At 42.0% G+C, this 60,948-nt stretch overlaps 1 protein-coding gene across 1 annotated transcript; it reads left to right on the top strand.

Annotated features, from left to right (window-relative positions):
- Positions 1 to 4,220: 4,220 nt before the first annotated feature.
- Positions 4,221 to 29,976, top strand: rrp1 (ribosomal RNA processing 1). The gene is made up of 16 exons (XM_084022248.1): positions 4,221 to 4,410; positions 6,469 to 6,551; positions 7,999 to 8,056; positions 8,152 to 8,237; positions 9,847 to 9,908; positions 9,988 to 10,117; positions 10,222 to 10,286; positions 11,120 to 11,292; positions 12,124 to 12,245; positions 16,384 to 16,481; positions 17,027 to 17,046; positions 17,133 to 17,276; positions 18,908 to 20,196; positions 20,278 to 20,433; positions 28,418 to 28,484; positions 29,610 to 29,976. The coding sequence occupies exons 1-16, from the start codon at positions 4,284 to 4,286 to the stop codon at positions 29,810 to 29,812; spliced, it is 2,883 nt and encodes a 960-aa protein (XP_083878374.1). The 5' UTR covers positions 4,221 to 4,283; the 3' UTR covers positions 29,813 to 29,976.
- The last annotated feature ends 30,972 nt before the right edge of the window (positions 29,977 to 60,948 follow it).

The raw sequence follows: 60,948 nt of genomic DNA, 5'->3' as shown, positions 1-60,948 counted from the left end.
ATCTCTAAATCCAAGACGATATGACATAGACAATGGCTCATTATTACAATGATGGGGGACAAGGAAAGAAATTAGGAATGTAAAACGTACTTTTTGTAATTGAAAGGTTTTTTTCTTTTCAGTTTCTCCCCCTTAATATTTACCCTTTTCTATCATTTAAAAACTGGAAAAATGAAGCCTCTTACTACTGATATTATCTACCTCATGTGGAGATTGTTTAACACTGGGTTATACAGTATTGCTGTTCTATTTTATTAAGGGATAGAGACTGTTCCCTATATTTTCCCAGTACTTAAGACCTTTACCTTTTATAGTACTTGTTCCTAGTACTTTTTGTTACATTGTCTTTTTCTGTTTTTTCTCTTAACGCCAGGGGGCTAAGACAGAATATCAAACGAAAAGCTTTATTTCTATTTGCAAAACAGCAAAAAAATGATTTTTCTTTTTTTCAAGAGACGCATTCGGTTAAGAATGATGCACAATTATGGAAAGCACAGTGGGGTAATGATATTTGGTTATCACATGGTTCAGAAAGAGCAGCAGGCGCTGCTATTTTGAAGAACTCCTTTAACGGGGACATTTTACATTCTGAAGGTGATCCTAAAGGACATTTCTTTATTTTGATTATTAATATCAATGATACTGTCATTTTGCTAGTTAACTTGTATGGGTACAATTCGAAGGGTGAAAACGATATATTACTTGATGTGTTAGAATCTCGCCTCTTACATTGGCTTTCTAAATATCCAAACGGAATGATAGTGATGGGGGGGACTTTAATATTGCTCTGGATGGTCTTCAAGATAGGTGGCCTCCGCGATCCAATTATTATATGGCCTCCAATTTAATACAATTTATGCATAAATTCAATTTAATTGATATATGGAGAGAAAAAAATCCTGTTGTGAGTTCATATACTTGGAGCAATAAAACATGTTCTAGCTTATCCCGCATAGACTTTTGTTTGATTTCGAACTGTTTTGATAGTAATATTATCAATGTCAATATCCTCACTACTCCTTTAACAGACCACAAAGCAATTTCGATACAAATCTCTCTTAATCCTAATATCCACCATAGAAGTTCATATTGGAAACTGAACAGCTTTATTCTAAAACATGACACTGTGTCTAAAACTGTCCAATCATTAATTGAACGCTTTTGGCAAAAATCTTTATTAGAAAATAATTTTTGTAGTAATTGGGAACTCTTAAAATTTGAAATATCAAAATTCTTGAGAGCATATGGAAGTTCGATTGCTAAGGCCAAAAAAGCTGAAGAAGAAACTCTAATCTCAGAAATTACATTAATAACACAAAAAATTATTGTAAATTTAACTGAAAGTGATTCTCAACGTTTAATTAGTTTACAAAACAAATTAGATGACGTTTATAAAGTGAAAGCTGAAGGGGCCTTTGTGAGAAGTAGAAGAAGATGGCTAGAGGAAGGGGAGCAGAATACTGCTTACTTTTTCAGACTTGAAAAATGTTATGCTAAAAATAACACTATACAAAAATTAAATATTGATGGAGACATTATAGATGACCCCCGTAAAATAGCTAAATATTGCTCAGAATTCAAAATACTGTGAAGAATCTACCTGTCAATTTTTAGGGTCTCTTACAGAAACAAAATCTATTGATATTGACTTAAAGGAATCTTGCGACAAACCACTAACACTACAGGAAGTTTTATTCGCCATTGAACACCTCAAACTTAATAAATCTCCAGGCACAGATGGTATTACTTCTGAATTTTATAAAGCATTTTCTAAACAACTTGCACCTTTCCTCTTAGGTCTATTCTCAGAATGTATAAGAAATGAATCGCTTCCTCCTACCTTAACCCAAGGCCTTATATCTCTAATACCAAAACCAAAGAAAGACAAACTTTTTATTGACAATTGGCACCCAATTTGTTTACTAAACAATTACTAAATTGTTTGCATTGATTTTTGCTAAAAGAATTAAATTTGTTTTAGACTATATAATTGATGAAACCCAATCCGGCTCATGAGAAATAGACATATTTCTAACAATGTCAGATTAGTGCTTGATTTAATTGATTATTCAGACTTATGCCTTGATGAAAGTTTCATTCTTTTTTTAGATTTCTACAAGGCTTTCGATACAATCGAACATAAATTTATATTTCATGCCCTAAAAAAATTTGGTTTTGGTTCGTACTTTAGCAGTGCCATTAAAACAATGTATACCAATGGAAACTGCTCAATCAAATTGCATGCTGGTACTTCTCCCCGTTTCTTCCTGAAACGCGGGGTCAGGCAGGGATGTCCTATTTCTCCTTACCTTTTTCTCTTATGTACGCAGTTACTCACCGACTCTATAAAGCTTAGTCCATTAAAAGGTATCTCTATGGCGGGGAACGAAGTTATCATCAGCCAACTGGCTGATGATACAACCTTATTCTTAAAAGATAGCTCTCAGATACCTTTAGCCATTGATTTGATAAGTACTTTCTCTATTGCTTCCGGACTTTGCTTGAATGTAAAGAAATGTGAATTGCTTGCTCTTAAATCCTGTAATATCCCTTCCATAAGTAATATACCTGTAAAAGACTCTATTACTTACTTAGGTATTGTCATTACTAAGGATAAGGAAGCCAGATGCGATCTAAATTTTAATTTAATTATTGATAAAACCCAGAAAAAATTTAATCAATGGCTGCAGAGAGATTTGTCATTGAGAGGCAGAATTTTGCTGACCAAAGCTGAGGGATTATCCCGTCTTACATATGTTGCTTTATCTCTTGATGTTAATAAAAAGATCTCAAAAAACATTGACAAGATGCTATTTAACTTTGTATGGCGAAACAAAAACCATTACATAAAAAAATCAGTAATAATGAATTCTTATGATAAGGGCGGTCTTAACTTCTTAGATTTTCACACTTTGAATAATACATTTAAAATTAATTGGCTAAAACAATTCCTCAAGAACCCCTCTTCAATTTGGAATTTCATACCAAACTTTATTTTCTCTAAATTAGGAGGCTTAAATTTCCTTTTATTTTGTAATTACAATATTGTAAAAATCCCCTTAAAACTATCCAACTTCCACAAACAGATGCTTCTCTCCTGGTCATTAATCTATAAACATAATTTTTCCCCACATAGATACTACATATGGAATAATAGAGACATTATATATAGAAACAAATCTTTATTTTAACCCCATTGGTTTATGCACAACATACTTTTGGTTCATCAGTTGTTTAACTCAAACGGATCATTATTTTCATATCAAGAATTTATCCTAAAATACAGAATCCCTGTTCCTATTAGTGAATTTAATATTGTCATAAATGCGATCCCTTCTGGAGCAATTATGTTATTTAGAAGTACATTAGTACAAAACCCAACACTTTTGCCCTTTGATCCAACCGAACTAGATATAGGCCAAATTTGTTTCTCCTCGACACGCAATAGTAACCGTAATATACGCTCTTTATTTCAGAAAGAAGTTGTATCAACTCCATATGTAATAGCTTATTGGAATAACATTGTTAATAACCTTAATTGGAAAAAAATCTGGAATTTACCAGAGATATATACGGTAGTTAATAATAAGGTAAAAGAAGTATCTTTTAAAATAATTCACAGAATTTACCCATCAAAAGTTTTTTTACAACGATTTAAAAAAGATATAGATTTAAACTGCTCTTTCTGTGTAGGACACCCTGAAGATATTTTTCATTTATTTTGGTCTTGCCCTCTCTCAACTAAATTATGGGAAGATATTTGTAACCTGATTTGTTTTTCGATTGAACCTCTTTTTTCCCTGTGCTTTGAACATGTATTATTTGGCTTCACTGACAATCCATCTTCTAAAGAAAAACAATACTATATCATCAATCTTGTTATACAATTAGCCAAATGGCACATTCATAAATGTCGTTAAACTAATCAAAAACCACTTTTTCTTATTTTTGAAAATGAAGCCAAACAATACATCAAGTCTATTAAAAAATCCATCAACATGAAAGCTATAAAGACTTTGAATTTATGTACACTTTATAATGTTTTTGTATGAAAGCTTGTCTCTGCATTGTCTGTATTGAAACCCCCTGGCGATGTTCTGTTGGTGTATTGAATTGTATTGCACCAAGATGACTTAATAAAGTTTCTAAAAAAAAAAAAAAAAAAAAAAAAAAAAAACACGTACCAACGTCCTGGTGACGTCATCAGTACGCGTCGCACATTGACAACGTGCGAAGAAGAAAGACCAAAGTGGAGCCGAGTAGCCACGCGAATCGGTGTGAACATGGCGTCGATACAAGAGCCAGCGGTCCAGCTCGCTCAGCGGTTAGCCTCAAACGAGAAGCCCGTCCGGACCAAGGCTGTAAAGAAACTGAGGATATACATAAATGTCAGGTCTCACGTCGCGGAAGGTAAGCTAGCCTGTCTAGCTAGCTAGCTAGCTCTGACAGAGTTTACTAAAAACAGCTCAAAAGTTCTTATTTACTTTGCTTTAAAAGGAGAAACATAGTAAGGAGGCACGTTTTAATTATAAATGTCTCGTCCACACCAGAAACGATTTGAAGGTAATCGGTCTCAGTCTGACTCGTGTTTGGTGTTGGTAGCTAGCACACACGTGTAGCTGTTGGGTGAAAGCTAACTCATCTGCTCTATGTGGCCAAGCATGCGTGCATGCAAGGAATCCGACTGCTTTCACATACCGTTGTTTTCTCTGAACCCTATAAAGACTGACCCAAGAAATAACGGACAGATATATTTAGATTGTTTGAATCTGAAGTCTCTATCTGGCCCTTTACCAAAATGTGAACAAAATAATGTGAATGTTTTTTTGTTTATGATATTTCATACATCTGAATCTTTTTTCATTTTGCAACGTGCTAAACAGGCAGTACACGACATTCTTTCAATGACAACAATTACAAAACACCCTTTCTCTTGGCCATCTGTGACATCTGCTGCTCGCTCCATGAACTCCTATGTCGCCCCAAATGCTATCAAGGGAGTGAAGGATATCTTTGCAATAGTACTTCCTTTTAGCCATCAGCTTTCAATCAATATAATTTGTGCAATATATTCATCAAAACATGCACTTTGTTAGACATATTGCACCAAGAAGAAATATATATTGCAAAATGTACCGCTAAACTCCTTTCTACACGCAGTTGTATCAATCTTTCTGCACACATTTTCTGCACATTTTTACTATGAACTAAAATGCAAAAAATTAAGTAATTATGTTGTTTCAACAGTGTAAGTTTTCTTTTTGGAAAAAAAAAAAAAAAACAAGAGAGAAAAAAATCTCACCATAAAGTCTTCAAAATAGCAACATGCTTCTCCTCCACACAACCAGCAGGGGGCTAATGGGATTCAGCCATTTTGGATTGTACCATGTGATGTGTCAGAATTATTGTAGTGCGAAAGGTATCCACCAGGGGGCCGAAGACAAGTATCGGATCGTATACAATGGCTTTGAGCAACGTTTTTACCATATGGTGATGCAATAGGCCTTAGAAATGTATGTATCAAATATGAAACCCATGACTATATAGGGCTAACTGGAATAGAAGTAAAAGCGAGGCTCATATAAATAAGTACTAGTGAAGTGAGCTTTAAGTCCCAAACTTAACAAAGTGCAAAGAATGAATACTGAATGGATTATGAAGAATGGATTATGTGGACCAACAAACCAACTTTAATGAAGCAACAATACCGGACACTCAGTCCTTGTGTGCTTTACTTGTTAAAGGAACTTAGGGCAGGATCAAGAAATAAGACTCAACAGTGACACGACGGCCGTTAGGGTAACTGCAGCCATCAGCCAAGCCGGCGCGGTAGCGCGCATGAACTCTTCAGTGCAGCTGATGCTGTGACACGGTTATTTATTTACTCGCTGTTCACGTGACTGTTTACTACAAGACCTCCGCACATGCCTCCACGGAACTACGTTGGTAGCATACATCTGCGAACAGCATCATGTCAAGCGGCGAAGTAAGTAAACAAGTGTTTATTTTAGTGTAACTTTAGGATGACGACTTGCCGCTGATAAAACCTTCATTTTCTTCTTGGTATTACTTTTTAGTGGACTTTGTGTGGTGGTGGGTCGTTTTCCGGCCGAAGCAGAGTCCATTACTACACATACAGTACTTGAGTCCACCGCGCTTGTCTTCTTCCGGTCTCCAAGCCGTCGAGTACGCGCATTCAGCGTCATTTGACGTCACGTCCGCCGGACTGCGCGGGAAATTCGGACCACGAATTGCAGTACATCATGCAGCACACAGCCTGTTCAAGGCAATGGGGAGATATGTGTGTGGTCTCATTCTTTTTGGTTTTGAACGCTTCATCACCCATTAGCATTAAAACACTTAAAGTGAATGTTTATTTTTTCACAAATCCTGCCCTAAGTTCCTTTAACTTAGTTGGACCTTGGACTCGGGCCTCGTGTAACATCTAGTGTTGTGTCCTCTGTACAGGTGGATTTGCAGGTGATGAGCTGCTCAAGCTGTGGAAGGGTCTGTTCTACTGCCTGTGGATGCAGGACAAACCACTGCTCCAGGTGGGTTTTGCTAGTCTTTCTGTGATTGGCTTACAGTCACATGTCATTGGAACTGGTGCATGTATACAGAGAGAATTCAAGACCCCTTCATGTAGCACTCACACAAGGCAATCCGTACCGTGCCCAAGCACGTCTGACCCCCAAGGTTCAGTTTGTTTGACTAACGACAAATGTCACCTTTCCACTTTTTATTTTATATTGTTTTGTGTCCATTTGTTTCCAGTGATCGAAGTGTTATTTTGACTGTACTTTTTGGTACCTTTTTGAATCTAATGTATTGTATGGTTGTATTTTTACATGTCTACTGGACTTTAACATGAGCGAAGCAAGAGCTTTTAAAGCTCCCAAATAAAGCAGAAAAATTCCAACGATATGATAGAAAACATTACATTTACACTCACATTCACCTGTGTGAGAGTATCGAACTTAGCTTAAGTACTAGGGATGCAACGGTTCTCAATATAATAATAATAATAATAATAATAATAATATTGTAATATTGAACCGTACAGTACGGTGTGCATGGTTCAATACGAACTTGTGACTTTAGGTATTTTCGGTTTTGCAATAAAATGTTACATAATTTCACGTTTCCATCCTTGTATTTCTCTGAATTGGCTATGTCGGAGCTTTAGAGGATCACTTGAACGCAGCATGTGTTCACGCTCCCTGCCGAGTAAATCTCCAACGTCCTGAAAGCAGGACGGTTGAGCAGGTAACACCGTCAGTTAAAAACAGTTTCTCTCGTTGATGCTTCCAACAAGCTGATTCTACCAGTGCAGAAAACACAAGAACACAACAAGTGCAGACAGTGGGACGTTTATTGATAAAGATTTGCAGCCCTTTTCCGTAGTTGCGAGCTTCCGTCACCCAATCAAAACGCTCGATCCACACTGCACCTTTCAGCACTAACGTAATTCCAGACTTGTATAAAACAACAGAAAGGCATCGACGTGGAACTGGCTAAAGCACAGAGCCCAGCACTGACTAGTTGGCGCTCAAACAGAGTTATCTCACTTACATCCGCTATATGTCGGAGATGAAGAGCAGTACTCCAAACCGGCCCCTGTATGAACGTCATATATAGGCTACTGAAGTACAGGTATATTTATTTAAAACGGTCACTTTGTTTTAAATATGTACATATTTCAAATATGTATAATTTACTTATTAAAAAAATGTTTTACCTCCTTTTATCCTATACCAGTCATCAAGGCTAAGAAGCACTTTTGCATTTGAAAGTGTTACATTTTTTTTACATATTTATTTAGTTTATTATACAATACACTTTAATGTGTCTGAATGTAAAACAATTCTTAGCTTATAAGCAAAATAAATAAATCATTTTTAAATATGTAAATAGCAATTTATTTTCTCCTCGCACACAAAATGTGGACCGAAACAGAACCCCGTTGAAGCTGAAGCTTGTTTCACTTTGTTCATGCAGGAGGAGCTGTCGAAACAAATCTCAACCCTGATCCACAGCTTTCAAGATATTGATGGACGTAAGTCGCCTATGCCTGATTTAATAATCTGGTATGACTTAATGAGGCACATGAGAAAAGCCCTGCAATTGATGATGATTTCCTGTTTCCTGCAGAGCTGTTATACCTGGAAAGCTTCCTGCAGACCTTCAAAAGAGAGTGGACTGGTATCGACAGGCTGCGGATGGACAAGTTCTTCCAGGTTGGTGTGACCAGGATGCTGAATCAGTTGTGACTTTTGAGTAGCTCATTGCAGTAAGATGCTTCACTCGGAACCCCCCAGAACATCACTGGTACCATCTACTATCAGTGATATTGGTGACATGAGGTGCTACGCACAGCCCAAAGATACTAAATGACCAAACCCACCCAGACACAGCCTGTTCACCCGGCTGCATTGTGGGGGGAGAAACACAAGCATAGGTGTAATTTGTAAAGACACAATTTTAAGTTGTTGGTTGGGCAAAAGAATAAAAATATCTTCCCAACAGTGTGCGGTCACTTGATCAGCCAAAGATCGTCTATATACATTCCATGACCCTGTATGATTACTGCTATCAGCAGTATCAGCTATCCTAATAAATAATGTATAAACAGCTCATTATACATTTAACACAAGTTGAGAGCAGTAAATGTGCTTGAGATGAAGGAGAACCCGTGTTTAGTAGGGGTGTGCATTAGCACTGCCCTCAAGATTCCATTACGATTCACAAGGTTTCCATTCAATTAGATTTTACGATGCATTGCAAGGTATCAAAATTCTACTGCACACAACAAGGCAAATTTTTCATCAGTCATGAGTAGGGTTGCAAAATTCCGGGAATTTTCAAAAGTGGAAACTTTCCATTGGAATTTATGGGAATAAACAGGAATAAACTGGGAATTTAAAAAAATTATGGTTGGCTCTTCAAAGGGGACTTTAATATAGCTGAGGAAAGTTATTTTGTAGCATAATATTGACTAAAACAAACAGATGCCATTCAAATACACTTGAATATCCATGCCATTCCTCAACCACATGCACAGAGCACACTGCTTAGTGCATGGCTATTGAGACCACACCCCCATGCACTGTGCATGCCTCCATCACTAAATTCCCATTAATTCCCATTATTCCCATGGAAAGTTTCCAAATATGGAATATTTCCGAAATTCCCAAGCTTAAGTTCCCGTGGAAATTTACTGGAAACTTTCAGGATATTTACCAGGAATTTTCCACCCCTTTGCAAACCTAGTCATGAGGCAATACAAGCAGTTAGATATTGAACAGCTTTTATTGGCTGCTATGTGTGTATTATCACTCTCCTGTATCTTTGACATAAATGGCATTAAATAAAATTGAATGGTACAGAGTATTGGATATGACATTTTCAAACCTGAAAAGAAAACATAAGTCACTGCGTCTCAGAGGAACGTTGTCACCTTTCTGTCTCCATACCTTTTCCAATAACGACCATGCAGAGAAAGGACTGATGCTCTCACAACTAAAAGGCAGTGTAGAAAGGGCTAGTGAGTGTTTTTTTCTTTTTCTTTTCTGCATTTTTCTGCATGTGCACTTGGTGAATGAGGCCTGTTACTGTGTTACAGTGGAGTTGTTAGTCACATGACCTGCAGTCTGACCTGTTTGACTTCCCAAGCCGGAACTAATGACCTGTCGTACCACTGCACAATTCTACAAAACCAAGTGGATGTGATTGCATTTAAACACAGATTCCACGAAGATGTGTTGCTGTGAATCTTTGTAGATCTAGTTTTACGAAGTTAGATGTTTTCAAATCTCAATGATTATTCCCCCCTCCCTCTTTTAACAGCTGGTTCGCTTCATGTTCAGAGAAACCTTTAAGATACTGAAGAGGAACAACTGGGAGAGCTGGTAATCTTTTAAAGCTTTTGTGGCCACGTTCCGTCTTGTCACGTTGAAGTGAATCTAACTGTTAAGCGTGTGTCCTCAGCGTGGTTGCCAGGTTTCTGGAGCTGCTGACGGCTCAGCTCCTGCAGAGCAGCAGCGGGGCGCCCAGCGGCCTGCAGTACCACGTCCTGGACCTGTACATGACCGAGCTGGCAGCTGTGGGCTCAGCAGAGGTACAGCACTGGCTTTGTTCTCTTGTTCTTGCCAACACTGTTCCATTAATGGCAATGGGTGAAAATGTTTAATGTCTCATTCTGTGGCCCTTTCCTTTTTTCAGCTCACTGCTGATCAGAACTTAATATTCATCGAACCGTTCTGCAAAACAGCAGCCAAAACCAAGGAGTAAGTCCACATCAGCTCACCTCTTCTGCTTTCACGCGATGCCTCCCCTCCAGCTATGTAATTCTAGAAGTTACAAAGCAAATAAGAAATGAAAGTATCACACAGAGTAGGTTATTAGGGAGCTGTATCCCAAGTTAATGTCTTGAGTTCTGTGTAGATTATTAATTTTCTTGATGCTGGTGCAGTTTTTATGGATAATTGCATTTTTTCCAACTTTTTCAAATATCACAGTGGCAGTTTCTAATTGGACACAGTGGAACAAACGGACACTATTGTTCAAACGTTTGGAATCAGCTGTAATACTGATGTTATACTGAGTATTTTTTATAGCGACATTAATTGCCATAACAATATATCATTCAGCCCTAATATGCTAACATGAAATGACAGTTCTCAAATGTAACACTTTAAAGTTTCTTCAAATCTGTTGATTTCCCAAATATTTCTGACCTTTTCTGAATCCACATGAACCACTCTTCACAGCAAAACAAACGCTGTCCATACTTTGGATCACATGTTGAAATGTTTCTGATGTTGCTTGCAGTCGAATGTCTTTGAATGTTTCAATTCTGATACTTCCGTCGGTGCCAGTGATGCCCATCTCTGGTAGAATAGAGATACGGGTGTCGGAACCATCTGCTGGTAAACGGGGCTCAGCAGCTGTCAACATTAACACACATTCATACACTAGCTGCAAATGCTGCCATCCAGAGTTGGGCATCGAACCGTTTTCGGGACATACATCTTTCTGTCAGTGCGCGTAGACTGAAGCAGCTTGTTTTTGTGTCTCACCACGTCTCCGCCTCCTCTTCTTCTCACGTCCATGTCCCCAGTCGCGCTCTGTTCAGTGCCATCTGCAACAGCATGCTCAGCACAATCATTGACCAGGCCCCCTTCGCTATTGAAGATTTGATGAAGGAGTTGAAAGCAGCGGACACCTCAGACTCGGGACAGGCTTCTGAAGAGGACGACGGAGAACTGCAAGGGACAGAGAAGCAGCTAAACGGTATGTCTCCAGAGAAAACGGCATAACAATCGACCAAATCTGACAAAAAACGACAAAATCTGGATTTTGTTGAATAGAACAATAATTTGCTCTCTAAGATATCAGAAATAACACATTCAGATTCACTGATGACCAAACTGTTTGCGTTCAAATGTATAAAAGATCATGAAGTTATTAATTTGTTTGGTGGAAGCAGTGATTTGGGCGTTATGGTGAAGAGGGAGCTGAGTCTGAGGCTAAGCTCTCTATTTACCAGTCCATCTACATGCAAACCCTCAGCCGTGGTGTTATGCTTTGGGTTGTGGCAGAAAGAGCTCACTGATACAAGTGGCTGAAATGAAGTGGGCTAGGCCTTAGAGAGAGGGGGAGGAGCTCAGAGAAGAGCCGCTGCTCCTTCCATCAAAAGGAGCCAGTTGAGGTGGTTCGGACTCTGATTAGGACGCCTGAATGACAGAATGGTATCAATTTAGTAGTAGAAGTAGGGTCCACCTCAAAGTGAAACCTGCAGATTTTTATTGCATCACAGATGAGACGCAAGATAAAACATCCTTTTAGCGAAAAACAATCGCATCCAAAATAAGATAGGATGAATACATTTTAATGATGTATTATGTCCTGTATTTTTTAACACAATGTTTCACTTGTCTACCATAATAGCAAAGTATACAACTTTTTATAATCATGATTATTTCAAACCAGTGTTTTTTTTTTAATCCCATCCCGAGACTAACATAAGAAACTGAAGAATCATATTATCTTTATTTATTCATGCACAGTAAACTATTTGTTTACATTTGAATGGAAGGTAAATGGTGCTGGTTTTTCTTTCAGGCAGTGTTTCAAATAACGAAGAGGAGGAGGAGGATGTTGAGGAGGAGGATGCAGGTGATGATGATGATGAGGAGGAGGATCTTCCTGAGTCATGTGATGAAGACATTGGACCAGTCCTACAGGTGAATGCTTTTTCTCTGCATTTGTATTCAACTGTTTTATTTTTGACATGCTGCAGGAATGAGTCTTAAAATCTGCAAAAGACTCAGTATATTTGGACAATATTTTTGGGGTCCGTTTCAGAAAGCAGGTTAAGTGAAAACCTTGAGTTAGTTAAAGAGATGGATTCGGAGTAAAATGCACCCTAGGTAATTTCCACCATGACATCCAGCCAAATACCCCCTCGGAAGCATTTTTAGCGATGGTCAGCATTGGTCAAGATAGGGCGATCAGCCGAATGGCTTAGTAATAGCACGATGGTGCATAGTGTATATCTCGTAAATTTCAATAATGCATAATGTTACCAAACTTCTGCAGTAGTACACATAGGGTCCGTACTCACAAAACGAGGCATTTTAAAGTGTGTAAGTACACCAGGAGTTTATTTAAAAGAACACTTGCCTGATAGTTTCTACTGCTAAAGCTACCGCTGTTGCGTAGACGGCACTTCCGGTGTTTACCCAGCTTCTTCTTCTTCTTCGTTGGTGTTTAATGACAGTCGGCGTTTACCCAGCTGTTTCCGTGACGCGAGTTTCACGCCAGAGGATGAAAACGTTTCGCTGATTTTTTGTAAATGCTTGTATTATCATGCATTTATAAAAAAAAATGCGCTATTACTAGGGCTGCAACGATTCATCCAGTTACTCGATTATGAAAAAGCCTCGTTAAATTCCTATGACGCGCCTATGTGCAGGGATCCGATTGTTCCACACGGACCGTTGTTCAGGAAGCACCAGCGCGTCATACACTGTCATTCATTCTGAATTTAGTTGGCGCGATGGCGGAAAGTTAGACTCAGAATGTCCGTAAACGACAGAGTATCGGGGCTAAACAACGGTATCCTGCTTGCCCATGTGAGCGATTTATTTCTGACAACAAAACGAATGCGTAAAGTAGTAAAATGTGTGACTAGATGTCTCCTCGTCTCCGTGGCGCATTTCTCCGTTTTGTTTATGTATATCGATCACTTCTCATCCGCCATCTTGCGAGTGACGTATAGAGTTACGTTTATGCATCGGACGCTCGTATTGGCTCCCGTAGCAGCTTTTACAGCCAATCGGAAAGCCTGATTTACGCTTGGCTGTGAGTTGTTGTGTTTGCCCAAACGGACGGAGGAGTTCAAAGCAGAGAAAAGAATGGTCAAACAGTTACTGTAGTGATAGAGAAAGCTAAATACATAAATGGCACAGAAGAAGTACACTATATACACACATATTTAGGGCAGGGAGAGGAAAGGGCCATTGCTGGCAAAACAAAACGTAAATTAAATGTTATCCATGTTTTATCCAAGTTGATTTAACTGTATTGTTGTTAAATTCTCACTGGCACTTAATAAATGGGCTTAGTTTTGGAGCCAAATTTTGGAGTTGGAATGAATACCTCTGTTTATTTTTTTTAGAAATGCTTGATCATTTTACAGCCACATCATTTTCGTTATGCATTATTTGTTTTGGTTGTTTAAAAACGCACGTTTTTTTTTTATCCGATTCCTCGATTAATCGATCGATAAAGTGCTAAATTAATCGATTACAAAAAGAATCGATAGCTGCAGCCCTAGCTATTACTAAGCCATTCGGCTGATCGCCCTATCTTGACCAATGCTGACCATCGCTAAAAATGCTTCTGAGGGGGTGTTTGGCTGGATGTCATGGTGGAAATTACCTAGGGTGCATTTTACTCCGAACCATCACTTAAACCCTGAGATGAGGGAAACTGTTTTTTCGGTTTCACAAAGTCAGTTCAGCATAAATCTGAGCCAGTTACCATAGTAACATACTCCGTGAACCTGACCTGCTCGCTGGCAGGTTTTCTTCAACAAACCCTGAGTTTCTCCTACATGTCTCCGCCTTTTTCCGGAATCTGAACCAACTCTGAAAAAATGTATCGTCCTTTCCTCGTCAACCTAATCGATATGGATATAAAAGTGATTCTAGCAGCTTTACGTCGGGAGAGGATTTTGATTACCTTTTCTACTGATCACCAGTGTTTGGAATAATGCCGTTTAAAAGAACAGCGTTAGGTAACGCCGTTATTTTTTCAGTAACGGGGTAATCTAACTAATTAACGGGGTAATCTAACTAATTACTGTTTCCGTCGTTACAACGCCGTTATCGTTACTGAACGTTAAATGCGGTGCGTTACTATGAATTGAATTTGTCGGTTGTCGGTTAAAAAAAAAAAGTCAGGATCGTGTTCTACTTGCGCGCCGCTCATGCCTGGTCTCGGCAGCCTGTTGTCCGTGGAGAAACGTGCAAACTTGCCGCGAGCCGGAGTTGGGGCTGCTGCTGGTCTGAGCGGCGTGCGAGGGCCACGCGGGCCCCGGTGTCCCGCCGTTCTGGTGTTGGACGGGAATCCGGTGCAGCTGTGGAGCGCAGATGGTGAAGACGGTGGTGATGATGATGATGATGATGATGATCAACGGCGTGGCGACTCGTGGAGACGCCGGGTTCTCGCCATCATTATGTCTACTGCTGTGCGCTCTGACCCTGTTTTATATGACAGACACAGCGTCTCCCACCGTATAATTTCTCAAGTTTTAATTATTCCCGCATGCGAGGTGCGGAGAATGCAATCTCAATTATTATACACAAGACTACAGGCTACGCGACTATAGGAGTAGACTACAAGACTACAGTTTGCCATCTCATTACAAGACAAATCCAAATTCTTTGACATAAAGCAACTTTTTTTTTTACAGTAACGCAAATAGTTACTTTCCCTGGTAACTAGTTACTTTTATTATAAAGTTATTCAGTTACTAACTCAGTTATTTTTTGGAACAAGTAGTGAGTAACTATAACTAATTACTTTTTTAAAGTAACGTTCCCAACACTGCTGATCACATATCTAAACCATAACCTCCGACATTTTCAACATTTCATATCGCGGACATAATCCAGATTCTTTGCGAACGGGAGATTTATGAAATGTTTAATGACATTTCTGTGTTGAAATAAACGCTTATATTTACTGTTTAATATGTGAAACATGATTTAAATCATACGGTAAATGGTAAATGGCCTCATTTATATAGCGCTTTTCTCCAAAGCGCTTTACAGGAATGACTGACATTCACCCATTCACACACCGACGCCGGAGTCAACCATGCAGGGCGACAGCCAGCTCGTCAGGAGCAATTGGGGCGAGGTGTCTTGCTCAGGGACACCAGGCACTCAGCTAGGAGGAGCCGGGGATCAAGCCAAACGCTCTGCCTCCTGAGCTAATGCTGAATTTTCACCTGAAGCCACTTTCTTTTTGTGCCTGGGGGATTACACCTACATGGAAATGATTATTTGTTCATTGCGCTACTTTGTGAACTACGGGAGTTGAACCCCTGTCACCTGCGCCGTAGGCAGCGTTGCTAACCGTCACACCACAGTGTCTCACCATGAAGCTGAACAAAAAGCGTTATCACCCTTGGATCAATCGACTGTTTCATTCAGTAATACACATTAAGTCAGACAGTAAATGTCCGCCACACCAACTGTCTCTACTTTGATGCAGTTGCGTTGCGCTGCTTTCTCAGTATGAGCTCGTTTTTCGCCATAAACACTCAGTAATATCTAATAACTCTCCCAGTTGCCATGGTGAATCGTAGTATCGGAGCTCCATTGATGATGGCTTCGTAGAGTTTGCAGGCACGCGCGTAACTCGAGTTTACACACACTCCCTGTTTCCACACTGTCTGAATAAAATAATAAAATGGCTTGAACGGCGCTCTAGCCGAAAAAAATAATCTTAAAAAAAAAAACTAAAAAACTCTTGAGTCTAAACCCTATGTGGAGGATCAATGTGCTGCAGCAGCAGAATCAATGTGAAGATGGTTTCTGAAAATGGTTTGCAGCAATACAAAGTGCTCTTTTTCTTTCTTTTTTCCCCCCAATTTCCAGGAAATTGCCTGAAAGTGTATCAGCTGACTGCTGCATCATTCACTCAGGCTCTGAGTTTCTGTCTTTTATGGATCACTTTATCAGTACAATCTTTCTGTTCTTAGAAATAATTTGAAATCATATGTTTAACTGTTACTCCTGACTTTGATTGGGATGGTGGATATTTGTGGCGAGTTAGTTTGTGTTCTAATGAGGTGTTTGTGTGTTGCAGTTTGACTACACAGCACTGGCAGACAAGCTGTTTGCGTTGGCCAGTCGGCGCGGCACACCGAGCCGAAACAGACAGAGACTCTACAAGATCATCAAAGTGTGAGAACACGCAAATTAATGTTTAATTTCTCAGCTTTACTGACTCAATGAGTTTTCCTGCTATATAAACTCAGCTTGAACGTTTTTTGTATTATATTTCCTGTTGCCTTTGCTGAAGTTTATTTCCGCATTGGTCAGGTTACAAGTGCAGCTTACAAATACCAACTCATTCACAATCCGCTGATATTCCTTCTAAACAATGGATTCCTGGAGTCCCATTTGGATTCAATTTGCAATTTGATATTAATTAATTTAGAGATTTCAGTGTCATTACTTATTTTTCTTGGTTATGAATGGGATTTTCACACTAGTGCTGTAAAATGTACAAAGATGGAACTCTAACCGGTGCATTATTCAAATGAATAATCAGCAAAGCAGATTAATGTAAGATTATCATTTAACATGAGCCACACACTACAGAAGTCAACCATGCACGATGGTCAGACATCACTCATGTTCTCCTGTTTGTCCTCATGAATCACATGAGTTGGATCCAGACTAACGCCTGTCTTCTCCTCCTCACCGTCTTCTGTGCTGGACGACAGACTGCGTGACCTGAATGAAGGTAGGTGTTGATGGTCACACCTTTTTTCTTCACACTTAATGAAAGCCGAATCATATTTGTTGATCTCATCCTGGACCTCCTTTCAGGCATCTTTCCTCAGGATGAGTATCCAGAGGAAGTCTCCACAGATGAGGATGACGACATGTTCGGCAGCAGGAAGAGGATCAAGAGAGGACGAGGTCGCATGGGGGAGACCGACGAGAGGGAGCCAGCAGCCAAGAACAGTAAAGGTATCTCTAAAGTTTTCATGTTGAACAGAGTTTTAAAGTGTGCTGCATACCATCTATTCCTTATCTCCAAGTCAACATCAGTGATGACATTGAGAGGAGTTTGGAGTTTGCGAGCTTCCCTGAAAACACAGGTAGAGACTTTAAGCCTGACTGTGTTTTAATGAGAAGAGATGTGTGAGCAGCTCCGCTGAGGACTGAATGGATCCACAACATGGCAGTTTGAACTCTGAACTCTGTCAGAACATAAAGTCCAGGTCCAGGCTTCAGCTAGCAGAGCGAACTAGAAGGATGGAGTCCATGCATGAAGTTAAAAGAATATTAAAGCAGGTCAATGTACCGCCCTGAGCTGGTGTCTGTATCAGCAGAACTAACCAAATGTTCTGATCCAATCTGCTTGGGTCCATTTTTCTGCCGAGCTTCTGACATTGAATTTCATAGCCATTACTCCAGTGAGTGTTGTTATTGGAATTGTAGAGATGTGTCAGAATAGAGGTCTCTAGATTCACCATTTCAAATCAAAGATGTAAAAAATAATAATCGGGCAATTTGCTTTTGTTGCAGCATTGAGGCATTCTGTGTTCACACCAAACACAAAGGGACGTTTTTGCACGTTGCTTACAAAGTCAATGGTGCTTGCTAAATTGGAATATTTCAACTTGAGCAAGATATACTCGTGGTGCTTTTTCACTAACACCTGATAGTGTTGAGATTGTCGTCTTGACGTTGCTGAATCCTAACTGGAGGAAACAAATGTCTCCTGTGTCTGTGGTCCTCCAGAGGTCTAGATAGTAGCTCATACTAGTCCAGAGACCAGACCAGACTTTGTGGAGGAACCAGAGACTGCCAGCGGTCCAAACAACAAGGTCTCTGCCGTATTTCTTATTTGGAGTGTTTCTGGAGCAGCTGCAATGTTAGCATAGCCTAGCATTCATCAACCAGACTCCATTCAGAAAACAAGCATTTTAAAAGTAGTTAGCTTGTGGTCTGATCACCATCATTATGGAGTTATTTCAGCATCCTTTTCATCTGGTTATTGATATTAAATCACAGAAATAGTTTATTCTGGGTTTCTCCAGCTGTGGTAAACCAGCCCACGTGGGTCTTGTTAGATTCAGTGAATCCAGCTTGGTGAAATCTACATGCACCTCTGTATGATGTCATGGACTCAGACAGGATGGTGTTAGGTTTCCTGGTGGATCAGGGACTTCAACATCAGCAGCAATAGTGGTGATTTCAGCCATGATGGAGGAAACCTACATGGAGGGAAGCCCCGCCTCCTTTCTGGAGCATCTAGCGTGAGTGACATGAATCAACAGAAATCATCCCGTGGCCAAACTCGTACGAGTAACTTGAGGTGAAAATTCACTTTGCATTTGTTGTGAACACGGCATTAACATGGCTGCCTGATAAGAATTGGTGACAATTGCTGATAAGTTTAGTGACCAAATACAATGATCACAAATGGAAATGACAATCCTACCTCCTCCTCAGATTGAACTGAACTTGGTGAAATCTTAATTATCAGAGTCGGTTTTGACCAGAAATGGAGAATTGAACTACATTTTGTCTCCTTGCAAAGCTCTCCATTTAATGACAAATATTTGAACTGATCTGTGTCTGTGCTCCTTTAGGGAAGAAAACGAAAACATGCACACTCAACAAGCAAAACGAGGAGTCAGGGAAAGATAACAATGAACCAGCTGATCTAACTAAACATGATGAAAATAAGAGGAAGAAAAAGAAAACCGGGCAGGGTGGGCATGCAGATGGTGAGGGAAATGCAGACAGGTCTGAACAGGAACAGACTTTGGCTCAGGCTGAAAATGTGATTCAAGAGAACAAAGGAAGCCTGGAGGGTCCAAAAGCAGAAGATTTAGAAAAGGAAGTTGTGACACAAAGCACCCTCTCAACTGTAAAAGTGACAGAAGCAGCTCCTCCAGAAGGTCGGTCAGAAACTCTGCTCCTCTCTGAAGTAAAGAAAATCCCTACTGTTATAGTCGCAGAAGAAACCAGCCAACCAGCTCCATGCACCGGCGACGACGAGCACGGATCTGAACAGCTTTCCAAGAAAGGAAATCTCAAATCTGAGGTGACAGAGGAGCAGCAGCCTCCTGTAAAAGAGCCAGGGGTCGGTGCTACAGCCTCAGGGAAGAAGAAGAGGAGGACAAAGCAAACTCATGAGGTTGTGGCCGAGTCGCAGGTCAACACCACAGCCAAGAACGTACCAGCTACGACTCTTACCAAGAAGAAAAAGAAGGGCCGGAAGTTTGAGAACAATCTCAATGAGGTTGAGGTTAATGGTGTGAGCAAAGAAGCGGGCGTCCCATCAACTTGTGAGGATTCAGAGGAAGGTGGCCCAACAGATGGAGTTGAGAAGCCAACAATCCTATCCAATAAGAAGACTAAGAAAAATAACCTTGAGGCTGATGAAGGAGCAACAGTTGAGGCTAAGGATCAGTCGGAGGTAGAGGAAAAACCTGCCGACACTGATGTCACATCAGGTGGTAAGGAAGCATCCCTAGATGCCGCTGCAGTGCCACTTAAAAAGAGAAAAGGTAAGCAGAGGGATGCAACCCTTGAAGAAAGCCCCGTCGTCCCACTGAATAAGAAAAGAAAAAAGACTCTGAAAGAATCCAAGACTTCAGTGGAAGAGGAAGGCGTGGCGGTCAAAAGCCCTCGGGGAGTGGATGCTGAGACTGAGATCACCATGGCTACACCAACAAAAAAGAAGAAAAAGAAGATTGCAGCAGTGAAAGAGCAAACTCAGGAAACGCAGGAGGTCTCTTCCTGTAGGAAAGCAACCAAGAAGAAGAGGAAGATCCCTGTGGTGTTTGAGTATGAGGACGATGAGCTGGAGGCGGTGGCATGGAAGACTACATTGACCAACGGGCTCACACAAGTCCACACTAAACCAGACAGTGTGAGTTTTTAATTAATTTAAACGGTTCATATGAAACGTGTCTATCTGATAACACTGAGCCATATTTGACTTCCGTTTCAGTATTCTGGGGAGCCATCCACGCCTCTGCACACTAAAAAGTGCAAAAAAGCATTGAAGACTTCCTCTGGTGCAGGATCTGACGACTTCAGCTTTCAGAGCAATGCAACTGTCCCAACACCACTCTATTGCAAAACCCCAGGGAGCTGCAGCAAGAAGGTAAAAGTGATGAAGAATCCGAACTAAGCATCAAAGAGTCGGTTCACACAGATAACAAACCAGATGTAACCTGGACAGATCAGACCAAAACTATCGGCATGCTTAGATATTACTAGAGTCAAGTGAGACCATGTGTATTCAATACTTAAAACTCTGGTCTACGATTTGAAAGATTTGTCAATTGAGCCCAAATTGATCCAATAGTAGCTATCCGGTCCGCATGCCTACTATTGGCTAAATGTTCCGATCCGATCTCGTCCCAACTCACTTGCGCATTTGAAACTACGAGCGGACAAGACACTTGTTGCCCTGAGCAGTTCAGGAGGGAAAGCAGAGCGGCAATAGCAAGCGGCCTCTGCTTGCCCCACCGGCAAAGGCTGAAAGAAAGAGAAAGTCCGTCACTGAAAAGACAGACACCGCTGATTCAGCGGAGTTTCTGTTGAACTGCAGGGCTCTCAAGTCTCACACATTTCAACCTGTTCCCACTCCACATCTAGTATTTCTCACGCAGACAAATTACCGGGATCATTAAAAAAACATTCTCTTATTTTACGGAAATAGTTCACTGAAATGTGTTTCTGAAAACATTTTAGGTGAGAAATAAGCAATGCAGTTGCTGAATCTGCCTTTATTTTAGATCGACAGCGGTCAGTTTTTTTCAAACCGTTCAAATCGTAGACCAGGGCTTTAAGTGAACTGACTCTCATTGTCATGTTGTACAATTGTTTTGGTGATGCTATGTGAAATAACCTGCCTTCACCCAACCCAGCAGTTGATAATGTTTAATATCTTTAATAAGCTAAGACCATAATAAATATATATTAGTGCTGTCAATCGAAGGCCATCAAAATTAACTGTCAGCTTGAAAAAGGCATATTTCTTATATGCACTAACAGAACATAAGGTCCACAATAGAACATGCAAATATGGAAAAAAGAACAAGGAAATATTCTGCTGTGAAGTCAGAATGATAAATCCTTTTCACTCCATAGAACAACAATTCAGCTTAGTCCTCCTTTACATTCAGCCCGTTACTGAGACAGACCAGTCTGTTTACATTGTCAGAGGACAAAGCAGGACACGCCACATCTAGTGTTTCTCACGCAGACAAATTACCGGGATAATTTTAAAAAACTGCTCGGCGATCGCTCGCCAGACTCACCCCCCCCCCCCCCCCCCCCCGCTGACGCCGCAGCCTCAGCCACAATCTTACGCTGAACTCCGTTAAAAACGAATGGCTAACGGCTTTGCGGCACACGTCGTCATAGGTCTTACGTCAGCCGCCACAGGATGTAAACAAAACACAGCTGCGTTCATTTTGTTAAATATTGATATCTTTCTACGGTATTGTATTGAAGTTGGTAATTCCAATTTTACAAATTCCAACTTTATCCATTTACACTTAAATATGAATCTTTTTACCTAATGATGATTATTAAAAAAAAACCTCCTTTCCCCGGAGAAATGGAGTTTCTAGGTGAAAGTATGCCCGAGCAGAAGACGTTTGACTAAAAAAACTACATTTCCCATTACTAAATGTAGTTTTTAGTACATTCCTGTCCACCAATCAGAGCCCACCACTCGTGTCTCCATTTTAAAGTTTAAATGGAGTTTCTAGGTGAAAGTATGGCTGAGCTGAAGACGTTTGACTAAAAAAAACTAAATTTCCCACTACTAAATGTAGTTTTTAGTACATTCCTGTCCACCAATCAGAGCACACCTGCTGTCAGTTATGAAGATCAGAGCTCCAGAGTGCTGTCACCATAGCAACGGCCCTTGGTGCGTGTGTGTAACTGTCTTTAAGCCTCTCTCTGCCTCTGTCTATCGCTCCATTCCGGCTTTGAGGGCGCTCCGAACAAAAGCTTGCCACGCTCACATCGAAACTCCTATCGCCAAGATTTTCGCACCGTTAGCGCCACGAGACTCTGATGAAGACACTGATGACTTTTATTTTTTTCTAGTCTCAGAAATGTGGACGCTAGGGCGAGTTAGAAATGGAGCTGCTTTCAGGTTTCTTTTGAAAATCTGCTTCTCGATTTACATTGGAGCGGATGAGGAGAAAAACAGACTTGGCCGCGCTTAGAGGTTGCTAGTTCAAATTCTGTAAATCTCACAGAGTTTTTGAGCACATTGTGAGAGACAGGACAAGTTTGTCTACAAAATTGGAAAATATCACATCTGTAGAGTGAAGATTGTGGCCAGGAGGAGTTTGGAAAGGAAAAAAATCTGAGAAGCCCTCACACTCTAAGCGATGATGTCATCCACTCTAGCCCAGAAGGTTCCGCGCAATACACACCCATTATAAACTCATGATTTCTCCCAAAACGATCATGGTCGTTGAACAGTGATTGATCAGAAACGATATGACCTATTGAAACGCGGATTAACACACCAGGACACAAGACTTGTGTCTACATTTTAGAGTTTAAATGGAGTTTCTAGGTGAAAGTATGCCTGAGCAGCAGGCGTTTGAAAAGCTACAATTTCTGCTCTCTTTTTCGTCCGTCCCATTCATTTCCAATGAGGAAATTTCGGTGGTTTTTCAACGCACAGCCACCTACTGTTTGTACCTACAAACAGTAGGTGGCTGTGCTTCGCACTGCCTCCCTAATAATAAACTTTATTTGTATAGCACTTTTTGAAACAGGATTACAAAGTGCTTCACAGAACAGAATAAAAATACATAAAAAAATGACACACAAAAAACATTGTAGATGGTACAATAAGTAATAACAAAAACACCATAAAATAGAGCAAACAGAAGAGAGCAATGTGTTAAAAATAATAAAACTACCACCCCGACCCGAGGATCTCAGGCTACGCTCTACGCTATATAACTGGAGGAAGACCATGCAGAGCTTTAAAAGTTATCAGTAAAATCTTAAAGTCAACTCTAAAAACTACAGGCAACCAGTGAAGAGATGCAAGGAAGGGAGTAATATGGTCTCGTCTCCTAGAATTAGTTAAAAGCCTAGCAGCAGCATTTTTTACTAGCTGGAGGCGGGATGTGGCTTACTGACTCAGCCCAGAGTATAGGGAGTTACAATAATTTAAATGTGAGTAAACAAAAGCATGGATAACCTTTTCAAGGTCTGTACATGATACGAAGGACCTGATTTTAGCGATGTTCCTCAACTGGAAAAAACATGATTGAACAACACTCGTTATTTGGTCATTAAAAGAGAGATTAGAGTCAAAAATCCCCCCCAGATTTAGGGCAGCAGATTTAACATTAGTGGACAGGCCAACAAGATTAGACTGCATCGAGCTGATAGCATTAGGGGGGGCAAATAGCAGAATCTCGGATTTGGCTTCACTAAGCTGAAGAAAGTTCCGAGACATCCAGCACTTTGTCAGCGAGGCACGACATGACACGGGACCTAAGATTGACCCCCGAGGAACACCGCAAGAAAAGGGGGGCCCGAGAGTAAGAGGCTTTACCTATAGCAACAGAAAAACTTCTATCTGTAAGATAGGAATGAAACCAGTCAAGAACCGAGCCCCTGATGCCAACCCATTTTTCAAGACGGTTTAGTAAAGTGTTATGATCAACCGTGTCCAATGCAGAACTTGGAGGAACAGTTACCAGAATCATCAGCGAGCAGTAGATCATTTACAACCTTGACGAGAGCTGTTTCGGTACTGTTTAGAGCACGAAAACCTGATTGGAATTCCTCAAAAATGTTGTTATTCATAAGATATTAGTTGTAAGGAAACTGTTTTTTCTAATATTTTTGATAAAAATAGTAATTTAGAAATTGGTCTAAAATGATTAAAAACAAGAGGATCTAGATTAGCTTAATGTAATACCTGGTTGTAAATATGAAGATAACTATCAAAGAAACTCAACTATAGGGGACATCAGATTACTGCATACATTTTTAATTAATACATAGCATATTCATTTTATTAGAAAACAACCATGTTCCTGACATTTATATTTTTGCCATGTTATCGTTCCAGTATCAGCATCTAGAAAGTTTGGGTGATGTTTCATTGTGAAACTGTTCAGATATTTGCTGAAATACAGGTAGGTGCATCAGATGGAAGGACACAATGCGACACATCCCCACTTCCATTGTAGACGGGAAGTCAAAGGGCACAATAATGGCACCTGAGCACGTCCTAGCTAACAGAATGAATACTGGCAAAGATTTCCAAAAAGAAGACGGAATCTGAAATCTTGCAAACCGGCTTTTATCATGTTGTAAATCGAGCCAGAACAAGTGTTAGGTGTCCAGACATGACCTCTTTTTTCCAGCAGGCTGTCTTGTGTAATGGACGTGCGTCCAGCAGCTTCAGCTGGCTGCTGTTATATTTCTGTCCAGGACTAAAGGAGCATTTCCACAAAAAGTCTTTTTGAAGATAATTAGAAAATAAAAAAACTCAGCTCACTCACATTATCTCTCTTTTTTTAGACAGCAGAGCCTAACTTCAGTTAGTTTTCATAATGTGAAGCTTTATTTGGTTTCATTATTGTAATCACAACCACAAAAGGAAAAAAAAAAAAAATAAATAAAGAATAAAACAAGTGGGTACCAAAATTGACATTTATTACAGGGAAGATAATTACCATGGTTAGAATAAATTGGTAGACATTGATACACGTCCTGTAGTTCACGTCCAGGTCCTGAAGTACGCGTCCAGGTCCTGTAGTATAGGACTGACAGTCTGTCCACGTCAGTCTACGAGCAGCCAGTTTGCTGCTTTCTAAAGAGATAATGCAGCCAGTTTGCTGCTTTCTAAAGAGATAATGCAGCCAGTTTGCTGCTTTCTACAGAGATAATCTGTCTGACTGCTTGTCACAGTTCAGGTCCTGTAGTTCAGGGCCTGTAGTACGCGTCCAGGTCCTGTAGTATGCGTCTAGGTTCTGTAATACGCGTCCAGGTCCTGTAGTATGCGTCTAGGTTCTGTAATACGCGTCCAGGTCCTGTAGTATGCGTCTAGGTACTGTAATACGCGTCCAGGTCCTATAGAACGCGTCCAGGTCCTGTAGTATGCGTCTAGGTCCTGTAGAACGCGTCCAGGTCCTGTAGTATGCGTCTAGGTTCTGTAATACGCGTCCAGGTCCTGTAGTATGCGTCTAGGTCCTGTAGAACGCGTCCAGGTCCTGTAGTATGCGTCTAGGTTCTGTAATACGCGTCCAGGTCCTGTAGTATGCGTCTAGGTCCTGTAGAACACGTCCAGGTCCTGTAGTACGTCCTGTAGTACGCGTTCAGGTCCTTTCACATGAGACTATTTCCATCTTTTGGTCCTCTTTCTCAGAATAATCTGAGCTGCTGTTGTTAGTCCTCTGAATGCAGATTGACCTGATGGTTGTACGACAGTTACAGTGAAGAAAATAAGTATTTGAACACCCTGCTATTTTGCAAGTTCTCCCACTTAGAAATCATGGAGGGGTCTGAAATTTTCATGGTAGGTGCATGTCCACTGTGTGAGAGATAATCTAAAAAGAAAAATCCAGAAATCACAATCTATGATTTTTTAACAATTTATTCGTGTGATACAGCTGAAAATAAGTATTTGAACACCAACGTTAATATTTGGTAGAGTAGCCTTTGTTTGCAATGACAGAGGTCAAACGTTTCCTGTAGTTCTTCACCAGGTTTGCACAGACTGCAGGAGGGATTTTGGCCCACTCCTCCACACAGATCTTCTCTAGATCAGTCAGGTTTCTGGGCTGTCGCTGAGAAACACGGAGTTTCAGCTCCCTCCAAAGATTTTCAATTGGATTTAGGTCTGGAGACTGGCTAGGCCACTCCAGAACCTTGATATGCTTCTTACGAAGCCACTCCTTGGTTTTCCTGGCTGTGTGCTTTGGGTCATTGTCATGTTGGAAGATCCAGCCACGACTCATCTTCAATGAGCTGACTGAGGGAAAGAGGTTGTTCCCCAAAATCTCACAATACATGGCTGCAGTCATCCTCTCCTTAATACAGTACAGTCGTCCTGTCCCATGAGCAGAAAAACACCCCCAAAGCATGATGCTACCACCCCCATGCTTCACAGTAGGGATGGTGTTCTTGGGATGGTACGCATCATTCTTCTTCCTCCAAACACGCTTAGTGGAATTATGACCAAAAAGTTCCATTTTGGTCTCATCTGACCACAAAACTTTCTCCCATGACTCCTCTGGATCATCCAAATGGTCATTGGCAAACTTAAGACGGGCCTTAACATGTGCTGGTTTAAGCAGGGGAACCTTCCGTGCCATGCATGATTTCAAACCATGACGTCTTAGTGTATTACCAACAGTGACCATGGAAACGGTGGTCCCAGCTCTTTTCAGGTCATTGACCAAGTCCTGCCGTGTAGTTCGGGGCTGATTCCTCACCTTTCTTAGCATCATTGAGACCCCACGAGGTGATATTTTGCATGGGGCTCCACTCCGATTGAGATTGACCGTCATGTTTAGCTTCTTCCATTTTCTAATGATTGCTCCAGAAGTGGACCTTTTTTCACCAAGCTGCTTGGCAATTTCTCCGTAGCCCTTTCCAGCCTTGTGGAGTTGTACAATTTTGTCTCTGGTGTCTTTGGACAGCTCTTTGCTCTTAGCCATGCTGAATGTTTGGGTCTTACTGATTGTATGGGGTGGACAGGTGTCTTTATGCAGCTAACGACCTCACACAGGTGCATCTGATTCAGGATAATACAGTGGAGTGGAGGAGGACTTTTAAAGGCGGACTAACAGGTCTTTGAGGGTCAGAATTCTAGCTGATAGACAGGTGTTCAAATACTTATTTTCAGCTGTATCACACGAATAAATTGTTAAAAAATCATAGATTGTGATTTCTGGATTTTTCTTTTTAGATTATTTCTCACACAGTGGACATGCACCTACCATGAAAATTTCAGACCCCTCCATGATTTCTAAGTGGGAGAACTTGCAAAATAGCAGGGTGTTCAAATACTTATTTTCTTCACTGTATGTCTCCTAGGAGACACAATGTTGGTGATGAATCACATTTTAACCATTAGCACAGAAATTCAAATCGTGCTCCATAAGGGATGAAATCAGAATCAGAGTACTAACTTCTAATGCCTCCTGTTGTCAGGTTCTCCGTCCTACGTAGCCCTGAGTGGTGCAGGCTTCTAACCCACTCATATTCTGCAACATTTTTATAGCGTTGTGGAACTACTGCAGCAGCGACTGACAGTCTGTCCACGTCGGTCTACGAGCAGCCAGTTCGCTGCTTTCTACAGAGATAATCTTTCTGACTGCTTGTCACACTCAATAAATATGTCATTTAAAAAGCAGAATGACAAACAGTAGTGACATGATATCAAATAAAGCGGATGGATTTTACAATGTGATGTGGGAGGGGAATCAGGGGAACTGCAACTCCACGAGAGCAGCAGGGAGAGGGGCATGGGATGCATATATATTATCATTTATGAAAATGAGGTCATTTTTTTATCATATAGCATTCATTTCGTTAGTAGGTAAACATTTTGCCAGTTATGGTCAAAAAGACTAGAACGGCTCTTGAAAGCAGGTCCATTGACTTTACACGGATTCTGATTCTCTGAAACATTCTCTATCATTGTTATTGAGCTGTGGAGCGTCTGGTTTTTCATCGTTTTATTTGTACTATATCAGATGATGCTCTTGTTCGGTTTCCCATGTTGTGGGAACATTTTTGAGGTATTGGAATTGTAATATACTCCCAGTCAAGACAAATCTTAATCTTTTCTTTACACGTTTGGTTTGTTTGGTGGCGTAATACAGTTGTAGAATAATTTGATCATTTATGTTGTAGCATTCTAAGCAGAAAAAAAATCCAAAGTAGAATAGCAAACGTGTTCCACTAAGACATATTCTCCTCCCAGAAGAAGAGGTTTTCCTCCCTTTAATTAAATGAAAAATATCTATATACCGGTAAGTAGAAATTATTTTTGACTGTGCTGCTCTGGCCTTCTCTGGTGATTACAATGTACCATATGTAACCATGTGACACTTCTTTTCTATGTTCTTATTTCACAGAAGATTCAAACTCCCAAATCAGAATCCAAGAAGGTGACCTTCGGTCTCAAGAATAATAAGACAGCTGGTGAGAAATTACACGCAATTTGTTATAAATACTAAAGTGGTTTTAAAAATGCTAAAAACATGATATAAAATAGGATCACGTGTTAATTTAGTCAAAACATAGCAGACGTCTTACAGTTAATTTTGCAGGATGTGGAAAATCATTCTGTTGTAGAGACAAACATGGTGCAGCTTTGGTAAGGAAGTCTTTGTTTTAGTGTAATTAGAAGCAGACAGCTCGGTTTTGATACTGACCATATCTGGAGCTTCTTCCAGCTGAACTCTGCTGACTTTTACATTGCATGCAGGAAGTATTAACAACCCTTCACTGCTTTCACATTTTGTTGCAGCATTATGCTAAAATCTTTCATATTTCACCGGTCATCTATCTTTACTCAATACACCATGATGACAGCAGACAGAACAGAGTTGTCTACATTCTTGAACATGATTGTATTCAGAGGGAAACATACGTTTTCAGACCCTCTACTCGGCACTTGTTGAAGCACAAGAGAATCTTCTTTCTCAAAGTGAGTGTCCTTGAGGGTGCAACTGCTAGCTGGTTTTCATGTGTCTTTCACCGTCTGGCCACTCTGCCATTCAAGCCCAGATAGATATACAGTGGGGAGAACAAGTATTTGATACACTGCCAATTTTCCAGGTTTTCCCACTTACAAAGCACGTAGGTAATTTTTATCATAGGTACTCATCAACTGTGAGTGATGGAATCTAACAACAAAAATCCAGAAAATCACATTGTATGATTTTAAAGTCATTAATTAGAATTTTGTTGCATGATGTAAGTATTTGATACATCAGAAAAACAGAACTTAATATTTGGTAAAGAAACCTTGTCGCTGGGCAATACAGACTTTCAGCTCCCTTCAAAGATTTCCTATTGGGTTCAGGTCTGGAGACTGGCTCGGCCACGCCACGCTTAGTTGCCCTGTGTGTTTCGGGTCGGTTGCTCCGTATTGAGGGGAGGATGGGTGGGGCCATGTATCGCGAGATCCAACATCCTTCCCTCAGTAAGAGCATTGAAGGTGGGTCGTGGCTGGGTCTTCCAGCATGACAACGACCCGAAAGTTCAACACAAATGTCTTAACTCTTGTAACAGTGTTTGTGTTTGTTTCATGTCCTGCTGCAGAGTTTCGGAAGACGGATCGCAGCCTGCTGGTGACTCCTGACGGGCCCTCACGGGTGCCCTTTGACCCGGAGCAGAAACCAAAGTTTGGAGTCTTAAAGTCTACACCCACACGTCTCCCTGCCAGCAAAACTCCAAAGGCCAAGAAGATTGGCATGATGAGGAGCACACCTAAACGCCGGCCCTCGGCAGCAGACTTCTTCTAACACACTGATGGATGTAGAAGCTATGCTCCTTGTGAACTCGTCAATAGACTTCAATACACATCCCGTTGGGAGAGATTAACATGTTCTTATGTTTTATCCGATGTCCTTGTTGCTTTTTGCCTCGTTGAGTGACTAAATATTTTTAAAAAGTTACTTATTCCGGTTTTCAAGTTTGTGTCATTGACTTTGATACAGCATGCATCAAAAAAGTATATTTGTTGAAAAAATGTCTCTTAAAGGAGAAAACAACAAAATACTGAACCATGGCCTGGCCAAATTCACACTTACCCAGATGAATGGTTAGGTCTGCCTAACCCTAACCAGGAGCATACCAACTAAATCACCCAGATATGCCAAACCAGACAACACTGCATTAACCAAGCGCTGGAAACGGTGCTATATGTTCGGTTGCTTTAACACCTGAGCAAATACTCTAGACATGAAGTTTTATCCCTGGTCTGTCTATCATTTAAGGCAGGCCAAACGATGAGGAAAAACTGTGATCTTTTTAATGGACTGACCTCTGGAAACCGGGTGGGTGCACACATTATCGTCAATCGAAACTTACTGCCTGCTTTTGTTGGAGGTGAGGGACCAACGCATCTGTAATGATTCACTCAAAGGGCTCAAACAAGGATAGTCTGATTGGGTTTACCTGTGTTGGGGTTGTAGCAGGAGCAGATTTGGTTATCAACAGTTAACTATCAATATCAATATGATTATCGGTATTAATAATTATATTTAATATATTATCATGATATAATCATGAATAAACGGGGCACCACCCTGGGATCAGGGAAAAGATAACCTAAAACTGTATTCAGTCTCAATATGAAGGTTTTATACTCACATGCCAATCATCGTGATCATTGGCATAGGAGTACAAAACCAATCGAACAATTAAAAGGCGTGAAATTCAAGCACTAGCCTTCACAACCTGCTGTTATCCAGTGACATATACACAACAAGCACAAGAGACCGCTAGTTATAATATAATAAGATTTATTAAAATCAGTAATAATGATCACAATCAATAACACTGCAATTAACAAAGCCTTATTACCTAACTACCTAACACACAAAGCTAAGCTTAAACAAAGGATGTGTGTGTGTGTGTGCGCGTGCATGTGCGTGTGTGTGTGTGCGTGCGTGTCGAGAGAGAGGGAGAGATGGCTATGGGCGGCCACCAGATGTAGCGAGAGAGAGAGAGAGGTGGAGCTATTCCTCGCAGCGTTCAGGGGCGGAGCCACTGAGGTCTGATGGAGTAGCGAGAGAGAGAGAGAGAGGTGGAGCTATTCCTCGCAGCGGTCAGGGGCGGAGCCACTGAGGTCTGACGGAGTAGCGAGAGAGAGAGAGAGATAGCCGTATGTAGCCACCAGATGTAGCTATGTCCCTAGCGCCCGCCGGGAACAGCTGGCTTAGGACACGGCGTGTATGTGTGTGTGTGTTTAGCGGGACACGAACAAAGAGAGAGAGGATGCGCGAGCGATATTCGGAGGGACGGAAAGCGTGCCGTTATCACACGGGCTCGCGTGAATGAACTGGCGTTTATTCCGCGAGACCGGTCTTTTAACTGATAGTAGAGGCTTTCTGAGCTCGCGAATATGGCGGAGGTTAGTCAGAAACACTGTTACAGAAATCAACCCAGCTACGTGTACACGATCAGTATCCAAATACAGCAGCACATGAACAAACGGACTCGGCGGTCCGCGATCAGAACTTAAAACACATTAACAAGAATTACAAGCATATCCTACACTATCACTTGTGTCTCTGCCCAGACTGATAGCCTCTTACTGGTATCGTTGCGTAAGACGATGACGGCGTTCCGTAACGGCGGTGGTTCGTGAGTCCCCGGCGTCAGCGGGGGACGTGATGAGTCGGCTTCGTCCAGACGAGAGCGGAGCGGGTTTCCTCTCGTTGATCAAACTCAAATAAAGAAAACAGTCCGTGTTTCTTTCTTCCACGGACGGCGATATAATCGCGGCTTGGCGATTTAGTCAGCTTACTTCAGACAGCGTCTGGTAGCTGGACGGCAGGAACCGGCTTGGTTCCTCTTGTTGCAGCGGTGCGCTGCGGGAGGGGGTCGCCTCCCGTTGCAACGTGGTGTTGCGCCGGTTGTAGGAAGAGGCCAGAGTAGGAGTCGGAGTAAGAGTGAATAAGAGAGCGTTCTCCGGGCGGCTTCGGTTTATAAAGCTCAGGCCGCTCCAGGGGACCCCCCGGGGTTCCCTGAAGATGTCAGCCAATAGGATGGTTGTGAGGTGTCGCATCTCTCACCTGGGTGAGATGTGAAACTAAAATGGCGGTGTAGTTTTTAATCCCCTTTGTCCCTTTGTCCTGGCCGCATGTGTGGGCTTCTGTAGGCCGCATTGTGTAGTCCTAACGGTTAGGTCCCAACAGTCCCCCTTTTGGTCTGAAGGTTGAGGTGTGGGACGCAACCTTCGGAGCAACATAAGGGCCGAACCGTCCATGTATTCCTTGAAACACGTGGGAGTCCAAACAGTCTGTATATTCCATGGAAAAGAGGTTAAACAGTTCATTCAGGTTAAAGTCCATGACTTTGATGGAGGCATTGTCTGGGCAGAGATTGAGGCAAGGTCTGGGCAGAGATTTCTACGGTCTGGGCAGAGATTTCTAACCATCTAACCTATATCAAACATCTGCTAAGACACAATTTTCACAAACATCAACATTATCATTACACTCAGGTAGTTTCAAACAGGACACACCCCAACTATGAAACGGAACGAAGGAGGAAAAGGAAAGCGAGGAAAAGGAGAAGGGGTTAGTGGTCGTTTGGTTTACTCCTGGAGAAGATTTAAGTTAGCCATATTTACTATGTTGTGGCTCAGGGCTGTAACGCTCCATGTAGCCAGAAACAGAGGAAATGTCAGAGGCGCTGTCATTATCTGAGTTGTCATGTTTGTACACTGCTGGTTCACGTGACTGAGACAGAATTTCGGAGTAGGGCTTCCTACTACTTCTGTGTGAATGCCCATCTCGACGCAGTTGGTGGGCATGTCGGTGATGCTCAGTATCCCCACGCCGTCTCTTACCAGGCTTCTGGGGGGAGTTTAGTGATGGTTGGGTCGCGTCACGCCATAGCGCTATCGTTTTTATCAGCTTCTCGATCGGGTCGCACGGATCCCTATCTTCGTCAGTTTGGGAGTTTGTCTGATTCCAGGGGCGTGCTGGCCGCTCACCCCCTTTCGCGCTGTTATGAGGGCTCTGCTTTAAGGCGGCGGATGTTTGGGAGTTACTCTCGTTCCTTGGTTTTGTCTGATTCCTGGGGCGTGCTGGCCGCTCACCCCCTTTCGCGCTGTTACGAGGGCTATGCTTTAAGGCGGCAGACGTTTCGGACGCAGATGTGTCGAAGTTAGCGGGCTGGCTTTTAAGTTTGCGCGCTAAGTGGGTTTCCCAAGCCATCTGTGCGTAATTACGAATCTCTTGCATGGAGAGTCGATGTGTCCTGAAGTGTATGGTGGCATCGTAGCGCACACTTTCGTGTAGGTTATGCAGGAAGAGGGCCTTGAAGGCAGGCTCTTCCTCCACTCCTGGGGAGTTACGGCCCTGAGCATAGGCGGCTCTGAAGCGCCAATAGTACTCCGTGGGTGATTCCTGCCCCTCATGTACGACGGCGAGGGCACTGATCGTAGCGGCGGCGGGATCCCAGTCCCGGCTATACTCCTTCCGGAGTGCTGCACAAAGTCTGGAGTATCGGTCCTGGGTTCTGGGTGCAAGTGTTCCTATGAAACTGCGGACATGTCTGGTTGTGGTCTTCCCGACTAGTCTGAGCTTCTCCCGTGAGGAGGCATGGGGGAGGTCAATCAGGAGTCTGTCTAACTCTCTCAAATATTCGTCAATATTATGGTTCGAGTTGTCGGGATCAAAATGTTGAATATCTTTAGCCATGCTCTCTAGCTCTTCAAAGCGGAAGCGCTGTGGCATCCTTTCTGGTGAAGGCGAGACTAAGCTAGGTTGAGGAGGCGCGTCGCAAATTACAGGTTTGTTCCAAAGATAGGAAGATTTTGGAGGAGAACTTGTGTAAGTTCCACTGCTGGTTTCTTCACTGTCTGTGTCGGAGCAATGGGAAGCTGCGTAGCCGTTACCGCTGTCTCTCAGTGGAGTTTGTCTTAAGGACTTTGTGTCCGCTGGTAACTGTTCCCATCTTCTGCATGGCGGGGGAGTCGTATTTTCACTACGAAAAGAGGGGAAGTCGGAGAAGCCTGAATCACACTGACTGGCCGAGTCGGCTGAGGGAGGACATTCTGGTTTAGACTTCGACCACCTGTTCTTGTAGGACAAAAACTGGGACTCTGTGGTGTGCAGGACATCTAAATAACGCATGGCTCTCATGTCTGCTGCTTGAGCGTCGTGGAGGTGACAAGCACTTTGCTCCTCTAGTGCTACCACTTTTTTCTCTAGGGCAGATTTACTCTGAACCAAGAGACAGGTTTGTTTGTAGAAAGTCAGTAGCAAGCATTTTAATAATGGACCCTTGGATGATGTTACTTCATCAGATCTGCTGTTCAGTAACACGTTGATCTCCTCTTGGCACTCACTGAGATTTAGTTTCTGCAAAAACTCAGAGTAGCCTGTCTGAAGGCTCTGTGCCACAGATGAGATGAACTGTTCACAAAAGTTCTCCATTGTGTCTGGAGAGAAAGGAGGGGGGTTATGCAAATCACCTGATAAGGTGACTGGCGGTTCTCTTTTAGAGAGGTCAGCTTCACGCTCTAATGATTCTATACAGCAACTCAGACTTACTGTAGGCTGCTTACTTAATTCTTTGCCAAAGGCACGCTAACTGAAATGCACGGCAGGAGCAGTTAGGGAATTATTTAGAAATTTTAACTCGCGCTAGAACCCGTGGTGGAAATAGCAAGGTACAATTTCAACGTTCACAGAGTCGGTGCACTCTGTGGCTCTATTCTCTGCTCTACTTCTAGTAAAGGGAGAATACGGTGGCTTTACTTGTTCGGTGCTAATCGCAAGAAAAAAGAATGTATTTGTTGTTATACTGATGTGGGTGCACAGGTGAGCTGCGTCGACCTGTGACTTACAATGGAGATGTTAGTACTCTTCTACAGCCTGTGGACTGTCAATGAGGTGTCTCTAGCACCTCTGGTGAGTAATAACAGTGTTATAACGCGTCTTAGTATCCCTACCACTGCGTAGTTTGTTAGTATTGTTGTCAAACAATAAATGGCTAATCACAACATGCATGCAACCCTCAACTGTATTTGCTTGGCAAATAGTAACAGGGAGCAAACAAATCGATCCTTGAACATCGATTTCTAAACAATGATATCAATAACAACAATTCCCATTATTGTTATTATTACTATAATTCTCAGGTTATTGTGCATAAATCTCTGGATAAAGCTGGTTTAAGAAGGCCTCACACGGGGCGACATTTATGTTGGGGTTGTAGCAGGAGCAGATTTGGTTATCAACAGTTAACTATCAATATCAATATGATTATCGGTATTAATAATTATATTTAATATATTATCATGATATAATCATGAATAAACGGGGCACCACCCTGGGATCAGGGAAAAGATAACCTAAAACTGTATTCAGTCTCAATATGAAGGTTTTATACTCACATGCCAATCATCGTGATCATTGGCATAGGAGTACAAAACCAATCGAACAATTAAAAGGCGTGAAATTCAAGCACTAGCCTTCACAACCTGCTGTTATCCAGTGACATATACACAACAAGCACAAGAGACCGCTAGTTATAATATAATAAGATTTATTAAAATCAGTAATAATGATCACAATCAATAACACTGCAATTAACAAAGCCTTATTACCTAACTACCTAACACACAAAGCTAAGCTTAAACAAAGGATGTGTGTGTGTGTGTGCGCGTGCATGTGCGTGTGTGTGTGTGCGTGCGTGTCGAGAGAGAGGGAGAGATGGCTATGGGCGGCCACCAGATGTAGCGAGAGAGAGAGAGAGGTGGAGCTATTCCTCGCAGCGTTCAGGGGCGGAGCCACTGAGGTCTGATGGAGTAGCGAGAGAGAGAGAGAGAGGTGGAGCTATTCCTCGCAGCGGTCAGGGGCGGAGCCACTGAGGTCTGACGGAGTAGCGAGAGAGAGAGAGAGATAGCCGTATGTAGCCACCAGATGTAGCTATGTCCCTAGCGCCCGCCGGGAACAGCTGGCTTAGGACACGGCGTGTATGTGTGTGTGTGTTTAGCGGGACACGAACAAAGAGAGAGAGGATGCGCGAGCGATATTCGGAGGGACGGAAAGCGTGCCGTTATCACACGGGCTCGCGTGAATGAACTGGCGTTTATTCCGCGAGACCGGTCTTTTAACTGATAGTAGAGGCTTTCTGAGCTCGCGAATATGGCGGAGGTTAGTCAGAAACACTGTTACAGAAATCAACCCAGCTACGTGTACACGATCAGTATCCAAATACAGCAGCACATGAACAAACGGACTCGGCGGTCCGCGATCAGAACTTAAAACACATTAACAAGAATTACAAGCATATCCTACACTATCACTTGTGTCTCTGCCCAGACTGATAGCCTCTTACTGGTATCGTTGCGTAAGACGATGACGGCGTTCCGTAACGGCGGTGGTTCGTGAGTCCCCGGCGTCAGCGGGGGACGTGATGAGTCGGCTTCGTCCAGACGAGAGCGGAGCGGGTTTCCTCTCGTTGATCAAACTCAAATAAAGAAAACAGTCCGTGTTTCTTTCTTCCACGGACGGCGATATAATCGCGGCTTGGCGATTTAGTCAGCTTACTTCAGACAGCGTCTGGTAGCTGGACGGCAGGAACCGGCTTGGTTCCTCTTGTTGCAGCGGTGCGCTGCGGGAGGGGGTCGCCTCCCGTTGCAACGTGGTGTTGCGCCGGTTGTAGGAAGAGGCCAGAGTAGGAGTCGGAGTAAGAGTGAATAAGAGAGCGTTCTCCGGGCGGCTTCGGTTTATAAAGCTCAGGCCGCTCCAGGGGACCCCCCGGGGTTCCCTGAAGATGTCAGCCAATAGGATGGTTGTGAGGTGTCGCATCTCTCACCTGGGTGAGATGTGAAACTAAAATGGCGGTGTAGTTTTTAATCCCCTTTGTCCCTTTGTCCTGGCCGCATGTGTGGGCTTCTGTAGGCCGCATTGTGTAGTCCTAACGGTTAGGTCCCAACACCTGCGACTTGGCACATGAGGCAACACTTCCAATGGTGCACTACATCCCTTTTCAACCCTGACCAAAAGAAATACAGCAATATACGGTCATATGTTTTTTTTAACCCCAAAATGGCCAGCAAGATGATGGATGAGCCAATGTGAGAATCTCACTTGTACCTATGTGGGATGATGTGCTTAACTGCACTCCACTCATCCTGACCAGTTGCATTCAAAGGAGCACAGTAAATTATGTCACAGAAAATCTCCCTTTGAAATGGAATCTACTTCCACCAAACGAAATCAACAAATCAGCATCACTTCTCTGCTTGGGAGACTGCTTGCCAGCTGCAGGCATTTCACCGACCTGCTGAGTAGTTGCAACAGAGGAACCTCCAAAGTCCTGGAAAAAAAAAAAGGAAATTTCATCCAATTGTTTTTTTAGCCATGGCACGAGTGATGCACATGGAAGTAAAAACCCTTGGATACTGCTCAACAAGTTGATCTGGGCATGGCAACATTCAAACATGCTTCACTTCAGGAGTGACCAAGATCTTTCCACCTGCTAGAGCCTTATCCAGTCGTAGGTTTGGCACAATACTAGAATTTCACACTTGTTACCGATATCCAGGGAAATACTCGATACCATGGGGAGAAAATTACAAAAAAAATTAGAGGCGATACAAAAAGATTTGAAAGATACAAACTTCAATAGCACTTTTAAAAAGTGTTCTGTTGTAGAGAAAGAAAAAAGAAAATGGTGATATAACCTACCAACGTTTAGTATCGATTATTTTCTGACTTTAGGCTCAATCGTGACTGGGTAATGTTGGTTGCATGTGAGTGCGCCCATAGAGATCAGTGTGGCCTTTTTCAACAGGGTGGGGATCATCAGACCACATGGAGCTGCTGCTTGGGCTGCCAGGAAACCAACCGACCAATCAGGGCTCTGACAGGCAACTCTGGAGCAGCCAGGCAGCAGCACTATGATAAGAACAGTGGGAGCGCATAATGATGTCACAGATTATTGCATTTGTAGTGTCATGTCAACAGAAGTTATCACGGGAGACTGGTTTAACTGGTTGCACTAAGGCCAAACCAGGATGAACAGCTGACTAAGTGAAGCCAGGTGCAACTAATCCTGGAGAGTGCTCCCACGCGGCTTCCCGACTACACCCAGAGATCCATCCATTCACTGATGTGATCCCATATTCACCATGACGACGTGTGCGGCGAACTTCTCACAATCTGATCACAAGCTTCTGATGGAGGCGTATGAGGAGTTCAAGCTTCTCCTAAAAAGCCATAAACCATAAACAATTGCCTGCCGTCGGTCATGCTACGTCTACACTCCCGAGTCTTACTGCCGGTAGTAGAGAGAGTGCACCCACCTTCCGTTGTCACTAAATAAGCGTGTGAGCTGCCGTGAATCCTATATACACGTAGACTTCCCCTTTACACATATGAGACATGCTTTCATGCCCTAACCCTAACTTCAGCCAGAATGAATGGGAAGTCCCCAGCTAAGTTTAGATGATTCTATCTCCCACATGTCACCGTATTCCTGGTTGGCCGACCACCCACCTACCAAGGTACAGGTTGTGTTTGTGGTGCTCTTTCTGATCTACATGTCTCTTCATTAGTGTTGCTGAAGGAGGAGCAGGATAACTACAGTTAGAGAAACCCTTCACATCAACAGACCAGCTCTATGTTAGGAGCACCGGTGCCACCAAGGAAAATTGTTAGTCAATTCAATTACATTTTATTAATAGTGGCAAATCACAACAGAAGTCATCTCAGGACACTTAACACATTGAGCAGGACTACAATACGCTCATGATGTTGAGAGTCAATACAAATTCAAGTCCCAACATCACCCAGGGGCAAGCGTTACAGCGACAGTGGCGAGACACACACACACTGTATAGCCACAAATTTAATCCATTCATAATCTGCCCGTTATTATTCCTAGTGCTAAATTAATAAAGTAAAAAATAATGAAATCGTATAGAAATCATGTAGTTAAATATTGTGCTTTTATTCAGTTTGACTATCGACTGCGCAAGACAGCAAGGTTCTAAAAGTGATATTTGTATGCATATTATATTTAATCTGTGTAAATGTTATAAACAAACAAGTACTGATATGTTTAAATGAGAGGTTGAGAAAATCTAAATTAAAATTATTCTATTGTTGTATTTATACTGTAATAGTCCAAAATTATGTGAATATGCATATTGCATATAGTTTTAGTGAAATAACATCTATGCCTCATGAAACAGGAAAAAACAGCTTGACAGTAAAATAACACACGTCTCTCTGATGCACTTTGCCCATGACGAGAAACATACAGAAACAAAAAAGCAGCTGTGTGCTAAACTAGCCGCTATAACTTGTGAGAGGTGTGTGTGCAGAGTTGGGCGACACGGGATGCTCGTTGCTCACTTCACGTTGTCAGTCACTTTCAAGAATACATGGTGCACATACGAATACCGCTGCAAAACCTACTCACCGGACCACTTTACTCCCGTGGGTCTTCTTCGGTTTCACGAGCAGTGGCCGTCTCCAGCAGCTTAGCGATTAGCAGCAGGGCACGTCAGGGCAGTGACGGCAGAGTGAGGGCACGTTGTGGGTCATGTGACCAAGGTAGATCTAAATTATTATTTAGTTTTATTTATTATTATTTGGGCCACACAGACGGACTTTCACACACTTGCAACAAAAAACTTTGGTGCTCCAGTTTCTCCTACATGTCTCCGCCTTTTTCCGGAATCTGAACCAACTCTGAAAAAATGTGCCGTCCTTTCCTCGTCAACCTAATCGATATGGAAATAAAAGTTATTCTAGCAGCTTTACGTCGGGAGAGACAAGAGCTTTGGCTAATTCCGTTCCTTTTCCTGATGACATAATGTACTGATCCCTCTGAAATTAGACGGGCCATTTCACCCAGTATAACAAAAAGTGCCTCTGAACAAGATTAGCTACATACCCCATCTTTAAAAATCTATTGACGTTACTTTTATTTAAAACATGCATAAACTAAGCTTTTAAATGTTTAGATTTTTGAGGACGCTATAACGTAACTACAAAGCGGAACTAAATTAGGCTACCTGTGCTGCCCAGTCAGAATTGATCGAACACCACCAGCTAATGTGCTGTGCGTGCGCAGCGGTGTGTTAGCTTAGCACAGCAGCGGAGAAAACGTACTGATAATTACTTGCATAGATGGGTAAGTGCAAGTTTAACGATTTGTGGCTGCAGAACGAACAATTTAACACATGGGTGAAGCCGGTGGATGGAAACATATATGAAGCACACTGCACTTTAGGCAAGAAAACTTTAAAACTTGGAACATTGGGCATCAAGGCATTGGAATCCCATTGCAAATCAGAAAAACATAAAGTGGTCATAAAATGCCAGCAGCAAACGCTGTCAATCAGCCAGTATTGTTCCACATCAGGAGCTGGAGCATCGAGGTCCAGCGCGACCCAGTCTGCTGCAACTCCAGTCTGCTGCAACTCCAGTCGACCTCGGGACAGCGTTTGGGTCTACACCCACACTAAAAGCGAAGGTGCTATGGACATTTCATACGGTAACTAAGCACCAGTCATATACTGGTAATGAGAACATTGATGAGCTGTTCCAGACTATGTTCCCAGATTCCGAGATTGTGAAAACTTTTAAGTGTGGAAAAGACAAGATGGCGTACATAGCGTGATTTGGATTAGCCGATTACATCAAGAGAGACCTCATCTCCAAAGTTAAGGGCCCGTTCGTGCTGATGTTCGACGAAAGCCTGAATCAAACGAACAAGACCAAGCAGTTGGACTTGCACGTGCATTTTTGGGAAGGCGAGCGTGATAGTCAAGGTACCTGGGGTCCCATTTTATGGGGCATGCGACGGCTCAGGACTTACTGAAACATGTCAAGGTAAGTAACAATTTGTATTTTTTTTTTTCATTCTTTTTTTCTTATCATCAGCATGTACTAGATTATAATACCAGAAGTAACAGTATAAGACTCAGACAATAATTGAACTATAAAATTGCAATGGTTGGATTTATTGTATTTATCTATTTTCATCTCAGGAGTGTGTGGACCAACTTAACCTCAGGAGCATAGTGTGCATCTCCATGGATGGGCCCAAGGTGAATTTCAAATTGTTGCAACTTTTCCAACAAGAGTATGCAGAACTTTATGAAGGTGCTCAGCTTGTTTCCGTGGCCAGCTGTGGAATGCACACATTGCATAATGCTTTTAAAAGTGGATTCACCATGTGGCAGCTGGACAAACTTTTGAAAGCCATTTGTAACGGGTTGTAAATAGTCTGTTAAAATGCCTGCATAAATGGGGACAGCGCCATCTGCTGGTGTCAATGTTGCATTGCAGCACAGGGTTAAAAGAAGTGACTTAAGGGTAATCCACAGCAGAACGTGTGGAAACTGCTGCAGTAAGTCACTTGCTAAACGCTGCAGGGATAATTGCAAGTTAAAGTGCCATGAAGCCCACATCACATCACTTTAGTTTACTGTATTTTTGTTATCTAATTGACAAATTAACGCCGTTTATTTGGCGTCAGGTAAATTATTAAGTTCAGGCGCGGTGCTCAATGCTAGCTTATGCGTATCTTATTTTACGTTGTCTCTGATGCTAGCCCTCCGTTCTCATTTATTATGTGTTGTGTAGGGCTGCTTGTGTCTCTGTCCGTGATGCTGACGTGCTGTCTTTGACACACTGGTTTCCCCATGGGCAGGTAAATGGTTGTATTTGTTCAGTTCCATTATGGTGCCCAAGATTTTTATTATTTTCATATATTGTATTTAATACAGGAAAAATGTTACCTCTCACAAGCTGATGGCTTGAATTTTATTTTACATTTTACTGTGGAAGATGTAACAATACTGTATTGTAAAATACCTTTGTTAAACATAAGTTCCACTATACAATCATATGAAGATAGTAAGAGCAGAACGTGTGGAAACTGCTGCGGGCTGCTTGTGTCTCTGTCCGTGATGCTGACTGCTGTCTTTGACACACTGGTTTCCCCATGTGCAGGTGCAGGTCTACATATACAACGCAGAGAGCAAGAGAGACTGGCACATAGTGGACCGTTACACATGCACAAACTGTTCCACAATGTACCAGCAAGGAGAGAAGATTACAGCGCTGTCACAAAATCCACCATCTTCCCCTTACCGTTTTGTGGTCATCGGTGGATAGAGAACTTGCCTGTGGTAGAGAGGGCTATTGAAGTCTGGCCATCACTTCAGGGGTCCGTTTCACAAAGCAGGTTTAGTGAAAACCTTGAGTTAGTTAACCCTGAGATGAGGGAAACTCTGGTTTTTCGGTTTCACAAAGCCAGTTCAGCGTAAATCGGAGTCAGTTACCCGGGTAACATACTCTGTGAAACTAACCTGCTCGCTAGCAGGTTTGCTTCAACAAACCCTGAGTTTCTGCTACATGTCTCCGCCTTTTTCAGAATCTGAACCAACTGTGAAAACATGTGCCGTCCTTTCCTCGTCAACCTAATCGATACGGAAATAAAAGTGATTCTAGCAGCTTTACGTCGGGAGAGGATTTTGATTACTTAGAAGGAAATTACCGTTTTTCCTACCGATCACATATCTAAACAATATTCTCCAACATTTTCAACATTTATATCGCGGAGATAATGCAGATTCTTTGCAGAGGTCTTTAGATTTTTTGTGAACGGGAGATTTATGAAATGTTTAAGGACATTGCTGTGTTGAAATAGACGCTTATATTTACTGTTTAATATGTGAAATATGATTAAAATCATATGCCTTAGTCTAAGTATTTGCGCATATTCTTTTGCTTAATTTTCAACTGAGGCCACTTTCTTTTTGAGCCTGTGGGATTACACCTACATGAAAATAATTAATTGTTCATTGCACTACTTTGTGAACTACAGGAGTCGACCCCCTGTCACCTGCACCGTAGGGAGCGTTGCTAACCGTTACACCACAGAGTCGCTTGATGGAGTTGAACATAAAGACTTATCACCTTTAGATAAATCTACTGTTTCATGCAGTTCTACACATTAAGTCAGGCCGTAAATGTCTGCCACGCCAACTGTCTCTACATTGTTGCAGCTACGTTGGCTTTCTAAGGATGAGCTCGTTTTCTACATAAACACTCAATAATATCTAATTACGCTCTCCCAGTTGCCATGGTGAATCGTAGTATCGGAGCTCCATTGATGATGGCTTTGTAGAGTCGGCAGGCACACGCGTAACTCAGAGTTTACATACTCAGAGTTGACTGAACTAATTCAAAACCGCTGTTCTGAAACCAAAAACTCTGAGTTTGACAGCTCAGAGTTGGTCAACTCAGAGTTCAGGGTAAGACTCAGAGTTTGTTGAACCTGCTTTGTGAAACGGACCCCAGAACACACGTCATTGAACTTTTAACCAATAGAGAACCACGCTACCACGTTAGGTAGCGCGCTGCAGGCGGCTACATCAAGTCGAATACCCCTACTTACACAGTTACGCCCGGTTGAGCCGCAATCCTTTCGCAACTAGTGCGTAAAAACATGGAATGGTATTTACAAACAGGGGCACTTGGGTGAAAGCGCAGGGGCCCGTTTCAGAAAGCAGCCTCAACCAACTCTGAACTTAACCCTGAACTCTGAGTTGACCAACTCTGAACCTAACCCTGAACTCTGAGTCAACCAACTCTAAGATGGGCAACTCTGAGTTTTGGGTTCCAGAACAGCAGTTCTGAGTTAGTTCAATCAACTCTGAGTATGTAAACTCTGAGTTACGCGCATGCCTGCCGACTCTATAAAGCCATCATCAATGGAGCTCTGATACTATGATTCTCCATGGCAACGGGGAGAGCGTTATTAGATATTACTGAGTGTTTATGGAGAAAACAAGCTCATCCTCATCAGAGTAACGTAACTGCATCAAAGTAGAGACAGTTGGTGTGGCGGACATTTACTGTCTGACTTAATGTGTATAACTGAATGAAACAGTCGATTGATCTAAAGGTAATAAGTCTTTATTTTCAGCACTGCAGCACAATACTGTGGTGTAACGGTTAGCAACGCTGCCTACTGTGCAGGCGACAGGGATTCAACTACCGTAGTTCATTAAGTAGCGCAATGAATAAATAATCATTTTCATGTAGGTGTAATCCCCCCAGGCCCAAAAAGAAAGTGGCTTCAGCTGAAATTAAGCATAAGAATATTGCACAAATACGTAGGCATATGATTTTAATCATGGTTCACATATTAAACTGTAAATATAAGCAGCTATTTCAACAAAGAAATGTACTTTTTCAGAAAACTCCCATTCACAACCATTCGCTAAAGAGCTCTGCAAAGAATCTGCATTATGTGATATGAAATGTTGAAAATGTCGGAGAATATTGTTTAGATATGTTATTGAAAAACGGTATTCAAAATATTCAAAATCCTCTCCCGACATAAAGCTGTTAGAATCACTTTTATTTCCGTATCGATTAGGTTGACAAGGAAAGGACGGCACATTTTTTTCAGAGTTCGTTCAGATTCCGGGAAAGGCGGAGACATGTAGGAGAAACTCAGGGTTTGTTGAAGAAAACCTGCCAGCCAGCAGGTTAGGTTCACGGAGTATGTTACTATGGTAACTGACCTAAAGGTTGAGTTACCTCTTTTTCTGGAATGGAAAACTCAGAGTATTCTTCTTCTCAGGATTAACAAGCTCAGAGTTTCAGGGAAACCTGCTTTCTAGAATGGGCCCTGGCTCGTGGGAGGGTCGTGGGGAAAGTGGGAAGAAATGCCTTAACTGCCCTAATTATTATATTGGGCGCTTTTACCCAAGTGCCTGTTTGTAAATACCGTTCCGTGTTTTATGCGCTAGTTGCGAACGGATTGCGCCTCAAGTGGGGGCAAATGCGTTAGTAAATCTAGTCCTCTATCGCCCTTTCACCCCCCCTCTCACCCACGGACACTCACCTCGCAGCAGCAGTGTTGTCTCACAGCATCTCGTGTCGGTGTCCTCGCGTAGAAATCATGACGTACGCAGGAGACGCTTTCGTCCGGAAACGACACGCAGCGTGAACCGTAGAACGAGATCTGTTTGAGGTTGTCTTCCTCCGTGTTTCTCATTTTCATTTCAGCAGAGGGAAATAATGAAAGGCGTTTGTGAGCTCATCAGAAACTGAGGTAAATTAAGTTTACTCTGACGATTTATTCACCGTGATTTTATATTTCAAAGGGAGGTTTAATAAAAAGAAGTCTGTTTGTTAATAATAGTCGATTTGAGGTAGTCTGATTTCATTCTCTTTTACATCTCTTATTGTTGTAGTTGGGTTTATTTATTATGTTTCGGGTTGTTGGTTGTGGTTTATTGTGATTCTGTTGTTAATTTAATCACATTTAAATTGTATTCGGGGAATTATTATTGTGTTTAAAGAAGGTTTTATGTTTAATCTCCAGCATATTCCTCTGGAGGGGGCTGCACGGTGGTGTAGTGGGTAGCACTCTCGCCTCACAGCAAGAGGGTCCTGGGTTCGATTCCCGGGTCGGCCTGGGTTCCTTCTGTGTGGAGTTTGCATGTTCTCCCCGTGCAAGCGTGGGTTCTCTCCGGGTTCTCCGGCTTCCTCCCACAGTCCAAAGACATGCAGGATGGGGATAGGTTAATTGGTGACTCTAAATTGCCCGTAGGTGTGAATGTGAGAGTGAATGGTTGTCTGTCTCTACATGTCGGCCCTGTGATAGACTGGCGGCCTGTCCAGGGTGTACCCTGCCTTCGCCCAATGACAGCTGGGATTGGCTCCAGCCCCCCCGCGACCCTAAATACAGGATAAGCGGTAGAAAATGGATGGATGGATATTCCTCTGGTGTTGCAATGTGTGGCTTTCATCTACAGTTGATTTATTTAGTTAGAATATTATCATTTAGTTAGAATATTTCCATACTCAAAACTTTCCAAGAGTTATTTTAATTCCAACAGTTAATGTTCCTTTATTGCGTCTCGACAGGGATAATAAGTGAGTGGGGATTTGGACACTTGTAGTTCTGATCCATCATGTGGTCCTGTAAGACTGGTCTGTCTGTCTTCAATTCATCAGTCTCATCCAAAAAGAGAATTGAGCAGATCCACATGCACCCTTGAATCTGTACCTTGTTCTGCAGAGCACCAGCTGGAAAATGTTGCCCGAGCTTTTCTCCCTGACAACTGTTCTCTTTGTCTATGTGGCGTTACCAGCTGTGTGTTGTGAGTATCAACCCTCCCTTCCTGTCTCTCTAGCGTCATCAACTCTCAGGTCACTCACTTTCTTCATATTGTATTCTGTTACTGCTACCCAACTGCCAAGTTCCAATATTCATTACACTGATTCATATACACCGTATCTTACAGGAGTTTGTTGTCTCCCCAAAGCAATTACCCGGCCATAGAAACCCCTCCAGCTATCTACACCTTGATACATCTGCAGCTAAGCCGAGGCTCCCACATACACAGACAACTGGGAAAAATAGGAACCAGCTCATTTTACTTGCTGGAGGTATTTATTCAGTCCAGTCTCAAGGCAGATAGTGACAATGTCATAAAATCAAAACTATTTTATTTACAGGGACACGAGTTGTCTCACATTTTTGTGTCTCGCAGCACTAAAACAATGTCAATGTACAGTTAATTAAGATCCTTTTTCATGAATTAAACAAATTGATGTTTAAATATTTAAATATTGAAAAAGACTACGTATGGTGTTGTGAAGTTGTTGTTTTCCTGAACCTAATGTTTTTTTTTTTTTTAAATATAATTTTCAAAGTACAGTACTACGTGGCATATGTAACATATTGTACTTAAAAGTAACAAAATCAATCAGGAGACAATGCATTTACTGTAAACAAGTTGACTACTTTAATTGATCCGGCAGCATTCCCAAGAAAATGCAACTGCAACTAGGGTGACCAGATGTCCCGCTTTGTGCGGGACTGCACAGCATTTTCATCACATTTTCCGCGCCCCGCATATTGAGATGATGTACCGCAATTTGATTGGCAGCTGTAGTTTTTTATTTACGTCTGGCTTTTATCCAATGGCTGCATAGAAAACAGAGAAGGCTGTCATTACCGTCATTACGGGGCTGTTTGTTTGATGCTGATGCTGTCAATCAAACTGGGCACACGTTCGTTTTCTGCAAACTTTGCCAGAGTTATTTTTCTGTTTCACATGGCGGGGAATACGATGTCAAGCGACACAGTATATGCGACACTCACAAGAAACGTGTGGCTCAGAAAGAGAAAACCCGATCTATGGATGTATTCCTGCTGAAACCCAAAGACGACTGCTGCCAGACAGATAAGGTAACAGCAGCGGAAAATAACCAACGTTTACCACACCGTGCAGCACTCTCAGTCATACAGATCAGAAGAATGGTAATAAGCTAGCACCGGTCATTTTTCCAGACTCAGAGATTGCAAAAAAAATGTCCTGTGGTCGCACAAAAGCGGCGTCCATAGTTACAGATGTGCTTGCACCTGCCTCTGTAGAGACTTGTTTGAGAGAATTAAAAACACCAATAGTTCAGCTCCAAAGTGACAAAAACACACACACGCCATTTTTTAACAGTTAGATATACATTATATCAAAATGTTAGACTCCCTCTCAGCATTGGTAATGTGTCCCACATTGTCCCACACAAACATAATCTTTGTCCCACATTTGGTTTGTTGGGATCTGGTCACCCTAACTGCAACATACTTCATACATCCTTCCGTAAAAATAAATCCATACAAATGTAAAAAGAAATGCTTGCAACATGCAAAACAAAAGTGCAGAACATCAACATTTCAAATCAAATAACTTGTAATAGTGCCTCCCTAACAGTACCACCACTTTCTTCTTATATACAAAATAAATACAAGAATTACATTTTAAATTCATACTTAAATGACACAGAATGAGCACAGCAATCAATTAGAAGATAACAATAATGGAATACAATGCAAAGCTGAATTATTTCTTTTGAAAAGTGTATGCAAAAGTTTCAGAAACAAATTGAAGAAATTAAAAATAAAATTGGCTACTTTAATTCAAACACATATCACTTTCGGTCTGAAAATAATATTGATCGTGATTGTGATCATTATTACTGATTTAATAAATCTTATTATATTATAACTAACAGTCTCTTGTGCTTGTTGTGTATATGTCACTGGATAACAGCAGGTTGTGAAGGCTAGTGTTCGGATTTCACACCTTTTAATTGTTCGATTGTTTTTTACTTCTATGCCAATGATCATGATGATTGGTATGTGAGTATAAAACCCTTTATATTGAGACTGAGTACAGGTTTCGGTTATCTTTTCCCTGATTTACGGGATGGTGCCCCGTACATTTATGATCATATCATAATAAGATATTAAATATAATTATTAATATCAATAATTATATTGATACTAATGATTATCTGTTGATAACCGAATCTGCTCCTGCTAGTTCCCCAACAATTGATACTATACTCATAAAGACATATGCCTTTATCTTGCTGGTTTTTTTTCCATCTTTTGATTTCTTTCTTTTTCTTCTCTGCTCCAGCTTCAATGTTCTTTCTTGCAACATTGCTAGTTCCAAAGTGCAGTTCAGTCCGTGACTTGTGTTGTGTCTGTTGACATGGGGATGAGCATGATGAACGTGATGTCAGCACATTAGAACCAGCACATACAATGTTCTATTTTTAGATACCATTGGAAAAATATTACACACAGCAAACAAAAATTAGGACATTTCATGTGTTCTTGGGGCCCCCTAGTGGCCGCAGGGGCCCTAAGCAGCCACTTAGTTCCCTGTCGCCTCGGGCTGGCTCTGGGTTGCGGTGATTGCAATAACCAAAGTAATCTGACTACTGACTACTGACTACTCCTTTAAAAAGTAACTTAGTTAAGTTACTGACTACTTGATTTTAAAAGTTAGATTACAAGTTACTTTATTAGTTACATTTAACAGCTGCTGACTACCGATTTTGCCAATACTCACTTTATTGACGTGCTTTTTTAACAGTAACATCAACAATGTATCCATTTTAAATTGCACTTGAAAACTATTTCCTGAAAGAAAATACATGTTTTTATATTAAAAAAATAAAATCAAGACAGTCTTTCTTGACTTCACTTAACTTCAATAATTATTTGCATATTGTAATGGCAGTAACATCATGAATGAACATTTTATGAATATTGAACCAACATTAGAGCAGCAAGGAGTGTTTTTTTATGGAACAAAGGATGAGCACAGTCCTCAAGTATGAGCGGCGTGATGATGAAGGGAGAGGGCGGGGCCAGCAAGCAGCGAGACATTTCTCCACTAAACACTCTCAAGAGAGACTCCGCTCGCATTTCAGCACAGACTTAGTTGGCAGGAGCTCCGTGAAATCGAGAACTCGTCTTGTTTATTCACACGCTGCGCCTTTTCACCGTCACCGGCCGGGACCTGCTCTTTTAATGTGGTTGTGCCATGCTGTGACTCTAAAGCCCTGATTATGCTTCCGCGTAGTGATCACGCAATGGCCACGCAACGGCCACGCAGTTGCTTTGAGACCGTGATGGTTCTGCGTTGGGTTTTAGGTGTCGAAATGCAATTCAACGCGACACCGGTAAAGGGCGCTATGTTTTTTATAACGACTGACCGACCGACCGAGACTCTTGACGTATATCGTCGTTAGCCTCTTTATAGCCTATTTGTTTACTTTCCGGCTTTAAACATCCACAATTTTTCAGAACTTGGTGTTTTATTTCTTTGTGCAAAAGCGACAAGGTGCAAACAATAAAACGAGGTGAAAACAATAAAAGTAGCCTATTAAAAGTTTAAATGGCGGTGTTTATGAGTGGAAACCGGAAAGCGGTCTCCAGCGGATGTAGTTAGCGGACCAATCACAGCCAATGCCGCTGCGTTGGTGTTGCGTTGGTGTTGTGTCGCCTCGACGCGCGTCTAGGATTTTTGGGAGGTGCACGTCAGGCCCTTGCGTTGGACCTAAGGGGTCCGCAAGCCCCCTTGCGTTGTGTCGACGCGGAAGCATAACTTGGGCTTTAATGTTTTTTCAAGTTTGACGTTGTATTCTTGAAAGTAGACAACACTTTGTTGTTATCACAGAGTGTACAACGAACCTTTATGTTGCCATCTTTTGCTGAGATGAAGTCGAAATAATGCTTGTATTTCCAGCTGGAAAATGCGTATATCTCCCCCTCCATTGTTTACGTTTCTGCCGGTATAGCCGACTACACGCGACCGTCCGTGAAGGTGTCGGCTAACCTACGTCACCCCCCTGAGATCCACGAAGAAAGCAAATATTTTTTTTTTACTGACAAAAATAGTAACGCACCGTGTATTTGGATTTGTAACTTTAATCTGACTACTGGTTTGGCAATAGTAGCGCGTTAGACTACTCGTTACTGAAAAAAGTAGTCCGACTACAGTAACGCGTTACTAAGTAGCGCGTTAGTGGCATCACTGCTCCTGGGGCACACCGAACGTGGGTGGCTGTCTGCGCACGAACTGCACACATGCATGAATTTAAACTTAGGAAATGTACAAACATTCTCATTGAAATTGATGCAGACGGGAGACTTATGGCCTGGAATAAATTGTACCTGTCGCTTTGGTGGATGATTAATGGAACTGAATGCTGGAAATGGTTTCTGAGGCTGAGATTTGGGAGTGGACAATTCTTGCAATGCTGATCTTGGGCACAGGGAGGGAGTGTGGGAGAAGGAACCACAAATGGAACAGGCCAGGATTTTATGGCCGGTGAAATGTCGGCTGATCAATGCTAGGTCGACTACAGACCAATCTACTCTTTGATTGAATCTCTGAATGAACATGGCCGCTTTAGCAGAGAAGTATTTATGATACTCATAGAAGAGTGAGCCACCATATGAGAGCTTGAGGTCGGAAATTATGGCCAAGTAAGTGTCGAGTTCCTCCCTGCGCTGTGTCACGCCGGTGTGGTAATGTCTTGTCTTGGGGTTTTGTCTTGTCATTTCCTGTTTTATTTTGAAAATAACTCCCTTCTCGACCAGTTACAGGTGGCTGGCTGCTTTATCGACCTTTAACTTTAAGCTTCAGTTCCGGGCTGGTAAACAAAATCTTGACGCTGATGGTCTCTCCAGAAGACCTTGTGGAATCTATCTGGATGATGGTCAGTCTCAGAAAGAGAGGGATTGAATCAGTAGCTTCACTCAGGAGCACTTGGTGCCAGTGCCACAGAAGTGCTTTCCTCAGATCTTGTTGATGCCATTTGTCAGGGTTGCTTGGTTAGAACATTGCATGGTTTGGTCTCTGACCAGTGATGTCCTGCACTGGTGGAGTCTCTGGTTTTGTCAGCAGCGGCAATCCCTGACAGTTACATCTCTGAGGACCAAGCGGGTTTACCTGTCATTCCATCACTGTCCCATCTTGAGATCAAAGAAAAACAGAGGACTAATCCATGCATTCGTGAAGTCATCTTTCAAATGGAGACAAGGAGAAAGGGTCCCTCCTACTGTAAGAACAGAGCTCCCCGAGCTTCCTCTTCTCCTGAGGGAGTGGAATAGATTAGAGCTGCAGAATGAGATTTTGTATCGGCGCAGGCAAGAAGATGAACAAGTCTATTATCAACTCATCCTACCTGAAGACCTTCGAGCACTTGTCTTGCAGAGCTTACACAATGACATGGGGCATATGGGCATAGAGAGGACTCTGGATCTGGTCCGGACAAGATTTTATTGGCCCAGGATGGCGGCTGCTGTGGAACATAAGATAAAGACCTGTGATAGGTGTATATGCAGGAAAGCTATGCCAGAAAAAGCAGCTCCCTTGGTGAATATTAAAGCAGCACGTCCTCTAGAATTGGTGTGTATGGATTTCCTAAGTCTGGAGCCTGATACCAGCAACACTAAGGACATTCTCGTGCTGACTGACCATTTCACCAAGTTTGCAGTAGCCATCCCCACCCCGAACCAGAAGGCCAAGACTGTGGCAAAATGCTTAAAGTGTAAATTTGGCGGAAATTGAAAATAAAGCTATTTTCTGAATGAAAATACATCAACTAAGCCGTGGAGGAAGTAATTTTCACTCATCACGCAGTTCAGAGCTAGCACGGGCGGGAGCTAGAGTCCAAAATCGCAAACAGTGGGTTAGCATGGGGCATACAGCCACACGCTTTCAAAATCGCATTTTTAAACCACTAACATTGCTCAAAACAGCGCCAAACCTCGTCAGCAGCTTGCTCTGGGTGTCTACACATAAAACGAAGCACCAACAACTCAGTTCATGAACCCGAAGTTTATAACAGAAGACAGTTAAGAACACTCACCAATTCTACCCCTGCCAGCTCCTCGCGAAGGATAGTCCGTAAGTGTCGATTACCGAACGCAATGCAAAACGAGGGAGACCACTGAAGATTTCGCCCAGAATAAAACGAGTATACTTTTAAATTAGTGGCATTAGTTCCCCGCGTTTCTCACCTCCTAGTCCGGGCCTCCCGATCGGACGCATCGGTCCTCGCGTCGGTCCATAGTACCCCGCCGTACCGTGCGTTCGGTAATCGACACTTACGGACTATCCTTCGCGAGGAGCTGGCAGGGGTAGAATTGGTGAGTGTTCTTAACTGTCTTCTGTTATAAACTTCGGGTTCATGAACTGAGTTGTTGGTGCTTCGTTTTATGTGTAGACACCCAGAGCAAGCTGCTGACGAGGTTTGGCGCTGTTTTGAGCAATGTTAGTGGTTTAAAAATGCGATTTTGAAAGCATGTGGCTGTATGCCCCATGCTAACCCACTGCTTGCGATTTTGGACTCTAGCTCCCGCCCGTGCTAGCTCTGAACTGCGTGATGAGCGAAAATTACTTCCTCCACGGCTTAGTTGATGTATTTTCATTCAGAAAATAGCTTTATTTTCAATTTCCGCCAAACTTACACTTTAAGTGGGACAATTTCATCGTGTGCTATGGTATACCTGAGAGACTTCATACAGACCAAGGGCCGGATTTTGAATCAAGGCTGATCAAGGAACTTTGTGAAGTCAGATTAAAGTTACAAATCCAAATACAACTTTGTCATGTAAATCTGTTGAAGTCTTATCACTTGGCTTTTTCTGAGGGCCCTTCTACAGGGGAAGGGAGACCAGTGGCATTGGCAGCTCCCATGGGAGATTTGTACCAAACGCCTTTGTTGGTAGAGGGTAAGATGATGTAAATACCCTCGATGATTGCGTCATGCAGGGCCGACTTAAGAACTCTGAGTCCCTCAGTAAATTGGATATGTTGCTTGACCATTTGTCTGGTTCCAGGAAGTTGCAGTTGAGTAAGCTGATATTGTCTTTCCCTTCCTTGTTTTCAGATACTCCTTCGCGTACTCGCCTGATTGAACATGATATTGATATAGGAGATGAAAACCCTATCCGGCAACGGTTCTATCGTGCTTCACAAGGAAAACGTTATCAGCTGGAATCAGAAGTGAGGTGTATGTTGGAGCATGGCCTGAAACTTTTCTTCTGTATCTGTGGCTCTTACAAACATCCTCAGTACAAAAAAAAAGTTTGAGTGGTCACCGATGTGTCAGCGTGCATTTCTAGAGGTCAAGGCTTTGATCTCCTCTGCCCCGGTCTTGGCTGCTCCTAGGATGAGAGCGCCATTTAAGTTGCAGGTGGATGTTAGCAATGTAGGGGCCGTAGTGGTGTTGTTGCAGACTGGTGATGATGGAGTTGACCATCCCGTCAGTTTCTTTTCTCGCAAGTTTAATTCTTATCAGTTGAACTACTCTATTGTTGAGAAGGAGGCATTGGCTTTAATCTGGGCTTTGCAACATTTTGAGGTGTATGTGGGGGATGGAGTTGAACCTTTAGTAGTGTACACTGATCACAACCCCCTTACATTCTTACATTCCTTGCAGAATCCAAATCAGCGCCTCATGAGATGGTGTCTTTTCCTCCAGCCATACACTCTAGACATTCGCCATATAAAGGGTGCAGAGAATGTTTTGGCTGATGCATTGTCTAGAGCTTTGCCATGTTGAAGGTGTCGTACTGTATTGGCTTTCCCTTTTTCCCTCTAAATTTGCTTTTCAGGGTACCGAGGTGGCTGAGCTGGGAGGTGGTGAAATGGGCTAAGCAGAGCACTAATGATGGTTGATATGGAAATTTTGTACTTCTTGATGAGAGATATCTGAACTGAAGACTTACACATGAGAAGGTTTGGTGAATGTAAATGTGTCCTGTGACCTGTGGCCTGTGGCCATTTGTGTGTGTTTTGCAACCCATGGGTGTTTTGCGACATAGGTGTGGTTTATGACCCAGGTGGGGTTTGCGACCCATGCAAGGTTTAGATAAACATAGGAGTTTACGACGTCCATCCCTGTGAACTGAGTGAAAACACACCCACAAGAAGATGGATAAATATCATGTTCGTCTCACAATACGTTGAGTCTACACTTAGTAACAGACCAGCATGTTGCTCTGTGAATTCTCCTCTTGATCAAGATTAAATCCCTGTTTGGACCTTGAGCTGACTCCGATCTCCTTCCTCCAGTTCTATACCAACGGGTAATTATTTTAACACTTTGGCGCCCAACGTGGGGCCCCAATATCTTTCCCTCTCTTCGTACCAGAGGACCTGAAGACCTTAAGGCAGAGGAAATAGAAACCCTCTGAAAAGACCTCCACCGCGGGGCTCATATAGCCTCGTTTTGGACAGGAGGCCAGGTCCTCTGAAGAGGGGGCGGTGACGGGGCCAACCACAGAGGGGAGACGGACCAGCCAGGCAAACAGAGTCAGGGACTCATCGAAAGGGTAAGAAATTTCTAATTAGTAAAGCAAGTCGGGAACTTGGGGGATCGATCTCTTAGAATAGGTCAAAGGACCTAATAGGAAAAAGGAAATAAATAGAATCAAGCCAATGCTTGGGGGAGCAGGACTCTCTTAGATTTAGGGCAGGACCCTAAATCCAGGTAAGCTGTCTTTGGAAGGACAAAGATTAAACTAATCCCGAAGGCCTGCGAAAACAAAAAGACGTCAGGGAGGGTCAGAGACCCATAGGTAAGAGTACTCAAAAGGAAAGAAATGAAAAGACCGGTAAAATAGAAAAAACGTTTAAATAAAATACGTATTGAAAATAATTAAATAGATAAATTAATAAATAAACAAATAACTAAACAAATTCAAGCTGGGAAATTGTAATAGTTGTTTTAAATTGTTGTTGTTTTTTTTAAATTGTTGTTGTGAACCTGACGAGGTTCAATATAAATGAGATGCAAAACGAATGAGCCAAGAAAGCTCTAGATAATGTAAAATATATAAAGAAGTGGGAAGAAAAGTATGGGTTTAAAGGAAAGTTGCAGGTGGAAGAGTGCAAAGAATTGGTAGAAAAAATAGAGGAAAGGTCAAAGGGAAGTGAGAAAAGGCAGAACAAAGAGGGATACACACAGGCGAAAGCATGGTTAGAAGAGGCAGAAGCAAGGAAGAGAGGAATGTAGAAGCAGAAAGTAAAAGTAAGTGAGACAATGTAAAGAAGAAACTGAGAAAAGAGAGGTTGAAGAAAGGAAAAGATAGGAAGAAAAGGAGAAAAAGGAAAAGAAAAAGATTCAGTATGTAATAAACTTGATCCTGTTTTGTACTCCAACCGAGATAAACAGGATGACAAGTATGTGCCTCTGGGTCTCCACCCTCCCCCGTACAACATCCCTCAGCCACCACCGCCTCTTGTCCAGGCCTCAGCTCCACTCCTTCGCCCTCCCTCTCTCTTCGCATCTACTCTCTCCACTCCTGCACCGATAGCAACAGCCGTAGGAAGCACCTAATTGGTGTTGGAACTGCTGGATACAAGCTACGACTGACCATGAAAAGCCAAGAAAGGCGGAACAAAAAAGGCAAGTGAAATATTTGTCATGGATGATGATGATGATGATGATGATGATGATGATGATGAAAATTATGCTAATTCATTCACTGATGTGTATTTCCGAGGCAATGTCAATCGTGGATGCTGGAGAGGGAGAGGAAGAGGAGAAGGACGGGGAGGACGGAGATTTGGAGATGAGAGCTGCTACAGTTGTGGTAAATTTGGACATTGGGCTCAAGAACGCAGAGCTCCAAAGGGCAGAGGTCAAGGAGGCTGGCGGGGGAGAGGAGGAGCAGGGAGACCCAGACGAGTTGATGATTCATCGGCGTGACTTCAATAAATCAGGTCATGCACAGTCACACACACACACACACACACACACACACACACACACACACCAAGACACAGATGAGGAGGAAGAAGAGGTATGTTCACTAGAAAGTTCTGAAATATTTTTAAGCATGAATCAAAAACCGATTACCGATCACCAGATTATTGGTTAACAATTATAAAACTTTAAAATGTTTTCTATGCGATACGGGAGCATGCAGAACAATTAGAATAATCAGAAAAGATGAAGGCGGTGGTAGACTGCCTACAGACAACTATTCTTTTCTATGGCCATGTCTGCAAACTTAGCAAAATTTGTAATAAATTTGTAATTTGTAAAATTTGTGTAAAAGCCAGATACTATTATATGTGGATGACATCTTAATAGCGTCTAAAACTGAAATAGATTGCAAAACAGATACCTTAGCTCTATTAAAATTCTTAGTTGAATAAGAATTTAAGGTCAGCAAAAATAAATTGCAATTGTGGCAAAAGGTTGTAAAATATTTAGGTTTTAATATTTCACAGTCAGGTAAACATCTAGACGAAAAAAGGAAAACAGCTATTTTACAAGCACCAAAACCTACAACCAAAAGACAAATGATGTCTTTCTTAGGTATGACTAATTTTTGCAGACAATGGATTGCTAATTATGCTGAAATAGCACAACCGCTCCAAAATACTATATATGACCAACCTATGGCAGCTCAAGACAAAATAACATGGACTCAAGGAACGAATGATGCTTTTGTTAGACTCAAACAAGTTCTAGTGAGCTCTGCAGTATTAGCTTTCCCTGATTACTCAAAGCCGTTTGTTCAGACTTGCGATGCAAGATCTGGTTTTATGACTAGTGTTCTAACACAACCATTTGGAGGAAAACAGAGACCTATTGCATATTATTCATCAAAACTTGATAACATCACAAAGGCTATGCCACCTTGTTTGCAGGCAGTACAGGCAGCTGCACTCAGTGTGCAGAGTTCTGCTTCTATAGTGTTATTTCACCCACTGACACTTATGGTGTCACATGCGGTCTCAGCACTTCTAATGCAGAACAAAATAGCTTTATGTCACCAGCGCGACATCTTAGTTGTATGACTATCCTACTGTCACAGCCACATCTCACTATAGAGAGATGCACTACATTAAACCCATCAACCCTGCTACCCAATGAAACAGATGGAATAGCACATGATTGTGTAGGAGAAACTAGTGCTAGAGTTTTACCAAGACTAGATCTCACCGATGTACCACTTGATGCTGCTGATATTGTGATATTTGTAGATGGCTCATGTAAAAAGAATCCTGACGGGACAAATGTAAGTGGATATGCTGTAGTAACATCTGACAAGGTTTTGAAGTCAGGCTCCTTACCGTCGCATTTCTCTGCGCAGGCAGCAGAACTTGTTGCACTTACAGAGGCGTGCAAAATAGGGAGAAATAAAGATATAACTGTATATACAGATAGCCAGTATGCATTCTCGACACTTCACGTGTTTGCACAACAGTGGAAAAATAGAGGCATGGTAACATCTACAGGGAAACCTATTACACATAAAGATCTCATTTTGCAGCTACGGGATGCCATTCAACTGCCAAGAAAAGTTGCAATATGCAAGTGTGCTGCACATACTACAGGTAAAGATTTTATTTCAATGGGGAATAAAAAAGCGGACGAGGAAGCAAAACAAGCGGCTGCTATTTAGAAAAATGTAGATGACATTTATACTACTGAGACTACGCTTACACATATAGATCATGACATTTTGAGAGACATGCAAAATAGTTCACCTGAGACTGAGAAAAACATGTGGCGAAGTTAAGGAGCCACACAGACAGAAACGGGGATTTGGGAGAGCCTCGACGGAAAGCCTATATTACAAAAAAATGTATTTAGATTTGCTGCGATATTGAGTCATGGGATTACCCATGTCTCAACAGGAGGGATGGTATCCACAATAGAGAACATTTTTACTACATATGGATTTCACAATTACACAAAAAATGTTTGTGCCTCATGATTGATTTGCTCTAAACATAATGCTCAAGGTAGACTACGTCCTAAACCAGGTAAATTCCCAGAAGCGACATACCCATTCCAATGTATCTGTATGGATTTTATTGAATTAAACAAAGCTGAAGGAAAGAAATACTGTTTAGTAATAGTGGATATGTTCTCCAAATGGGTAGAAATTACACCAACAGTGAACAATGATGCAATAACTGTGGCCAAAATTTTAGCTACAATAATAGCTCCAAGGTATGGTTTTCCAGAAAAGATTTATTGTGATAACGGTCCTCATTTTAGGAATCAAGTAATACAAAAGCTATCGGAAATATTTTCAATCCAACTCAGGTTCCATTGTAGTTATCATCCACAGTCAGCAGGACTGGTGGAAAGAAACAATGGAACTATTAAAGCAAAACTGAGGAAGGCTATGGAAGAAACAGGGAAGAGTTGGGTAACATGTCTACCAGCTGTAGCATTAAGCTTACACATTCAACCTAACAGTACAGGATTATCACCATTTGAAATATTATATGGAAGGCCATTTAGGGTACCGCTAATAGCTACAAAGGGAGATGATACAAGATTGACTGAAACAATCGTTGACTACGTGTCAAAAACAATGAAGAACAAGAGTGTTATGTCTACAGTATCTCCTCCTACAGATCCAGCACCAACAGGAGGGCCAATAAACCCAGGAGATTGGGTGTTTATCAAAGTCCTGAGGCGGGGGATTGGTCAGCTCCCCGCTGGGAAGGACTCTATCAAGTGTTACTGTCTACACCCACAGCAGTCCGCATAGCTGAAAGACAGACTTGGATCCATCTCACACACTGCAAAAGAGCACAAATACCACTGTCAGATAAGTAGAAACATTCACCATGCCGGATTTAAAGCTATGCTTGATAACTGTTTTATGTGTGACCACAATTGCATTCCTTATTTCAAATATAGTGACACAAGGCCAGGTATACGATAAAATGAGGGAAAGAGCTATAGGAATACAATCCAGGTGGGACACTAGTAGAGGTGCAGTGATAATAAAATGTACTTAAGGGATGAATTGCATTGTTCAGATTGATGCATGTCAGGTTTTCCCCTGTTCAGGACAACACTTTCACTGGCCGGAGACAGAAAATTATATCTGTGTCACCACGGAGGTATGCAGCACATATAGAAAAGCGTGGGGTAGAACTGTTCATATAGGTGGGTGTGCGTGTGAGAAGTGGAGTTGGGTAATTGCTAATACAGGACCACGGGATTGGGGATACAACCCAAATTCTAACTTGAAAAACCGACTGAAAATTATCAAGATATTTGCAAAACAAAATATTTGCAAAACAAACAATTGCATGCCTGTAATAATAACACTTAAGACTCCTAAACGCACTGATAACGGAACATATGTGTTGGGAGCATGGGGGAGTGGAATAAACAAGGTTGGGATATTCCATATAATAGTGTCCCCAAGCCCGAGAAAGCAGACAACATCTGTAACAGCCACACCAACCAAACCGACTTCGATGAAAAATAATCCTGTAAAATATATAGACATAAGAAATATGAAGGAAACGTATGCCCTAGAAACAGGATTCACAGACTCAAATGTATGGCTACAATGGATCGTTCACACAGCCCGAAACAGCAAGTTATCCTCTTCCAATTGTCTAGCATGTGCAGCAGCCAGGCCGGGGTTAGGCACAGTGCCTTTTCCCCTTAATCCAGATAATGATCCAAAAGGTTTTCGTTGCATGCTAGAATTATACAAATCAGAGAGTGCTACAAACTGCACCACTTTGAAACTTCTGTTCCCTCCAGTGTCATCACAGATTAAACCACCTTGGTTTACGCCATACACCGGGAATTATACCTGCTTGACACGAAGCAGAGGTACTGTGTCAGTAGGAGTATTGACAACCTGTAAAACCATCATTGATGTAATTAAGGGCGAGAGCAATGTCACTGATGACATAGTGAATGATCAAACCATGGCCAGAGCTGATGTATGGTGGTTCTGTGGAGGTAAGATACTCAGAGCAAAATTACCAACTGATTGGAAGGGAACTTGTGCTATGGTACAATTATTAATGCCGACATATATTTTACCATATGACACAATGGCATTAGAAAAAGTGGCGATACATAATTTACGAACAAAAAGAAATGCACCAGCAGGATCTTTTGACAACAAAGTTTATATAGATGCAATTGGTGTTCCTCGAGGTGTTCCTGATGAGTTTAAAGCCAGAAATCAGGTTGCTGCAGGATTTGAATCACTCCTGGCTTGGTGGGTAACCGTTAATAAAAATGTGGATTGGATAAATTACGTCTATTATAACCAACAAAGATTTTTAAATTACACTAAGGAAGCAATTGGGGGCATACATCAACAGTTAGATAAGACTAGTTTAATGGCATGGCAGAATAGGATGGCGTTAGATATGCTGTTGGCTGAAAAAGGAGGAGTATGTAAAATGTTTGGAGATATGTGTTGTACGTTTATTCCTAACAATACAGCACCTGATGGCAGCATCACTAAGGCGTTGAATGGATTAACTTCCCTATCTGCAGAGTTAGCTGAAAACTCTGGTTTTGAAGATCCTCTGACAGGATGGCTCCAGGACATTTTTGGAAAATGGGCAGGTTCTATAAAAACTATGATGTTATCTGTAACCGTAATGATTACCATTCTAATCATTTGTGGATGTTGTTGTATCCCCTGTTTGAGAGGACTGTTACAGAGACTCATTGACACCGCTGTGACTAAAACAACTATGCTGTACGAAAGGATCCCCACCACCGATGATCACCGAGGGGACTATGAGAATGCA

This window comes from Eutrigla gurnardus, assembly GCF_963514095.1.
Source record: "Eutrigla gurnardus genome assembly, chromosome: 12".
NCBI lineage: Eukaryota > Metazoa > Chordata > Actinopteri > Perciformes > Triglidae > Eutrigla > Eutrigla gurnardus.
The sequence above is the reverse complement of the archived record's forward strand: the minus strand, read 5'-3'. Positions and strand labels throughout refer to the sequence as shown.

Coding starts and splice junctions, on each gene's coding strand:
- rrp1 (XM_084022248.1), top strand. CDS start 4,284: ATGGCGTCGATACAAGAGCCAGCGGTCCAGCTCGCTCAGCGGTTAGCC. Junction 16,482..17,026: donor CTCTACAAGATCATCAAAGT/GTGAGAACACGC, acceptor GCTGGACGACAG/ACTGCGTGACCTGAATGAAG. Junction 20,197..20,277: donor TCCACACTAAACCAGACAGT/GTGAGTTTTTAA, acceptor CTTCCGTTTCAG/TATTCTGGGGAGCCATCCAC.